Consider the following 72,089-nt stretch of genomic DNA (forward strand, 5'->3'; position numbering starts at 1 on the left):
TCACAACTTGTGAGTTAGATTTTTGCTTTTTTTTTTTAAAGGGAATTGTTTTTCTCTGTAGATAACTCTCAACCAAAAGTTGAAGACAGCAGTAAAAAAGAAAGCAATAACCAGAAGAAGAGTAAGGAAGAGAGCAAATGTGAGTGAAATGCTAAATAACCAGGAGAAGCAGGAAAGAATCCAGAATGACCTGAGAAGCTGGCATTCCAGTTAAAATGAGTAAAAGAAGTTGGACACAAAATCGTATTCCTTCCTCTTTATATGCATCAGAGTTAAAGTTTTTGAAGGTCTCCTTTATTCTACACAAAATTATAATGAATTCAGGGAGCTCATCATTTACTTAGGAATAGGCATTGTTTTCTACCAGGTGTCCCCAAGCTATGGCCCGTGGGCCACATGAGGCCCCCTAAGGCCATTTATTCGGCCCCCCACCGCACTTCCGGTAGGGGCACCTCTTTCACTGGTGGTCAGTAAGAAGAGCACTGTATGTGGCGGCCCTCAACGGTCTGAGGGACAGTGAACTGGCCCCCTGTGTAAAAAGTTTGGGGACCCCTGATAGGCCTTTTGAGTCAGGTCTACACAGCCAGTGAAACAGGAGGTTGAAATTATCTAGTGAATTAGGAATAGGTAATTACTAATCAAGGCTATTAAGGTAAATCTTTATGTTTGCATCTGCTCTTTATTAAGAATATTTGTCATCTGGAAGTATTTAGTGAGATTTTATTGAGTATACACTATGAATGTGGAAAACTGATGTTAGTGAGTTAACCCAGTTCCTGTTCTAGGCTGTCTATTCTCTAACTGCACCTTGTGCTCAGAAGGATATGGATGTCAAATGTCATTTAAGAAGGTGAAGAATCTGGCCCCAGTGTCTCAGAGGAGAGTGATGCCTACTGCTAAGCATCCAACAAACATATTCTACACCTGGAAAGGAAGGTTTATTATCAGGAATACCTATGGTATTTCCTGCCAAGCATCAGTGCCTATAATCTGGGAGCTGTCCTCCTCCCCTATGAGCCACACAATTAGCATTATTGTGCTGTGACTCTGATTTCCTGTCTGTGGTGGATTAATTATAAAAATGGGCCCCTAAGTCTAACTTGGCTAGTCAAAGCATTGTGTAGGAATTTGGGAATTTGGGATTTGCAGAGCTGAGTCAGTCTCCCACCAGTGAAAAACTGTAAGATGTAAAACTCTGGAGCTATTATTGAGTATGTTTTCTGTTGTGTGGATAGAACTTCAAAAGAAAAAAAATAAAAGCAGCAAAGAAAAGCAAAAACAAAAAGTAACAGACATCAGAATTTCTTTCAGTATTTCAACAGCAAGCCTGTTGAAGCAATGCCTTCAAAATTATTTTCAATTTAGAGTTCTATATCCAGCCCAACTACCAATCAAAAAAAGTGTAGAATAAATACTTCTTAAATATGCAAGATCCCAAAAATGTATTTCCCAGACATGCTTTCTAAGAAAACTGTTAACAATGCTGTGCTACTAAAAGAGGGAAGTAAACTAAGAAAGCAGAATACATGGGGAAAGGGAATAAGAAGACAAAGAGGTCTGTGGGGCTATGGGAGATCCCAGGATGATCGCTGTGCACCAGATGTAGAGAGCTACTAGTCCACATCAAAGCAGGTTCAGAAATTACTTATTCTGATTCTGTGTTTGTAAGTACTCTTCCCTCCAGAGTGAAAAGATGGGTATAGTGACAGCAGAACTATTAGTTCTCTATTGCTATAACAAGTTGCCCTAAACCTAGTGCCCAAAGACAACATACATTTATCATCTTACACTTTCTGTGGGTCAGGAGTCCAAGTGCAGTTTTGCAGTATCTAGTAAAATATATGCATAGTCAATGACCCAGAAATTTCAAATAATAAAAATAAACCCAACAAAATAATATATATACATATTAAAGTATTTTAAATAGAATTAAACTATTTGAGGGTCAATTTTTACTCATTAAATAGGTAATTCATAGATCTAATCAACAATTCTTGTCTATTAGAGCATTGATCATAATCTTTTACACAAATATTTCTGTCAGGAATAGATGGTCTTTTCAAATACAAAATACAAATACTACTTCATTCAGAGTTTTGCCTTATTGTATCAAAAGAGTGGGACTATGCACATGGCTTGTTTTTTTCCTAAAGTTTATTCTACTATGGGTCTAATATCCTGAACCTAACTCAGAATTGGCATTAAAAAAAAAAAAAGACATAGATTGATCATAAGAAATGAACTTGGATGTAGATTAAAGGAAATGCTTTCATTTGCTTTTCTTCCTATAATTTATTCATTGAAGGACAAAACTTGCTTCTGATAATGCTTATGTATGCATCAAGTAAATTTCATTCAACTGCTAACAAATAAGATAGAACTATGGTGGCTTCAGCATGTAAGGGTTTATTTTTCTTATATAATAAGAGATCAGGAAGCCAATGGTTGGTGGCTTTGCTACAGCATCTCAAGGTCTCTGTGATTAACTTGAGATTTTTCTTATGGTTCTAAGATAACTGCTCCTGTTACTACCATCATCTCTGTGTTCCTTGCAGGAAAAAGCAAGAAAGTTGGAAGGGGAAAAGGTCACCTAAATCAGTCCACTTTAAAGGGCTTTTCTGGAAGTCTTACCCAGTGATGTCTGCTACATGGGTCAGAACTCTGTCACACGACTGCCATGGCTATAAAGGAGGCTGCTTGTCTAGTCTTTAATCCAGGCAGATTGCTATTGAATAAAATCGGGTTGGTTAATATGAAAATAGGAAAGAATGGATATTGGGTAAGCAACTAGGAGCCACAGCCACACGTATTCTCCTGTTTTGCATTCTAACAGGGATCAAGCTGAAGATCAAATGGATGACTTTCTAGCCATAGAATTTCAGATATTTGTAAGGGAGTAAGATGTTGCCAAGGGAGCTCTTGATGGGATCACTAAATTCTTATCGTATAGGCCATAGCCTACTCTATTTCCTCTTACGACTGACCTCTGTAAAGGTATGAGTGAGCATGAATGTGTGATCTGAAATCTTTGACCATTGAGTGGTTACTGTCTCTGTTCCACTTCTGGGTTTGAGAGATGCCCCGAGGAGGTGGGGAAAGAGTGCTGGGGGAAGAGAGCTGGAGGCTCAGGTTTTCTGCGTTATAGATCATGTGAGTCAAACATGGGTGGTGGCTCAGATGGATCATTCTGTTTTTTAAATTGATTTGAGAGAGAGAGAGAGAGAGAAATATCGACTTGTTGTTCCACTTATTAATGTATTCACTGGTTGATTCTTGTATGCTCCCTGACTACGGTGAACCTACAACCTTGGCATATTGAGACCTTGCTTTAACCAACTGTGATAACAGGCCAGGGGAAGATGGATCACTCTTAGCAAAGGTAGAATCAAAGATATAAGGGAGAAAAATCTCAGTATTGAAATAATCATCAAACTGGTCTAAACAGATATCAATGAATTTCCTATAAACTATTACTTTCCACCAGACTAAGGTTGTGCCATTGAAATGGTTCCAAGGAATACAGGGACAAGTTCGGGAAGTACTGTCCTCTCCAAGTGCTTCTGGGACTCCGCAGGAGGCTCTCACATCCCCAGTGAAGAGCTCTGGCTGTTGCATGCCACGGTCTAGGTGGGCCCTACGTTAGGAACAACAGTTCCACAGAATGCTTCTCCAGGGTTGAATACACCTCTGCTCTGTCACTTTGGATGTTGCTGTTGCTGCCGCCTGGACACCACTGGAGCCAGACATCTTCCTGTCCATGGAAGTGGTTCTCAGCTGCTATGTCTCAAGGCTGATCATTCTTACTGCTTTATGTGCAGATGAGAAAAAAAATGCTCCCCATGTGCTATGCTCAGCTGTAGGAAGCCTCACCCAAAGTCTTCTTGAGCCCCCCCAATTATAAGAATTAACAGTCCTTTAGATTTACACACACACCCCCTTTCAGCCAGTGTGCATCCATGCATCCAGGTGGGTTATGTTTAGATGAGTTTCAGTATCAGCCAGTGTGCTTTCTTGGAAGGACCCCTCACTGTCAGTTGGGTCTAATTTCTCTTCTTCCCTCATGGTAAATCCTCTCAGAAGATCCCTTTTCCCCTGGTCATTATTGGACCAAACCAAACACAGCTATTGTCAGTCTGATCTGTACGGTGGGCTGGAGTCTTTCTCAGTAGAGTCTCCTATAGCATCTCCTAAAAATCAGAAGATGTAGAAATGCATAGGGATGCCTATAATTTTTAAAACTTTAAAACAATCACTCAAAGGCTAAAAATAGATGTTTTAGCTTCAGAACACACTATGTTTTCAACAGGATTTAACCTTTGCCTAACTGATTTATGGCCACAGAATAAATACCATTAGCAGGTCCTGGAATGAATAAAACCACCTTAGCTACTCCAAGTGGGCTTGTGTTGGTAGTGGTGGGTAAATCCACTTAGTCTAACACCTGTTGCCCACCTTGCCCACCAATGATTCTCAATGATTTGAGGAATAAAGAAGTAGGAGAGGCAGTTTGAGAACTGAAATATCATCACACTAACAAATAGAAATCAGACGGGTGTGACTTTATGTCTATTAGACAAAATGAATAGGTAGACTTACCCACTGTTGGATAAAAAAAACATGTGTTTAGGTTTGCTGGCTTGTATTTTGCTTTGGTATAGGGCAGTGTCACGTGTTTATAGTCTATGGAAGACTGTGGTGTTTGCCCTCAGTGTGGCCAATTGCAAATTGCAGACTGCCTGCTGCCATGGGGAGGGACGATTGTTTCCTATTGTTTGCCAGAGAAGGGGTATCTTCTACCAGTCCTGTTTTGTGGCAGAGTGCTGAGGGGGAGTACTAAGGCTGGTGGGGGCCGGTGAGTCCAGAGAATGAGTCCGAGTGAGTCTGGAGAGTGAGAGGGAAACGATCTTCCCTGCCTGTTTGCTGTCTGCCATTACAAGACTTTAATAAATGGAATGACCCACCAGTTTCTGGGTCCACAGTTCCTTTACCATCTGCCCGAATCCAACCTGAACCTGCATGGCCATGGCGGTGGCCACTGGTGACCCTCCCAGCCACTGTAGCACTGGGCTGGGGCAGGCCCCGGGAGAAATGGCATTGCTGAACTAAGCACACCTCTCTTTCCTTCCTCACAAGTCCACCCTATAAATCGTTCCCCTCTCAAGGGGTAGTGTGAGTAAAGGACCATGGACAGCAGGGTGTGTGTTCAGGGAAAACCCCTCATTGTGGAACCTAGAAGTGGACAATAGCCTTTCCTTCTAAGGGTCACCTCCTGGTTTACAGCTGGTGGATGGTTATTATTCCATGCTGCTTCCAACTGTATATTCCCATCTTTGCCTCTTCTTCCTTATTTGTAGTTTCCTAGATTCAGTGCCCTCTACAGGGCCTGAGCACTCCATGCTCACGCTCATTTACATTCGCTCTCATTCTCACTTCATCATCAGGAGGTGCTCAGTAGCTGTAAGTGTGGCTTTGATGCTGGGGGACACCATCCTCCTCTCAAAATATTTTCTTCCTCTGTGACACTGAGGAGAAAACTTCCCGTTCAGACCCGAGCTCCCTGCGCGGTGGAGGAGGCAGTAAAGTGGATTAGCCTGAACCTGCAGGGGCCTCAGTAACTGCACTCCACTTCAAAGACCATTGCCCACCGAGCTCTCCTTTCACTCATGGCCTTACATCTAAAGATTATGCTCCCCTAGAATATTCTGAAGTGGCTACTGAAGAATCTTGTGAAGTCAAGGCACAAAGAGCCATTCTGTTCTCAGAGATGCCTCCATTTATACCACTGAGAGTCTCGCACTTGTATGTGAAATCTCCTGCTCTCTCTCCTGCGGATCTCACTCTGGCGGGACTGCCACATGTCTTTGTGCTCTGCACCGCACACGTGCATATGGTGCGTGCTAAATATAAATGCTGCTTGGCAGGATCCTGCTTTCTCTTCCTTTGTTTCTGAAAATGTAGTGAGGGAAATGTGTAATGTGTGCCCTCTCCAAAATGAGAGAGACTTTCAGGAAGTGGAATTATCTTGACAACAAGCCACACATTTTATATATTTTGGCATGTGGCAGAAGTGACAGCAGTAACTGTCCACTGCTTTGTCTGGTCTAACTGGGGCTGCTAGGCTGGCTCTTGCCCTCTTTTCAACAGAGGTCAAGTGGTTTCCAGCATGGCCGAACCAGTTGACTGAGTTTCCAGGGGCTGGTTTTCAGATATTGCCAGTCCCTCCATTTGCTCCCAAACTAGTCAGGTTAGGTCAGTATATGGTACAATAACAAACAACTCAGAGCTCTCAGTGGCATAACACAATATACCTTTATTTTCTAATCATGCTATGTGTCTAATGTCAAAGACTGCTCATTACAGTCTCTTAGGCCCAGGCTGATGCGCCTGACTCGACATGTGTCTACACCATCTCTGCAGCCATGAACAGAAACATGGTGAGTCACACTATGGCTATAAGAGCTTTCCCTGAAGGTGACACATGTCACTTCTTTTCTCACTCTCCTTATTAATTCTCATGTTATGCTTAACTTTAGAGGAGAGCAGGGCAGTATAGCTGGTCAGGGACCTGAAGGGCAGGGAGCTATAAGTATTTTGCTGCTGGCACCAATGACTAGCATGTCTTCTGCCAGAATTATGAAAAGCATGGACAGTTGCTCATGCTACAATTGAGGTGCCCAGGTTCTCTCTAAGTGCACCAATGGTGCTGTTGAAGGAAGACAACAAGACACCACAGGATTAAAGCTATTCCATACGGGCATCTTATAGCAGAATACTTAAAACAGTGCTTAGACTTTAAAAGCAGTATCACAGTTTAAAGAAACCTAGATTAGGGATAGGAAGATGAAAGGCACAAAAGCACACAAGAGCCACACACACACACACACACACACACACACAAACACACACACACAGAGTATCACATCCAGAATGGAACAAATGTAAAAACGAATACAATGTTGCTTAAGCCTTTTAGGAGCTGACCTGCTTCCTGCTCTCTGCTAGGCTTCCCAGCATCCCCGTGGGTTCTGCTCCTGCCGATATAGCCTATTCCGACTTCTTTTGCTGGTGGCGGGGACCTCAGCAAAGCTTTGATTGCAGAGAGTGTGTTTTGTTAGATCTTAAGGACGGCGGAAAGTCCCAGAGCCAGTTAGCAGGTGAAGAATCATGATTGTGTCTGTGCCAACTTCGAGGGCCTAACATCTCTGGACTGATTGCAGTGAGCATAGGGAAAACCCAGAGGAGGTTTTCAGATTCAGGGGGCAGTTGAGAGGGCTTTGCCTGGTGACACTGATGACAGCTGTCAGGGGGCCCCTTGAGGGGAGGCAGCTAGCTTGTTGCTCCTCATGGCCTGCCCCAGCAGAGCCCTCCGTGTCGCAACGGAGGAGAGCTAAAGAGAAGAGCAGAGGACTCTGGAGGAACCGAGGCGAGGCATGCAAGACTGATGTGACTGTCCACGACTGCTTGGCACAACATGAATCTCAGCAATTTTTAGCAGGAGTCTGCTAATGAATGTGGAACCCAGGGACTGGCAGCTCCACTTCCTCTGGCATTAACATTTTTTACTTCATTTTAATGAGTAAAATAAGATACTTCGCAGCTTCCTATCACTGGACCCAATTTGGGAGGGTATGACATTTAACAATAGGGCTTTGAACAATATTAAGCATTATACAAATACAAGGAATTGTTGCTGTTATAATTCTGATGAAGCACACGCGCAGTTTTGAACCAGCCTTAATATTGAGGGGATATTTAAGGATTAGGAGGGACTCTATAACTATTGGGTATTGCGTCAGGATGGCCTTCATAAAAAAGGCCAACTAATCTGGCCATATTAAATCCATTTATAGAAGCTAAATATCCAAACTCTGAGTCAATAAACCACAAACGCAGACATAGATCATAAAACTTGATCATCTCACATCAGATGCAACACTTACATAAATTATAAAATATGTCAGACGATTAATTCTAATTTGAGGCCATAACTTGATTATCTTCTTGGCGAAGAGGAAATGGCTTTGGGCAGGAGAAATGTTCCAAATTCCTCAATATGTAGATGCAGCCAAAGTGAAGTGGGGCGTGGGGAGGAATGCCCCTCTATGGTGGACTTGGGGATGGGTCCAGATGATTCAGGAGAAAATGACATGAGAATCCTTAAATCAGCCCCAAAGGCTTTGGAAATCAATAGTAAAGCCTCATTAATTTTTATGAATTTGGGGTTAAGGTTAGTCTGAATAAGTAGAAATTTGAATTACAAACTCTTTTGAAAGACATCCACTTGTGTTCTTTTAAAAGCATAAAAAAATGCAGAACTAATGGCTGGGAGGAGAAGGGGCCAATATAGGCCCATCAAGACTGCTTAATTATCTTAATTATTATTTGCATGCAAGTGATATTACTCTAAAACAGTTTAGTTTTATCATAGGCCTATTGTTTCCATATATATATATATAAATTTATTGGTTTTAGAGAGAGAGAGAGAGAGAGAGAGAGAGAGAAGATCACTGATCTGTTCCTGTATGTGTTCTGATCTGGGATCGAACCAGCAAACTGCATATCAGGACAAAGCTCTAACCAACTGAGAGTCATTTCTTTATTATTCAGAAGATTGTACCCATATTGAGAATGATATCCCCAATTTTTGATGTGCTTATATATATATAGGAGGAGCCATCATCAGAAGGCCAAAACACCTGTCCCCACAGGCCTACTTGTCTCATTGTTCTATATGCATGCGGTGGGGCAAGGGTATACAGCTTTTTTTGAGGAATTCAAAACTATTCATTACAATGGATAATAAAACCAGATATTGATTTAGTATTTAAAAAACCTCATAGCCCTGACCTCAACCCATAAACTTGGTTGCTTAGAGCATCATTCAGATACACAATGGTTGCAGGTTCAATCCCTGGTCATGGCACATATAGGAACAGATTGATGTTTCTGTCTCTCTCTCCCTTCCTATCTGTCTAAAAAACCCAAGAATAAATATAAAAAAATGAAACTACAGACCAATCCTTAAAAAAAAACTAATCTCATAATTGTCCAATTTTTTTATATACATTGTTTCTTCACCTGCTAAGTGAACCAGGACAGTTCTCGGCAACAAGGCCAAGTAACTACAGCTCTCATTGATATTCTTTATTCTTTCAGCTTCTAATTGTCTTGCTAGGCCCTTCATTTCCCTCTGTGTTCTCTCGTTTCTCTTCAACAAGCATACAGTGAAGCTCAAGTCCGCGGAGGGCAAAGCTCGCGAGCACATTTTCTGCAGTGCGTCTGGGACACGGGAATGCCTTAGTACATGATTACTACAACAGTGAGTCAATGCATCAGTTAGCTATTAGAGCTGATAAAAAAAATTCACATTAAGCAATAAATACTAATAGTAAGTCAATGTGCTGGGCATTATAAAAGGAATAATCTTTAAACCCAGAGGAATGAATTCTAATTTGGATTTTAGACACCGCACCAGGCCAGTAATACGTCAATCTGGGTAGGTTATTGTTGCCTCTGCTCTTCTGGGTACAAGCTTTCTCTAAAGATAATAGCAATAGCAACTGCTACAATTGTTAAGAACCTACTGTGTATCAACTGTGTAATGTAACAATATTTTATGTGATCATCACAATATCTACCGGAAGTAGTTATTAATCTTTTTTTTTTAGAGAAGGCAAACTGATTCTGAGAAAAGACAAATACTTGCTCAAGGTCACATAGTCAGTAAATGGGGGCTTAAAGAACAAGTTCTGACTGATTACAAATCACCTATTCTTTCTATAATTGGAACTTAATAAATGTTTGTTCAAGTGAGTATAACTTTAGCCTGTTCCATTTGAGGCAGCAAATGGCATCCCAAATGTTGTAATTCCATGAGGATCATCGTCAACAGCCATCCATAGAGCACCTTTATAAGCAAGGCACTAAGTTCTAAAACAAGCAGATGTTCATATTGACTTCGTAACCCACTGTGGTCCTAGACATCAGGATTTCATGTAATTTCTTTCTTATCTGTGAATGCTACTCATTAAAGTTGTAATACTTTTCATATGAACAAATTCAGAAATCAGAAACAAATGATTTTTCAGACTATATTCAGATGTTGTGGTTGTAGCCATACACCATGGTCCTTGCTATCAAAGAACTAGCCATCCACTTAGAGATACAGCATTTATGTTTATAAATAAATAACAATGTAGGTATGACATAGCCAAATTAGGGATGCAAAAAGAATTTTTTCGTCAAAGTTCAGAGAAAAGAGAACTTAATAGAGCAACTGGAAAGGGGTTTCCCGGTGAAAATAATGCTAGCAATGCAGAGCAATACCAGGAAAGCCGGCGTGCGGAAGACAATGAGCAGTTCCTGCTCCAACACCCGCAGTTGCGGGACGGTTCCTACTTAATTTTGGCTGCAAATGCAGCCACAAAGGGCTCTCATATGGTGATTCCTTCTGCCTCAAATTCCCTTTGCTGTTAAACATTTAAACAATTGTATATTTGATTTATAAAAAGGAAATACTACTTTCTCAGCCAGTGGAATTCACAATTGCAAGATATCGGAGGGTTAGACGCTATAGCTAACTGGATCAGATGCCTGGATAGAATTTTCACTGCTAATAAATGAGCAATAACATATCAATATAAGAGAATCAAAGGTCATTCTTTAAGTTGAAACTGTTATTGTACTTTTGGACTAATTCTTTAGCTATTTAAATAACTGGACTATTGACCAAAATGTTGCTATTTCTTTTTAGAAGAATTGCCTCTATTCTCTACTCTGCTATGTCTGTGGGAGGTCTGGTCTGAAATGAAGGTACTATAGCAGATCTCCCAGGCTTTTACTCTGTTTTAAGTGAAGTGCCTTCTATCAGGGAGGATGTGCAGTATATCGTGTGTCTTGATATTGATAATAGGAAAGTTTTTCTGGGAGCTCCAGGACCTATTATTTGGGTCCAGCATTTCAGAATGTTTGCTCTGTGGAACATTAATCTCATGACATACTTCACACTAAGTGGGTTCCATGCTCAATGAAGTTTGAGAAATGTCTTTCACTTGGAAATTTGCAAACACAGTAGCATGTGCATGAGCTCTGGTAAGTCTGTTGCAGAGAAGTTTGTTAAACTTTGCTTTATTCAGCATTTCTTAAGGTTATTTGACCATAAACAATCCCTGTTCCTTCCTCCACATCCCCCCGCCTCCAGAAGACACCAATTACACTCAAGGATCCATCAGAACTCGGGAAGAGGGACAACATGCTGTTTTAAGGGAGAAAATGTAATGTAAGAAATTGGTAATAGGTGTGGCAGTACTGAAAAAGCATGCAGGAGAACACTCACAGATCTCAGAGATAATAACTGCAAGAAGGGAAGAGGTTGGAATGATTAGAATCTAGAAACTTAAAGGAGGAGGCCTCACCCAACTGCCGCTTTAGTTCAGGACCTTGAAGGCAGAGCTCCTGACAGCCAGGAGCTCACAGAAGGGGGCCTTAAGAAGTGAGGGTTCTGCTGCTGGTACCACTGAGCAGGGTGTGATTCAGCTGGTTCTGTAAGTGTGAAAAGAAGTTGAACATGGAAACCAACTGCTGCTAGAACTAACCTCCGCTGCCTGGGTGATGGGTCACAGGTGGAGTAATGTGGACAGGAACAGCCAGCAGACAGATAAGAATGAGCAAGTCCCTTCCCAATTTCTCTCTAGCACCCCCTATTGGTAAGATCTAACCTGGAGCCAGAGGAGAAATCTGGGTTTGAACTCAATAACATTAATGTGTGTAATAGTACATATTACATATAAGAATATAATGGCTTAATAATTGTTACAGCCCTTTCTGTTAGCTACTCAGCATCCACTGAACTCCTGTAGAGCAACAATAACTGAAGCTTTTGCCTAAAAAAATAAAAATATCTTTTCTAAGAATAAAGATGTTCTCAGTCTCCTAAAAGGGGCGCCACAAAGTCCTGACAGTCATTGTCTTAACCTCTGGAAATAGTTCATTCTTCCTCAAATTGAGTCATGGACCCTTCAAAGTATTTGTGTGTGTATGTGTGTGTGTGTGTGTATGACAGAGACACATACACACATACACACACACAGAGAGAGAGAGAGAGACAGAGAGAGAGAGACAGAGACAGAGAGAGGAACAGATAGGGACAGACAGATACAAAGGGAGAGAGATGAGAAACATCAAGTCTTTGTTGCAGCTCCTTAGTTGTTCATTGATTGACTTCTCATATGTGCCTTGACTGGGAGGTGGCTACAGCAGACTGAGTAACTCCTTGCTTAAGCCAGTGACCTTGGGCTTTAAGCCAGTGACCTTCGGGTTCAAGCCAGCGACCATGGGGTCATGTCTATGATCCCATGCTCAAACCAGCAACCCCACACTCAAGCTAGTGAGCCTATACTCATGCCAGCAACCTTGGGGTTTTGAACCGGGGTCCTCTGTGTCCCAGTCTGATGCTCTATCCACTGCACCACCTGGTTAAGCACAAAGTATTTTGTAATTAAAGTTGAAGTTATGAAATTATGCACTGCCAAAAATATTTATATGAAATCATAAAGGGAAAGAAGTAGAAAGGGAAAAATAAATATGCTTAGACTACAGCTGTTTGATTTTTTTCAAAGTTAACTTAGACATCAAGTGTCTAGGTCTTATTTGAGCCCACTTATTTATAGGATGGAGTAAAGTGGAGAACTTCCAATTCATCAGTGAAGTTAAGGTCTGTAGATAGCCAGCATACAAAATTTGTTTAAGGCCACCTTTTTTTTTTTTTTTTTTTTGCCTCAATCACAGTCATTTCAGATGTAATTAAAGTCTAGTATCTTCCTGAATACCTCAGAGTTGTAAGCTTTCTCATCAATGATTGGTCCTGAGTCCCAAGTCAGAGATTTCCATTACTGGCACTATTGATATGGTGAACCCTGAAGGACAAATTTTGCAAAATGGAGGCTGTTACACTATCTGTTTGTCATATGTAGTTTCCAACATTGGCAGAAGCAGTAGCAGCTTTGAAAAACGTGAAGCGTGACCTTTGCAAGCACAGCCTAGGTTCCCACGACATTTCTAACTTTCTTTGGGGGAATAACAGATGCCCCAAATTGTTTAGCTAGAGGGCTAGAGGTATAATGAGATCACAGAGTTTGGTTTCAGCTATAACTAGCAGCACTCCACCCCTGTGGAGAGTAATTTGCATCTTAATGCACCTCACCTGTGAGTATGGTGCTGCCTTTTAAAATTAATCTCAATAATTGTACCCTGTCCACTTTCTCAATACACACAGCATAAATAGCACACTGCTCTACATGCTGGCAGTTTCAAGTGTCACCAATCTATCTTTGGGACCCACAGAGTGTCTTTTGGAGACAGGTGAAAGTTTTAGTTACAGTCAGGTTTTCTCACAGGTCATATGAATTTTCTGTGGGGAGCTCTAAGTTCTAAAACAACAATGACTTTCAAGTCTTTTGGATAAAAGTGAGTGCCGTAAAAAGAAATGGTGGAGGGAAAGTGTGTCTACAGCAGGCACTTTATAAGATCGTCTGAGTGTTGTGGACCTGCATAACATATAAGATTTTAGGAAGGGAGGCAGAAGGACCCAAATCCTTGAATACAAAGATTAGGTAGAGGTTGGATCTGACATAATGTTTTGCCCACTGGTTGGTTTCAGAATTTTTGGAGCTGAATTTTTAATTCTCTTCATTTGGATTGAGTTTAGCGGCCTAATCTGAGTTTAGCGGCTTCATGTCCTAGGGGAGTTTTTAGATCTATCCCTCCAGTGTAACCTCAGGTCAGCTTGTCTTCCCAGGCTTAGATCAGCACAACTGAGGACCTAGCCTGACGGAACCACTGCTTGGTGCAGCTCATTGTCATTTGGTGTAGTGTGTCCACAGCCTGAAGTAGTCTGTCTCATAACTCCCTGCTTAAGGCTTACAGGGTTGGGGAATGCTTGATTAATAAACAGCCATTGTAGCATGTGTTTTAGCTCCAATCCCAAGACTGTATGTGTCAGCTCTAACAACCTCTGTGCAACATCTGTAATGAAATTAAAACTAAGTTAGGGATAGAGTGTTAAGCACCATTCCTGCCTCAAAGTGCTTAATAAGAATTGCTACTCCAGGGCACAGATTAGGCATGGGCAGAACTTCCTAGTGACAGAACAATTTGATGACCCTCCTGATCTCTTAGGCCATTGATTCTCATTCTCAAACTTTCTGAAGTTGAGGCACATTTAAAATCCTACAAATAATTGTAGGCACACTATATACAAATTTCTGAGAAATATGTTATAATAATTAAATCAAATATTAAAGAAAAAAATATAAAGTCCAAGCATGCTTTTATGGTAATAAAACAAAATAAATATGACAAAATTAAATTTATTTTGACATTAAAAAACATTATTATGTTACACTTTTTTGAGTTATGTTTTTTAGAATTCATAAAAAAGAAGGGTTAAAAACTAAAAGAACAACAAAAAAATTATCTTTTTATATATATTGATACATTCTTAGTAAGATTTAGTATCATAAATTTGGCAGGTCCTGGCATGAATGTGTTAAGTTTTTTCATTCTTGTGTTTATGAGAAACATGAGCCTGATGTGTTCTAGAGATTTCTTCAATGTTTGGGCATATATTTGAAAGGCAAACTCTCATTTCCTTGTCAATACATTGAAGAATTCCTCTTTTTTTACTCTTAATTGTGTTGAGTACAGAAAACCCCCACCATACATATTATCTTACCTTTATACCAAACAAAGGATAGAAGAAACTTGTCTCCAGTCTTTCCAGGGAACATGGGGGGGTAGTGTAAACAATCCAGCACCACAGCTTAACAGGCTTTTGCAACCTAATCAGGCAAGTGAGGTGGGGGGTTGGGCAGACTGTCAGCTTGCAGCCAATTCCCCACACTTCTGTCCCCCAAAAATCTAAACTCCAAAAACCCTGTTGGTTTTTTGGTCCCCAAAGGGACATATTTCTCTGGAATACCATAGGGTGCACCCGGAAATCTTCTAGGGTGCACCAGTGCACCCTGGCACACACTTTGAGAACCACTGTATTAGGCCCTATACTCATTGCATCTCATCTAACAACTTTGGTCTAAATTCTTGTAGGACTTCTAGGAAATTATCTGGAACTCTCATCAGGTCATCGTCAGTGGCCCTGGAGCCTTGGTTTGGTTTTTTAAGCATCTAGATTTGGATAGGAGTTCTATATACATTTCAACCTTCCTACCACAGAATGTCCATCGTGGGTTCTTGTCATCCCTGAACCACTTTCTCAGATACTGCAGTAAAGAGTTTTGGTCCTTTCATACCTTTTTGTGTTCCTGAAGATTTCAGGCTGGCTGAACAAATTGGATAGAGAAAAAGTAGGTTGCTTGTATTGAAACTGTAGCCTCTTATTTTGAGAAGTCTTTCAGACTTCATTCTCCAATCCTAAGTCCCTCAGGAGGTACTGAGTACTTTGGCCATGTTCATGAAAGCAGCATATTGAAAGAAGTGACACAACCACCTAATCCTTCAGCTCACAAGTCTCTGTTTCCCCTCCCCCCCTTTTCTCACACTGTTGAACTGGCCAGGTATTGAGCACCCACAGCATGCCAGGCCTTCTGCAAAGCATTGGAAGTACAGTGATGAACAGGACAAAGTTCCTACCTAGTTGGGGGAGACGGACAATAAATGGCCCTGCAGAGTGGTTAGGGGTACCAAATACATCAACAGGGTCAGATGACAGAGAGTGGCTGTTGGTCAACTTCTGAGTGGGTGACAGGAAAGACTCTTTTTAGGAAGTGAAAACTGAGGTGAGATCTAAAGCATAGAAACCAATCAGGTGAGCATCAGGGGATGAACGCTTCCACCAGAGGGAAACAAATGCGAAGCTCAAGGTAGACGTGTGCTGCTCTCTCCCAGCGGGCTCGCACTGCTAGATACATGTGTAGGGAGCTCGCCTACAAGCCCATCAGAAGGATGAATGCGCAAAGGCTGGGAATATCTTTTGGTCACCTGAAATGCCTGGGGATGTCATCGGCACTTCTTCTTGATTGGTGTGCTTTAAGTGCTCAGTAGCTAGGCTGGGGGGACTGGGTGATTTTCTTGAAATTTCCCCCTATAGTCAAATTTTTCAAGAACTAGAAATAACAAACTGGCAATCTACCCACACGTGTTCTCTTGTAGCATCCAAGGACACTACCACAGCATGATGGATAATATTCTGAGCTGTCTCACTTATTTGATGAGTTATGTTATAAAAGTGAAGCAGCTTCATCTTGGTGAAATGCTTAGTGGAGGGAGCAGTATTTCCAGTCTGATTACCTAGTTACATTGTTTTCTCGTTTTTCAGTTTTTCTTTCCCTTCATGCACAGGTAAGTGCAAACAACATACCTTCTTAGAAAGAACAAGGACTTCTGTTTCCTTGTTACTCTTCTATAGGAGGGAGAGTTGGAGGGGAAGGGGTTGTGACAGTCATTTTTTCAATCTCGGCACACAGGCTAGTATGAGTAATGGATATTTATGAGACCTTATGTGGCTGATGGAAAGAGATTCTGCAATAACTAACTTCCTCTTGTCCCTCACCCTCACCCCACAAGGTCTCAAAGACATAGACAAAAAGGCCAGGTAAATGCATGCATGATCTTTATTGCTCTTAAGGTGTTCAACCGAAAACTGATATGGTCCCCTGGAGATCCAGACCCGATTACATGGTAGCCTCTTACTTGCTTCTCATTGCACTCCGTTTCTGTTCAGCCGTTACAGGCTATACTTCTTGTCTATTGCTAAGGCTGGAGGCAGGCTTTTGCGGCTTCGAGCACACAAGAGGCTGAGCGATCTCCTCAGTGCTTGCTTCTGTAGGCCCAAACCCGAACTTGTGTAGATTTTTCTCTGTGAGTAAGGAAGATACAAGCAAAAGGGAACAAGAAAGAACATTTCTACATCAGGGCCCAGTCTAGAGCCTGTCTAATGCGCTCAGCCCTGTCTGTTCAGGGTGGACAGCACCAGAGGGCAGAGCTGCTCCGCCCCACCACCGCAGCAGAGACTGATGCACTCCCGTGCTCGTGCACATGGAGCGTCAGTGTCCTTTAGTGGCCTTTCTAAACAAATATGCAGTTTCATATCAAATTTCACATTTAAAATATTTTATTCTTTTTCTTAAGGAGTGCTCCCCAAATCACCTAAGAGTTAAGTCCCATGAAACTGGGGCATGTTCCTGCATACCAGTTGGGCTGCCACAGGCAACCCCTGGAGGCCAGTGTTAGAACATGGGTAGAAACTGGGGGGAAACATGGGTATAAAATTAAAATAGCTGCAATGCCAGGGCCAGAGATCCAGGCACTTCTACTGTAGGGTCCTTTGAAAAGTACAACACTGGGAAGGGTGAAGAGTTGCAAAAATAGTATGGAGAGCTACTCATCTTTCTTCTAGAGTTTCCAATTGTTAAAATTCTACATTTGCCTTACTAGTCTCTCTCCCTCTGCCTTTTACACACACACACACACACACACACTCTCTCTCTCTCTCTCTCTCTCTTCTTTTTAATCTTCACCTACTTGAGAGTAGGTAGGAGACAAATGACCCATTAGTCCTAAACTCATCAGTGTATATTTATTTAACAAAAGACATTCTCTAATATAAAGCCACAATGTATCCATCAAAATCAGGAAATTAACACTGACTTTATACTCATGCATAATTCAAAGATCTCATTACAGTGTCACCCATCTTCACAATAATGTTTTTTTACAGGTTGAGAATCCAAACCAGAATCACGTGTTGCATGTAGATGTTATTTCTTTTCAGTTTATTTCCAGCTGAGACAGTCTTTTAGTCTTTTCTTGCCCTTCAAGGCCTTCATAATTTTGAAGTGTCCAAACCATTACTTTGTAGAATGTCCCTAGATTTGGATTTGTCTGATTCTCCCACATGATTAGATGAACATAATGATACTTCTTTCCAGGCAGTGAAAGTAGGCACATGATGTTGATTTGTTCTGTTACTGGTGATCTTAACTTTTTTCACATGGTTAAGAGTCTGTCTGCCAGATCTTTTTGCTGTAAAATTTATCAGTGCTATATATATATATTTTAAATTTTTATTAATTTTTAATTTATTGTGTTTATATGGATTCAAGTGTCCCACTGAATATAACTACCTCACCTCCCACCCCTGTGTCTCTTTTTGTACCCCTTTTGTCCCCTTCCCCTGAACACCTTCCCCCTTCCCTCTAGGATTTGCTGTCCTGTTATCTGTATCTCTGTGTTATATATATATATAGTTTCACTAATCCCTTTACCTTCTCTGGTCCCATCCCCTCATCCCCCTTCCCTCTGACTGCTCTTCCTCTGGTCCCTGTGACCCCGCCTCTGCCTCCATTCCATTCCTCAGTTCACTTTGTTCATTAGATTCCACATATAAGTGAGATCATATGATATTTTTCTTTCTCTGCCTGGCTTATTTCCCTTAGCATAATAATCTCCAGCTCTATCCATGTTGTTACAAAAGGTAAGGTTTTCTTCTTTTTCACAAACGTGTAGTATTCCATTGTGTATATGTACCACAGCTTTTTAATCCACTCGTCCACTGATGTACACTTGGGCTGTTTCTAGATCTTGGCTATTGTAAACAATGCTGCCATAAACACTGGGGTGCATTTCTCCTTTTGAATCAGTGATTTGGTATTCTTAGGATATACTCCTAAAAGTGGGATAGCTGGGTCAAAAGGCATTTCCATTTTAATTTTTTGAGGAAACCCCATACAGTTCTCCACAGTGGCTGCACCAGTCTGCATTCCCACCAGCAGTGCAGGAGGGTTCCCTTTTCTCCACATCCTTGCCAGCACTTATTGTGTGTTGTTTTGTAAATGAACGCCATTCTGACAGGTGTTAGGTGGTATCTCATTGTGGTTTTAATTTGCATTTCTCTAATGATTAGTGATGTTGAGCATTTTTTCATATGCGTATTGGCCTTTTGTATGTCCTCTTTGGAGAAGTGTCTATTCAGTTCTTTTGCCCATTTTTAATTGGATTGTTTACCTTCCTGGTGTTGAGTTTTAGAAGTTCTTTATAAATTTTGGTTATTAACCTCTTATCAGATGTATTGGCGAATATGTTCTCCCATTGTGTGGTTTGTCTTTTTATTTTGTTCATGGTGTCTTTTGCTGTGCAAAAGCTTTTCAGTTTGATATAGTCCTATTTGTTTATCCTGTCCTTTATTTTACTTGCCCATGGAGAAAAATCAGCAAAAATATTGCTACGAGAGATATCAGAGAGTTTACTGCCTATATTTTCTTTCAAGATGTTTATGGTTTCGTGACTTACATTTAAGTCTTTTATCCATTTTGAGTTTATTTTTGTGAATGGTGTAAGTTGGTGGTCTAGTTTCATTTTTTTGCATGTACCTGTCCAATTTTCCCAACAGCATTTATTAAGGAGGCTGTCTTTACTCCATTGTATGCTCTTACCTCCTCTGTCAAATATCAATTGTCCATAAAGATATGGGTTTATTTCTGGGTTCTCTGTTCTGTTCTATTGATCTGTATGCCTGTTCTTATGCCAGTTCCAAGCTGTTCTAAATACAATAGCCTTGTAGTATAACTTGATATCAGGAAGTGTGATACCTCCCACTTTATTCTTCCTTTTCAAGATTGCTGAGGCTATTCATGTTCTTTTTGGTTCTATGTAAATTTTTGGAATATGTGTTCTATATCTTTGAAGTATGCCCTTGGTATTTTAATAGAAATTGCTTTGGGTAATAATAGACATTTTAATGATGTTTATTCTTCCTATCCATGAACACGGTATATGCTTCCACTTGTTTGTATCTTCCTTGATTTCTTTTATCAATGTTTTATAATTTTCCGGGTACAAATCCTTTACCTTCTTGGTTTAATTTACTCCTAGGTACTTTATTTTTTTTTGTTACTATAGTGAAGGAGATTGTTTCCTTAATTCTCTTTCAGACAGCTTATTGTTGGTGTATAAAAATGCCTCTGATTTCTGAATACAGTGGTACCTTGAGATACGAATTTAATTCATTCTGCAACCGAGCTCATAAGTCAGTCAACTTGTATATCAAACTGCCGATAATGGACTCGTGCACCAATGTGCCAACTAGAGGCAGCTTCCCAAATCACAACTCATATATCGGAATTTTGCTCGGATCTCGAACAAAAATACTGAATCACAGCTCAGATCTTAAAAAATTTCTATGTTGGTCTGTTCTTATCTCAAGGTACCATTGTATTAATTTTATATTCTGCCACCTTGGCAAATTCATTTATCAGGTCTAGTAGTTTTTTGACTGAGACATTAGAGTTTTCTACGTACAGTATTATGTTATTAGCAAATAATGAAAGTTTTAATTCTTCTTTTCCAATTTGGATGCCTTTTATTTCTTCTTTTTGTCTGATTGCTGTGGCTAGGACTTCCAGAACTATGTTGAATAAGAGTGGCTAAAGGGGGCACGCCTGCCTTGTTTCTGATCTTAAGGGAATGGCTTTTAATTTTTGCTCATTGATTATAATATTGGCTGTGGATTTGTCATAGATGGCCTTTATCATGTTGAAGTGTGTTCCCTGTATTCTCACGTTGCTGAGAGTTTTGATCATGAATGGGTGCTGGATTTTATCAAATGCTTTTTCTGCATCTATTGATATTATCATGTGGTTTTTCTCCTTCCTTTTGTTTATGTGATGAATTACATTGATTGATTTGTGAATATTGTAACAGCCTTGCCTCCTCAGAATAAACCCCACTTGATCATAATGTATAATTTTTTTCATGTATTGCTGGATCCGGTTTACTAATATTTTGTTGAGGATTTTAGCATCTAAATTCATCAGGGATATTGGCATATGTTTTTTTTTTTTTTGTAGTGTCTTTGCCTGGTTTTGGAATCAGAATTATGCTCGCCTCATAAAAGGAGCTTAGAAGTCTTTTCTCCTCTTGAATTTTTTGAAATAGCTTGAGAAGGATAGGTGTTAGTTCTTCTTTGAATATTTGGTAAAATTCGCCTATGAAGCCATCTGGTCCAGGACTTTTGTTTGCTGGGAGTTTTTTGATAACTGTTTCAATTTCATTTGTTGTAATTGGTCTGTTTAGGTTTTCTGATTCTTCCAGATTGAGTTTTGGAAGATTATATGTTTCTAGGAATTTATCCATTTTGCCTAGGTCCCTGGTCGGCAAACTGAGACTTGCGAGCCATGTGTGGCTCTTTGACCCCTTGAGTGTGGCTCTTCTACAAAATACCAAGTGCAGGCACTACCTCGATAAGGAATGTACCTACCTATATAGTTTAAGTTTAAAAAATTTGGCTCTCAAAAGAAATTTCAATCATTGTACTGTTGATGTTTGGCTCTGTTGACTAATGAGTTGCCGACCACTGGCCTAGGTTGTCCAATTTTTTGGCATACAGATCTTTATAGTATTTTTTTTACAATCCTTTGTATTTCTGTGGTGTCAGTTGTTACTTCTCCACTTTCATTTCTAATTTTATTTACTTGAGTCCTCTCTCTTTTTTTCTTGATAAGTCTTGTTAAAGGTTCATCAATCTTGATTACTCTTTCAAACAACCAGCTCTTGGTTTCATTGATCTTCTGTATTGTTTTTTAGCCTTTATGTCATTATTTCTTCTCCAATCTTATTATTTCCTTTCTACTTCTGATAGCCCAAGTGGTGTGCACATTGCTATTCAGCACAAAGGTCCATCTTAGTAATTCTAGGCCTGTCCCTTCTCTGTCCCCTCTCCTTGGACTGGGTGCCCCCATGGACTCTTGCCCCATCCTCTGTACCCCCATAAACTCCCAGGGCTGAAGGATTTTTCACTTCCCTGAAGTCTGTGTGTCTGAGTGCTGGCTTGTCCATTTGGCATCTTTCTGGATGGGCTGGCCAGTAGGTGTTGTGGTGGGTAGGTTGTTCATGGTGGCTGGCCTGCTGGAAGACTGGGAGGGGCACTGTTTCCTGCCCTCACTTCTGCCACCTCCTGCTGCTACTGCATGCAGCTTGTGGTTGCCCTCTTCACTCATGGGGGGATCCACTTGGAAGTCTTTGAGGTGTTGGAATTTGCAGAGGTATTCTTGAAGTTTGGGGTCAATGTCCAAATTTTTGGCTTTGGAATATTTCAAGAAGGCCCAGAATTTCTCCAGCCTATAGAACTGGCCAGCTTCATAGTCCTTCATCGTTTCTTCCTGAAAATCCTTGAATATGTCCAACCAGAACTTCTTTTCCAGGTCGTAACTGTAGTATCGAAAAAGGTACTCCAAACCATATCTGTATTCTTCTTTGGCATACTCCAGAGCCAGCTGCTTGAACTCCTTATACATCTTTTTGTTGAAGTGATCCTGGAGGAAGAAGGACCAAAATCGAAAAACAAGGTTCATCACCTGACCAGGCGGTGGCACAGTAGATAGAGCATTGAACTGGGATGTGGAGGACCCAGGTTCGAACCCTGAGGTTGCCAGCTTGAGCATGGGCTCATCTGGTTTGAGCAAAGCTCACCAGCTTGAGCCCAAGGTTGCTAGCTTGAGCAAAGGGTTACTTGGTCTGCTGTAGCCTCCCAGTCAAGGCACATATGAGAAATCAATCAATGAACAACTAAGGAACGGCAACGAAGAATTGATGTTTCTCATCTCTCTCCCTTCCTGTCTGTCCCTCTCTCTGACTCTCTCTGTCTCTGCCACAAAAAAAAAAAAAAAAAAAGAGAGAGAGAAACATGGTTCATCTCCTGAGACTGGCCAATGCCCAAGGGTTTCTGCTCATTAAGGCAGCACCTATGATACTTGTGGTAGACGTGTTGTGTGAAGCCACTTTCCTTGAGCAGCTCATGGGAAGGATGTGCAGTGCTATATGGAGACTACATAAATATCATTTTCCTCATCAATTTTTCACTCACTTGTTTTATTTCTTGATAATTCCTGCCTAAATCAATTACTATCACAATGATGGCCAACTAACAATTGTATTTTATTTCATCATTCCTTCTACATTTATTAGTTGACGATCTACTGTAAGGTAGACTTTTTTAAAAACCCTATTTACTTATGTATTTATTTATATTTGTGTGGATGCATGGATTCCTATTTTATTCAGTGTATTATGACCTAATATTGTCATTATTTATTTAAATGCTCAATTTGTCCCAGATTTGGCTAGTGAAAGGCCCTTCAGTTTGGCTCCCGTACCTTTTTAACATATCTATATCATTCTTTGAGAAGTTCCTATGTTGTGGCACAAGATGTTCTAGGTTTATCTGTACTTTCCCTGTTCCAGCGCTGGAGTCACTTGGTTCCTTTTAGTAAAAAATGGTATTTAAAAACCAAGATCTGGGGGCTAGTCGTGCTTATTGCTATGGGAGTGTTACTTCTAATTCCTCTCAATAGAGAGCTAGATTATAGGTGTACACACACATGTACACCTATAATTATTTCTATATTTTTTATCGATATGTATTAAATTCACGAGTTTACACAGATACCTCTAAATTACAATACGACATCGCATGGTTTATTATGGCATTTCATTTTTCTATATTTGAAGACAGTGAGAATCCTGCCTCCCATTATCCTCAGTCTCTATTTTCTCTGTCCCTTGTATGTAATCAATATTCAGGTCACATATGCCATCTCCTTAGCCCTATGCTACTGACTCACACCAGCAGAGAATTACTGTCCCAGCACATACCTTTTGAGAGTTTGCCTGCTCTAGCCCTGGTAGTACATAGACCAAAAGCCACCCCTCTCCTGGCCCTGTCTGATCACTAGTTTGGAGTTCTCCACTGGCCTAGCATGCAACTGACAACAGCCCTCATGGCGAAATGTTCTCCCTCAGCCCTTGTTGCATGTAGGCCAGGAGTTCCTCCATCCATCAAAAATGGAGATTTCTCCCGCATATTTACCCCACTGCATGTTGGTTGAGAATTTCCCACGGTCTTGGTGGCTTTCTGGTCCAGAGCGACCTCTAGGCCCAGAAGTGTGCCAACTTGCTGCTTAGGCACTGATCAGAGGTATAATGACTGAGACTGATCAGTAAATTAGGGGAATAGGCTCAGGCTATTGTTAAGGTAGTCTTTATTGATAAGAGAAAGAGGAGTCAACAGATTATGGTTGAAGGTAATTATGACAGAGAAAAAAAATAATTTTATGCTTAAATTCAGTGCTGGTCATTTGCCAGCTTGCTTTCAGATCTAGTCCTTCACTTTATCTCTGCTTTGTATTATAGGTAACTATATACTCCAGGCTGCCTTGCCAACTGGTTCCAACTAGGTTTGTCCACTAGGAGGCATGCATGAGAGATTGGAGAGCAGGCGGAAGAACCAGGGTAATTTCCACATTCCCGTCTATGTTGGGCAATAGCTCCATAAGTGGCAGTTTCTCCTCTGTGATTCTAGTTTTTGTTTAGTAGCTTTGTCACAGATCTGATTTTTCCAGTTGATCTATGTTTTTGGGTTTCGATAACACCCCCTTCTCCCTTTGTCCTACCGGCTCCAAAGGTGATAGGGTCTCCTGCTATTTCCATTTTCTTGATTGCCTCCTTTCTGGTTTTCAGTTCTTCCATCACCCAAGTAACCAGTTCCTTGAATTAAATTTCTTCTGCTTTAAAAACCTGCTATATTTTTTGCTCCATAAGACACACTTTTTTCCCCCCAGAAGAGGAGGAGAAAATGTCCGTGCATCTTATGGAGCAAAAAACTACACACCATTTGGTTCAGAATATTTTTTTTTCTTATTTTTCTCCTTAAAACCCTAGCTGTGTCTTATGATCAGGTGTGTCTTATGGAGCAAAAAATACATTAATACCTATGTTTCATGTTTTCCTTACTTGATCCATTTTTGGGTCCAACAAGTTGACTTTCGATAAACTTGTTACATAAGCCTACTTGTTTCTCCCATTTGAAGAAAGTCTGCCTGAGAATGAAAAAAATAAATAAATAAAGCCAAAAGACATCAAGAAGTAGATCCTAGTGATTTTAAATAATTCCTTGATCAACCATTACCTGAAACCAGATGATCCCTTGACTTTCCAGTTACTTGAAGCAATCAAGCCACTCTTTGTTTCAGTCACAATTATTACATATCTGTATAGGTATCCTGATCATCAAATCAATTACAATTCATAAGCCATTTACTCTTTGATCCATGCAGGTGACTCTGGTTCCATTTAAAAGTTGCATATTCTGATGAAATATTTCATTGAATGATTTACTTATTTGCATTCTTAAAAGAAGAAGTTTTCTTATAACCTCTCCCTTTTACTGATCTCTCTGTTTTTTAGTGTGTGATTTCCCTGCATTCTGACAGGGTCTCATATATCCAGTATATCAGTGGAAGGGACAAAGTAAAAAATTTATGTCATCTGCATGACAGACCTGAAAAACTAGCCTCTCATTTAAATATTGTAAAAAATTGAGTTATATGCTACTTAAGTGACAGGAGAATGGGGCTCTTAATCTATGTGAAAGGAAATTGGATTCAAGTTGTTTTATCTCTTGCAGATGTTCAACATTATTTTTGTCAGCTAGTAGTTAAATTGAAGAGAGACATCTTTCTCAGAATAGAAACATGAAATAATAATGTCCTCCAGCATCATCTCATCATGTTAAGCCATGAGATGGATGATATCCTGATGTGAAAAGATGCAAATGATACTGAGTTCTGAAGTATTTGTTGGGAGTGGAAGAGAAGCTGAAATTTTCTTCTATAGTACACTGCTTCCGCACACACAAAAAAGATAAGGACTCCTAGAGACTCTGTTAAAAGGGGGAGGTAGGCCATAGTTTCTTAATTGACTTATTTTGGACAAGAATTCAGCAATTATTTGGGTTTAAAATGTCTTTACAGAAAGTTGGCACTAACATGCATGAGGTCCAGTGTCCTAGGAGGCTGAGCTCAGAGTGTGCCGCCTAGATTTACTCTGATCATACTCCTGACACAAAGGATATGGGCTTCATAGGGTAAGTTGGTCATGGGTGTGCTGTGGCCTCTGGCCTCCTTCCTCTTCTTCAGTAAATGCTCGGGCTCTTCTCTCCAGACATAGGTCTGTTTATCCTCCTCTGTGACTCTCAGTTCTCATTTGTGAATAATTTCATGCCTTCTGTCTGCAAGCACAGCTCTACCTTGAGTTAATCTCACAAGTTGGGAAGATGTCTTAGCCATCCCAGACCACTGAGATCTGTGATTTGATGCGCTGCTTGAGACATGCTGCCTGGTGTGCTGGAGGAACATTATAGAGCACCCCTGAGCTCTGCAATGGTGGATTCCCCTAAAGAGTGGATTGCTGTCTCAGTTTCCCTATCAGATATTGTACTACTTAAATGAGGACTGGAATCCCAATCAATTCGTCTGGGTCCACGAAGCCTCAGAGGAGAGTGGTAAATTCTGTTCTTTCACAACTGTTCTCAGAGGACAGGCTCTCAGAGGCATAGTTTGGGGTTTATTTCCTCAGGCCCCAGGCTGCTTGTCCAGGCTTCCCTTGCTGGCCTGCTTGTCTCCATCTTCCTGTATTGCTCAGCTGTCAGCGAGCCAACCATCTGATAATGACAATGCTGACACACGTCTCAGGACTTTGGATCCTCCTTAGACTATACACAAGTATTAGAACACAATTAACCCATGAATAAATTACTTTCTGCTTTCATACTAACTCTGACTCTTCCTTAACACATTTTTAACGTTACTGTGGCTTGATTATCAATTTTATAGTAATAATTATTGCTATTTATAATAATAATAATTAAAATTTATGTACAGATTCTCTGCTAAAAACTTTACACTCATTATTTAATTCAAAAACCTGCAAGAAGACATTTATCTCATCAGTTTTCAGATGAGAAAAAAGTCCCTAATAAGTTAATTTCTTCTCTCAGATGTTATAGAATTAGAATTTCAACCCATGTCTGTTCAGTGTTAAAGTTTGTGCTTATAACCATGATATCCTGACTCACTTTCATATACTGCATGTGACTTATAACTTCTTTTTACAGTAATTCATAGAATGAAGGCAATCTCAGTGTTAGTTAAAATAAATATATTGGGTTTCTACTTTGTTTATAGGGAGGAATGGGCAAGAAGTGGGAATGGTAACAAAATAGGTTATTTTATTTAAATTTTATTTTTCAGTGCCATTTATAAAGATGTGAAAAATATTATCTCATGTATTATCTAGTGTAATTGTGCTCATGCACACACACACACTCTTACCCCTAATAGGTTTACAGATACTATTTTTGAGAACTTCTTCTATGCTGGGTGCATTATATTATCTGCTATTAGATTCAAATTTCACAGAAAGTAGCACAGAGCCTGAGGCAAAGAATAAAGCACTAATAATTTATTTTGAGGTATAAACCCAGGGCAGCAAAAGTGAAGAAAAGGTAAAGAGAGGTGAGAAGCAATGCAAAGTGACTTAATTGATTAGTGCTTTGTAGCAAGCATAGAGAGACAAGACTGTCCACTTAGCGGGTGTGTTTGCAAAACTATGTAGGGCTTTTCTGCAGACTCTATAGAGAAATCCTGCCTCTGAGTCATTAATTGGAAAGCAGAAGATGGGGCAATTTATTTTCTTTCATTCCTCCTTTACCTGTTTTTCCACTGGTTAGATTTTGTCCAATTGAAAGTTAATTTCCTCACATTTCAGCAGATGCTGGAATGTGAGATCCTAGGTCTTGGGATTCATTCACATCTGAACGGGGTAAGAAGACTGAGCAACTCTGAGCATGTGGTTGGTTGACCCATCTGTGTAGAGGTAGCCAAGGAGGCTTTCCCTGGGCAAGAAATTTGTTGGCCCCAATGGACAGCAAGCTGGCAGAGCCTAAGGAGGTGAAGAACCTTTGTGGTTGATGTTTCTACTTATAATTCACGTCAACCCTGAAAGGTGACTACATATTATGCTTCTCACTTTATAGCTGAGGAAATGGGCTAGTTTGCTCAAGATCTCATAACAGTGAGCAGTCAAGCCAGAGTTTGAAACCAAATCAGTTTGCTTTCAAATATTATGCTTTGTCCAGTATACTACTTAGATGTTCTTACATGTTTTAATTTTAATTAAAAAAAAAAGGGATGAAAGTCATACAAAGTTCTTGTGGAAAATAAAATAAATAATCATCTATAATCTGTAAACCCAAAATTAATCATTTAAAAATGTCCATAATTTTTCTATAATATTATCTTTCAGTTTTTCTGTAATCTTTTTACATATATAAACAAATAAAAAAGGGGGGTTCTGTGGAAAGTAACCTCCCAGGGTGATCTGAATATAAATTTCTAACTGGGCAGGTCAGGGTGAGTAGTCATGCCCCAGGCCAAAACTTTATTAAAAGGCTTATCTTTGCCTTAAGCAAGCCCTGTGTCTGTGCATCTAGTTTAACGTACCTTTAAAATCCCCCCTTTCAGAAGCCTCCTTCTAGTATCATCTTAACCAGCTGGGAATCTGATCCTCACCTTGGTTCTCTCCCCTCTTTATATGAACTTCCTCACATTTCCTCCTTAATTTCAAATGTATAAAAATGTAACTGACAAAACTGTTTATTTTCTGGTGTATTCTACCCAGTGTATGTCATCGGTTTAACTCAAACTTTTATAAAAATTCTCTACATGTTTGTATGTTCTTACATCAACACATAGTTGAAATAATGTAAATACTGTAGCTTAGACCCTGGCTGGTTGGCTCAACAGTAGAGCTTCAGCCTGGCGTATAGAAGTCCCAGGTATGATTCCCAGTCAGGAAACACAAGAGAAAGGGCCATCTGCTTCTCCTGACCTCCCCACTTCTGCAGCCTTCTCCCCTCCTGCAGCCATGGCTCGAATGGTTCCAGCAAAGTTGGCCCAGGGCTCTGAAGATGTCTCCATGGCCTTACCTCAGGCGCTAAAATAGCTTGGTTGCTGAGCAACACAGCAGCGGCCCAGACAGGCAGAGCATCACCTGGTAGGGGGCTTGCCGGGTGGATCTCTGTTGGGGCGCATGCCAGCGTCTGTCTCTGCCTCCCTACCTCTCACTTAATAATAATAAAAAAACTCTGTAGCTATGTACCTGTCATTGATCAATATAAGGAAAGTAGTATCCTCTGTTGATATAAACTTTTATGATTCCATGAAAGCCCCTGGATGTAGCATAATATGCTTTGAAAGCAGCCAGTCTAGGATCCATTCTCTTCTTTCACTGGGGAGATGGAGTGTGTTCCTAGGTAAGAAGGATGGATGGCAAGTAAAATGGTCTAATCTTATAAACACACTAATGATGGACCTCTCGACAAACTAAATGATTTTTGCTGGCAGAAGAGTCCTTGTCCATGGAATGCTTTTAGCAGAATGTACTTTAGTGTCTAGGATTTCTTAGGTAAACAAACCTGGAATACACGAATTTACAGGGCATGGCTTTCTGGAAAATGTCATATAAATTATGTAAATATCTGAGTATAAATGGAGATGTTTCAGATGTTTCTTGAACTGAGTAACTCCTGGGTAAGTAAGGTGATTACAAACCTTTCTTAGAGACCTCATTTATTATTTAGGTCCTGAGTACCTCGGACTCAGGGAGAAAAAATCCAAAAGAATGCAGCTAGGGCTCTGCCCCGCCATACCTGTGCCACTTTATTACTTGTATCTTTGAAATTATTAGTAGCTTATTAGAGAAATGCAAATCAAAACGGCAATGAGATACCATCTCACACCTGTTCGATTAGCTGTTATTAGCAAGACAGGTAATAGCAAATGTTGGAGAGGCTGTGGAGAAAAAGGAACCCTCATACACTGTTGGTGGGAATGTAAAGTAGTACAACCATTATGGAAGAAAGTATGGTGGTTCCTCAAAAAACTGCAAATAGAACTACCTTATGACCCAGCAATCCCTCTACTGGGTATATATCCCCAAAACTCAGAAACATTGATACGTAAAGACACATGCAGCCCCATGTTTATTGCAGCATTGTTCACAGTGGCCAGGACATGGAAACAACCAAAAAGCCCATCAATAGATGACTGGATAAAGAAGATGTGGCACATATACACTATGGAATACTACTCAGCCATAAGAAATGATGACATCGGAACATTTACAGCAAAATGGTGGGATCTTGATAACATGATACGAAGTGAAATAAATAAATCAGAAAAAACCAGGAACTGTATTATTCCATACGTAGGTGGGACATAAAAGTGAGACTAAGAGACATTGATAAGAGTGTGGTGGTTACAGGGGGGAGGGGGGAATGGGAGAGGGATAGGGTGTGGGGAGGGGCACAAAGAAAACAAGATAGAAGGTGACAGAGGACAATCTGACTTTGGGTGGTGGGTATGCAACATAATTGAACGACAAGATAACCTGGACTTGTTATCTTTGAATATATGTATCCTGATTTATTGATGTCACCCCATTAAAAAAATAAAATTATTAAAAAAAATAATAATAATAAAATGTACTATACGGTGAAAAAAAAAAAGAAATTATTAGTAGCTTGGTATTGGGTAAGCTCTCTGATGTATGTGAGTCTCCTTGGACAATTGGATCTTTGTTGTGTCCTGTGTTATCTCAGTTCATAACCATTTCCTCATTGATGACATTTTAATTAAATAATAATATTTTATAATGTTACTGAAATATACAACTTTGGTCAAGTCATTGTCTGTGTTTTATGTCATTTGTTTTTGAACGATTCCGAGAGGACTTTGCTGTTCTATACTTCTTCATAGCTACAAGAGGGAGACCTCTGCCATCCCTCCTGTTCTTGCTACTACATGGAGAAAGAGGGGAATCAAGGGGAAAAAAGAGAAAGAAGTAGAAGCAGAAGGAATGCCTCCCGCAATCTTTCTTCCCTCTCAGGCATCGTTCCTGCTGCAATCCTTCCCTTCCTAGGTCTTGCCTTAGAAACCCCATTCCTGCTCCAGACCCTGGCCTCCTGAGCTCTCCCAGCTTCTCCCTATAATAATTAATGCTTTCCCCGGCTACTGGAGAAACCTCAAGCAACTTGGTGGTTCAGCAGGGGAGAGATACATTGCTGACATTCCAAATTGGAACTGGTGGTTCATAGCACATCTGGATTCTTTATCCAGGATTCATAGAAAAAATTTGAGGGAGATAGAATCAGTAAATTTGGAGGGGGAAAATATATACCTTCATATTCACTAACCAACCTCTAACCAAAATTTATCATTTCTTTCCATTTTGAATGTTAGCAAAACAACAGCACACAAACTCTGCTCCTACAAATAAACATCTGACTGAAGCAAGTTGTAGTGGTGTGAGAACTGGGTGGGGTGGTGCCTCTATGTTACTGTGTTTTTTCTTATCATTTTATAAGACTGGTCCCTTGATCCTTTTATCCATTCCCATTTTTCTGTGGGAGGAACAGCATGTGAGGTAGTGGAAGAACACTAGCCTGGGATCAGCCAGTCTGGGTTTTCACCTTTTCTGTGGTTGTTGGTAAACTGAAGGGCTGCACTCAATGGTCGTCATCCCTTTCCACTTTGCCTTCTAGGAATTTTTGAGTGTCAAATAGGAAATATTCAGGTAAGCAGACTGCTTTATTGCTAGTGAAAAGGTTATAATATCATGACCCCCTATAGTTTTAATGCACTGATGAAGTGAAAAACTGACCATGGGAAGCATAGCATATAATCATTCCTCCTCTGTGTCCCCACCCAACTTTTCTGGAGTACACTTCTAGGTGGTACAAGCTGGCCATGGAAAAATTCCACCTAGCCAGTTTCTTACAAGTGAGGGAAAGTCAGAGGGACAGATGAAGAGGGCGACGCGGGGAATGCTTTGAGCTGTGATAGCCAATAGTAGCAGTAAGATACCCCTAGTCTGCACAGGGATCCAGAGTGGCTGTCCTCTGAGGCTGGTGCAGGGATACCGCTCTCATTCCTCCAGTCTCAGAGCAATTCTGTGCATGTAATGATTGATCTCATATTTTTTTATTTCTAAAAGAGAGAAGCTAAAACTTTGGGTGAAGATAGCTTTATGTGTTGCTGAGGTATGTTAGGCATGAGGAGGCAATAGTAAAACCCATGGGCTAAAGTAATTGTTTTCACTGCCTTCATTCTTCTCCTATGCTGTATACCTATGTTGACTTTTAGGTTACTCATCTGTAAATACAATTCTCAGTATTTTCTTTAAAATCTTTCCATGAATGCTCTACTCTCTAGGTTGAGGGAGGATCCCTAAGGTGAGGTGAAGAGGGAACAGTTCCCAACAGAAGTTCTTGTTGGCCTGAAGCTGAGTGAAATGCCCCAAACATAGGAAATAAAGATCAAGTGTGAGTATGTGACTCATACTACATTTTCCAGCAAAATCACACAGGATTTTTTTTTTTTTAACACAGAACCAGCAAGCTATTCAATGAATGATTTAATGATTCGGTCTGATTCAAATCAGACTGAAGCCCTGTGGATAGATTCTGAAATAATAATAATAATAATAATAATAATAATAATAATAGAGTAGAGTGAGGAAGAGAGAAACAAAGTTGATGTAAAACATACTAGAGAAAAATTTCCTATAGAACTGGAGAAAGGTACAGGGAAATTGTTCTTCAAATCTCAAAGAGGTTATCCATAACAAACATTATTATCAGAAAAAAATATTTCAAAAAATGATAGAAAGCTCAGAGAAAAATTTAAAGGCAATAGGAAAAGCAAAATGGAAGATAAAACAACACAGAAAGAATAAATGGAACTGAAAACAGTTATATATATATGGCAGGTTTGACAACTTCACCCAAAATGAAAGAAACAAAGACATAAAAAAGATTATAGACAAGGTACTGGATATGGAAGAAAAACAAAGGTTCAATATATGCTAATTGACATTTCTGAGAAAGAGAACAGAACAGATGGAACAGAAATAATTTCAATAATATAAAACAGTTTTGTTCAATAAAAGCCTGAATTAACACATTGAAGGGTAACAGCATGATATGGTACAGATTGGCACAGCACAACCAATACCAGTCATATCCTTAAAAAGTCACTGAATATGAAATAAAGGAAGATTTATATGGGCGTGAAGAAAAGAAGTTAAGTCTCAAAGAAGGGGAAAGTTTAGCTGACTTCAGATTTCTTCGTAGCAATAGTCAATGCCAAAAGATGGTGAAGCAATGTCAACCAAGTGTAAATCATTTATTAACCATGCAAGTTCAAGTCTAAAGGCAATAGATAATCTCAATAATGCTGGAATCTAGGCAATACAGTAGATTAGAGTTCTTGGAAGAAATAAACCCAATGAATTAGAAGTTTATTCAAAATAAGTGTAACCAGATTATGGAATGGGTTGAACTTGAAATAGCCAAATATAAAATCTTTCTTCACATTCTCTGTACCATCCTAGTCAAATCTTCCTTTCTTGTTTTTTCAATAATATATTGGTCTGATTCCATCTGTGGGGAAAATAGCTGTGTTAGGCTTGCTCGCTTGTATTTTGCCTGATTGGTGCATGAGCATGGGGCAGCACCATGTGTGTATAGTCTATGTAAGGCTGCAGGTGCTTGCCCTCACAGATTGCAAATTGTGGGTTGTCTGCCGCCATTGGGAAGGGCTATTGTTCACCAGTGAAGGTGCCCCCCCAGTCTGTTTGGCTTGAGAGTCCTGAGAGAGAAAGAGAGAGAGAGAGAGAGAGAGAGAGAGAGAGAGAGAGACAGTTTACCCTTCCTGCCTACTCATTGCGAGAGTCTAATAACCAAAATGGCCCACCATTTTCTGACTCCACAGTTCCTTTATCGTCTGCCTGAATCCAATGTGAACCTGTGGCCTCAGCCACTGGCCTTATACTGTCACTTCAAAATTCCATAAAGCTTCTTTTATCTCATATTCAATTTTACTCTCATTTTCTTTCAATTCCACGGTTGGGTACCTATGGCACATGATGAGTACCAGAATGATGAATACCAAAGTGTGCCCCTTTGGCATATGAATTATTTTGAACTAAACAAATTGAGAACCAACAGAGTTAGGAAAAGCTCTTACCTCCTCTTAACTATCTAAAAATAAAGCACAAATTTTTCCTTTTGTGAGGGAAATTTACATTAACAAAGAAAATTTCTGTCCATAAGATGTCTCTGTACCAGGAAGAGAGCTACTCCCAGAGATAACTCTTATCACTTGAGAGTCTTATCTGCATAACAAGACAACTTCTATCATATTTATTTTCTCCTATAACTTCTCTCCAACCAAGAGGCTCAGAATCCCTTTTCCTTTGTTTAGCCCAAGATGGACATGTAAGCCTTCTGTGAGCCACATTTTACTTTGTGAGCTCCCAATGTCTTATCTCCATCTGTTTCATCATTGAAAAAGTCCAGTCTTGTCTTCATTAGACCCAACACAAAGACCAGTGTCCAAAATTTCTGTGCCATGATTCAATCCATATCAAAACTTAGTCCAGTCCAGCTTTTGTCCTTGTCTGGCACCAGTCTGTGACTGGTGGCACTCTGGCTGGTGCTGTACACAGGCCCATGCTTTGGAGTCCATGTGGTTTGCCATGGGCACCAGACTGCTACTGTGCCCTCATGGGTATGGAGAAAACTCATGAATGGGGCAAACAGATAATCCTGAGAAAGAAAGAGAGAGAGAGAGAGAGGGAGAGAAGGGCAAGAGCTAGCTTTTTGTTAAGCTGATTCTGTTACATCAGGCTTTGGTAAGGACTGGGCATTCTTCAAAGTAACCTATCAACTTCTCAATCTTTTCTGGGTTGTGCTGAATCCTCCCCCTAACCAATCCATTTTCTAGACCTTCTAGGGTGTGGCCCTTATCGAATCTGATCCTTTCCCCAGGCCAGACAAACAGGCCTCTATGGCCATCATCTTGGCTTGTACTGCACACACCTCATGGTAGAAGCACCTCCCTCTGTGCCATCTTGACTTCTGCACATGGGCCCCAGCAGAGGAATTTCTCCTGCTGTTGTTTATTACCCCTCTGCCTCCATATAGTCTGGGGATGGATGTATTGTACCCTGGGGAGATTGAGAAGTAGGCCCTTCCTCCCTACCAGGGGGATGGAGGGGTGTTAATCCCCTTGATGGGGCAATGCTGCAGTTTCCTGGGGTGTCTGAAGCTGTAATTTCCTAGAAAAGCAAGCAGGTTTTTAATGTCTGATTCCCTTGCTTCCTTTCTTTATTAGCATCTAGCTATCTACACTAACAAAAGCATAAAAATAATTGCTAACTAATGTTGGGAGTTGGAAGGAGCAAATGTAGAAGGAATTAAAAATGTAAAAAAAATTTTCATCTTTCACGGCAAGGGCTAGCAAATAGATATTGTTAAAATTGAATTGTGTGGCTAAAAATTGTGATTTCAAGCTATCAGTATTTTTTCCTCATAATTATATCTTTTTTTTTTTTAACTTAGAGTGGTGGTTATCACCTAGAAGTGATTTTGACCCACCTTCCCAGGGGCATTTGGCCATGTCTGGAGGTATTTTGGTTGTCCCGCTGGAAGGAGGGTGTTTCTACTGGTGTTTAGCAGGTAAAGGCCAGGGACATGGATATGAAAGGATTAGCAGCCCACCAAAGTGATACGAAAATTACTTAAAACTGAAAATAATTGAATAATCAATACCCACAAAAAAGAAACATTAACCTAAACTTAAACAAAGCCCTCTGAAAATATAGCTGGCCAGTGATCCTCTTTGAGGGAAGTTCCTATTTGAGAGAAGAAATAGGAAGTTTGTACTCAGCCTTTCGTTAGCATCAGAAAGTTCAGCAGACTCTTCCAAACTTACCCATTGATGCCCAACTCCCTCCTCCTTTCTGTTCCATTAATAGAGGAACTTTTACCCTTGGTATTTCAGTGATTTACTCCTTACTAAGTGCTTCCAAGTGCATGTGTAAACAAACCCATACTTTTTTCCTGATAATTTATTGTCATTTAATTTGCAGACCCTCACACTTCACACTTTTGAACCTAAGTAGGTTGAGAAAAAGTTTTCCTCCCAATACCTAGAATGCACAGGTCAGACCCCATAACAGAGATATACTTTGTTTTATTTTTTTAGAGAGATAGAGAGAGACAGAGAGAGATGGACAGGAAGGGAGAGAGATGAGAAGCATCAACTCATAGTTGCAGCACTTTAGTTGTTCATTGCTTGCCTTCTCCTATGTGCCTTGACAGGGTGGGGGTAGGGGACTCCAACTGAGCCAGTGAACCCTTGTTCAAGCCAGCAACATTGGGCTCAAGCCAACAATCATGGGGTCATGTCTGTGATCCCATGCCCAAGCCAGCGACTCTGAGTTCAAGCTGGTGAGCCCACTCTCAAGCTGGTGAGCCTACACTCAGCATCCCAAACCTGGGTCCTCAGCATCCCAGGTCAATGCCTCCTCTATCCACTGTACCACCACCTGCTCAGGCCATAGAAAAATATTTTAAATATTAAAGTAATTTGTTGTGGAGAAATGTTTTTCTGATGTTTAGTAATTCATTCAATATTACTATAGGTTTTTGTTGTTAAAGTGAAGTAAAATAAAACTGGACACTTCAAAATATGTAGCTCTTACACTATGATCTTGCTTTTATAGAACTATTCCTAGTTCTTCTATCTATATATTCACATACAGAGATATTTGAGGTGTTCACAGATTGATGAATGATTGATATTTCTGAGTAGTGAGATGTAGAGTCACTATTTTCCCTTTCCTGTTTTGTTTTTCCCCCTTGATCACTTAAAGTTTATTTTTCAATAATGATGAATATAATATTTACAAAAGTTGTGGATTTTTCCTTCATTCCTGCAAGAAAAATCAACAGCAACAATAACAAAACATTTTAATAGATCTCTATGTGGCTAAGAAAAAAAAGTTCAGCTTATCTCCTCTGGCCCCTGTCCATATGAAAAGAAAACAACACATATATCAGTAACCTAGGCCAATAATGCACGTGTCTGCATGGCTGAAGAATGTGTCAAACAAATTTAAAAAGAATCTAGAGACTTTGGCTAGAAATAAATGATAAAGATTTATTCAAGGATCTTAGGTTTTACAAATCGGAAACACAACTAGGCATAAATCCAGAAGTGTTCCAGAGAAGAAAGAAAAGTTAAGAGTTTTTGTGATATAGCTGGTAGTTGGACACAAGCAGAGTAGGAACTATAGGACAGGTACTGTAGGTCACCAGGGGAGAAGCCCTGTGTGCCTAGCAAAGGACAACTGTAAGGTGGAACTTGCCCACAGGGTAACCTTCTTCCCCTAGCATATTGATAAACATGCAGTTTAGATCCCTTGACCTTTTATATCACTGGTTATGCAGTTTGGACCCTCCCCTGACTTTTCCTAGCCTAGCATATTACTAGTCATGTGGTAGAGCCATTGGAAGAGGAACAAAGCAGCCAGAGAATAGCCTCCTATGGCTCCCATCCGAGTCTTCTGCAACCACTCCCTTAAGCAATAAGGCCTAGAGATAACATCTAGGGCTCAGTTGTGTTTTAGCTCCAGGCCTAGAAAAGGAGCAAAGCCAGGTGGGTCAATGCTATGGCTGACATCAGGATCAACTGTGAAGACCAATGACTCACTGCCCTGATGCCAACCAATCAGTGAACACCATGACCCTGAGGTGAAACACCTAGAAAGCTGATAAATATTCTATTGAGATCCTACATGGAGACTTCTGGATAAAATCCCTTAAGACAAAGGACCCAGCACATGCTCTCTCTCTTGAGCACTCCCCAGAGGTGGATTCAATAGTGGGTGCACCGGGCACGTGCCCTGGGCCCTGACTTCTGAAGGGCCCCGCAAAACCCCAACTTTACACTTTTTTCTAATGATATCACGTTTGGTTTCATATGTGCAATTTTAACATTAATAGTACATAGTATTTTTTATTTATTTAAAAATATGGTTAACATGTATTTTTATTTTCCCTGTGTCTCTTTTTTTTACGAGGCCCATTATTTTCTTCTGCGCCCGGGGCCTCAACTGACCTTAATCCGCCTGTAGCATTCCTGTACATTTCCCCATCCCCATCTTTCCCCAGGTGCACTATCTATGGAGCACACTCATGCCTTTCCCCCTTCCCTTCCTCCAGGCATTCTCTTTGACTTTCTTCTAAGCTTCATGGGCCTTTCTTTCACCTCTGTAATTTGTTTCCTGAGCCCTTGCAGCCCAGCTGGCCTCCTTCTTCTACAGCTCCCTTCTACCTCTGCCAATATAAGGCCAAGGGCCGCCACCATTGTGGCCATTCACATGCAGGTTCTCACTGAATTTGGGCAGATGGTAAAGAAACAGAAGAGCCGGAGGATGGTGGGCCATTCTGTTATTTAAGTCTCACACCTACGGATGAACAAACACACAGGGAAAATACTTCCCTCTTCATTCATTCAGAGTTCTCAAAGCCCTGACACATTATCCTTCCACAACCAGGAGAATCTTCTCCGGATCCTCCTAGAATCAAAGGCCCCACCAGTTTCAGTGGAACTTGCAAAAACCCCTCACCTCTGGTTCCCCATCTGCAAACCTTCTCTTTCCCTGCCAACATGGCTTCTCTCCAGCACTCTGCATTCTCTCTGTGCTCACTCTGCAAACATGGCTTCTTTTTTCTTCTCTTTTCTCTTTTCAAAACTTTCTGGTGCGAAAACCTCTCTTCCAGCAAACATTAGCAAAAACAATGGCCCTTTCCAAGCAGTAAGGTAATTTGCAATTTCACAGACCATAATTACCTGGTGTTTCCCAGCCCCCAATGCAAACTATAAGTGAGAAAACATAAAAATCACATTTTACAAATTTATTTGACCAACAGTAACTTACCAAATAATCTTTAATTTGTATTTGAGTCTTGACTCTGAATTCTTTCTTAGCCAGAATGCAAGGACCAAGGGATAACATCTAGAGTTCTTTGGTATTCACACTAATAGTAAAGAGTATATTTTTAAGAATAATTAGCCCTAGGATTGGTCCAGGACAGTTATCAGTCAGATATCAGGTGGTAGATGATGGATGCCAGGTGGCCTACAGATGGGTTCCAGGAGGTCTGATCATTCTCCATGGTTGTCTGGATAATGGATGTCAGGTGAATGTCAGGTGGTCTGGATACTTGAGCCTTCTGGGGATAATCAGAGGTTTTTTATCTGGAGGTCTGATGTATATCCAGGAATTTTGATGCAAGACTGGAAAATTCAAAAGTTTACATTTTCAGACAAGGTAAAACAAGAATAGAAGTGTTTCCTCATGCCCAACATACTTGATTTTAGTAACTTGGCAGCTTGACTATATGACTCTGTTGGTCAAATAAGTTTGTAAATATGATATTATATATGTTTGCTCACTTTGGGTGTGAGAGACAGGCTGTAAGCTGGCAAAGTCATTATAGCCTAAGGCTTGGTTTTAAGACTAAGCCTTTCCCTCCCTTCTAATACTAAGGTCTTCTCAAAACTAAGCTTTTCCCCAGACTGTTGCATGATGTAGGGTGGTACACTCTTATGAGGAATCCCATTTATGCCTCAGATATGTGGCTTTGTATCAGAGACTTCCTTATTTGTATATTGGCTTAAAGGTTTTAATTTTCTACACTATAAAATGAGACAGACCAGGGGCTTTCTCTCTCAGTTCCTGCTATCAGCATTGCAGAGGCCTCCCTGATCCCTTGCCCTCCATGGGAAAAGCAGGTTTTCTGATTTTCCCTTGTCTTTTCTTGTGGCCTTCCTGTCTTGGTAAGACATCAATAAACAGAATGGCCCACCATTCTCCGACTCCGCCATTTCTTTACCGTCTGCCCGAATTCAATGAGAACCTGCATGTACATGGCCATGATGGTGGCCCCTGGCCATACAGACTCCATTTTATTTCTTTACTCTGTTCTTTAAACATCTTGTGGGCTGCTTGAGATGACCTTTCTGTGCTGACAGGGGCAAGTTAGTCCTATCTTAACTTCTTTATTCTTGTTTGTACTCCATTCTCAAGAGCAAAAACACACACTGAAAAAGAATGCTTCTGAATATTCTTTATTAAAACTTCTCTTGTCCTATTACATGCCATTTAGGTGAGGGTCTGTGTTCAGGGAATTTTCTCATTGCTTCATTTTGCCGATTCTGAACTGTCTTTTGCACACTCATGGAGATGCACAGTGGAATGGAGTGGGGGAGGGCTCTCTCACACATTCTCTGCCTTCTTTCATGGAGGAACAAAGCTCTTTCATTTCCAAATCCCTTATTTTTGCACAAAAGTTGCAAAAATTATTTCATGTTTAAAGAATTTCCTTAAATAATTTCCACCTAGTGCATGAAACAATGGCCCTTTTTCACTTGTAAAAGCATGCTGAAGTAAGTAAATGTCCTCTCTTTATGAGCACAAAGCAAAGCATATGTGCTCTATTTGGAGAATGCAAATGCCTCAAGCTGCAGCATTTCTTTCACCAGCACTCAGCAAGTGGCCATTTAGGCTTAATTGCTCCTCACAGCATAGTCCAATTAAGAGCGGGCATCAGCAGGGTAAGGGCTATTTGTTAATCCATAAAAGGTATGAGAGACAGTACTTGTTTTGCCTGCGGTTTTTATTCACATGTTTGGGTGAAAATCTTAACAGCTGGAACTCTCACAAGTGATATGTGTGTATATTTAATCTGTTGGTTATGGGCAAGACAAGTGTATGAATGTATTTCATAAAAACCAAACTTTTTCTTCAATACAAAGAACTTGGTCAAGAAATCTCTGAAACCTACCAAAGCGTGATATTTGAAGTCATGGTGGAGAGGCAGAGCTGGCTTAGAGGAGAAAACCTCTGTACCAAAGGGGTTTCTCTGCAACATGAAGATGGTTTTAGTCTCTGGGAGAGCAATTAATGCACAAATTTCTATCAGAACATATTGTAGGGTGTTTTTTTTTCAGCATTCTTTTTAAATAGAGATTTTGTTTTTTGAGAATTTGCTTTCTGTACATCATTTTGATATGGTACAGGGAAAATTGCAATTCTATGTTAGAGACAGGATAAATTGACTGTGCTTCTTGTGATACAATGAAAATGTTGCTGGTGGAAATAGGATTCTTTGTGGAGTAATAGTGTAAGGCCAGTGGCCGTCGCCATTGTAGCCATTCCTATGTAGGTTTTCATTGAATTTGGGCAGATGGTAAATAAACAGCGGAGTCGGAGGATGCTGGGCCATTCTGTTTATTGGTGTCTCACCAAGACAGGCAAGCCACAAGAAAAGTGAAGGGAAAAGCTGCTTTTCCTCTGGAGGGCAACAGATCAGGGAGGAAAGAAGAAATCCTCCTGCACCTCTCAGTGGTGAGGCAGAATCTCTCTTCCAGTAAACATTAGCAAGACAATGGCCCCTCCCAATCAGGAAGGCAACCTGCAACCTCACAGACCACTATATCTGGCATTGCCCAGCCCCCGATGCAAACTATAAGCGAGCAAACATATACATCATATTTACAAACTTATTTAACCAACACATAGGAAATGCATTTCAGGGACCCACCCACAGGAAGACTTGAGGAATAGCGGTAAGATTTATTGGAACAAAAAAAGGACTACCCCCAGCCTCATTTATGGCTCAGCTCCATCTCACTGCAGAGGTCCTGAGCACGGTGAGCCCAAGTGCCCACCAGGAGGGTTAGGATCCAGAACTGTAATGCCATCACCCTGGGTTCCAGTAGTGCAGCATAATTGTTGGTTAAATAAGTTTGTAAATATGATATATAGGTTTGCTCGCTTATAGTTGGCATTGGGTGTGGGGGACAGATTGTAAGCAGGCAGGGTCCTTATAGCCTAAGGCTTAGTTTTAAGACTAAGCCTTTCCCACCCTAAGTGACTTTGTATTAGAGACTTCTTTATTTGTATATTGGATTAAAGGTTTTGATTTCTACACTATAAAATGGGGCAGTCTGAGAGCTTGCTCTCTCTTGGTTTCTGAGATTAGCATTAGAAAGAAGAGCAGAGAAAGGCCACACGGAGGAGAGGAGAAGCAGCCAAGATAACAGAGTGCTGAAGGAGAAGCCAGTTTGTACAGAGAGAAGATGGGGCCCTGGCCGGTTGGCTCAGCGGTAGAGCGTCGGCCTGGCATGCGGGGGACCCAGGTTCGATTCCCGGCCAGGGCACAAAGGAGAAGCGTCCATTTGCTTCTCCACCCCCCCCTTCCTCTCTGTCTCTCTCTTCCCCTCCCACAGCCGAGGCTCCATTGGAGCAAAGATGGCCCGGGTGCTGGGGATGGCTCCTTGGCCTCTGCCCCAGGCGCTGGAGTGGCTCTGGTCGCGGTAGAGCGACGCCCTGGAGGGGCAGAGCATCGCCCTTGGTGGGCGTGCTGGGTGGATCCCGGTCAGGCGCATGCAGAAATCTGTCTGACTGTCTCTCCCCGTTTCCAGCTTCAGAAAAATACAAAAAAAAAAAAAAAGAGAGAGAGAGAGAGAAGAAGATGGGGAACAGAAGTGAATAAGGCTGGTGAGGTTAGAAACCTTTGATTCTAGGAAACTCAGATAAGTCAGTGGCTTTGGGATCCCTGAATGAAAAGGGAAGTGTTTTCCCACTGTGTGTATTTCTTGCCCCCCCCCCCCCCCCCCACAAGCTAGGATTAAAAGCTAATGGCCCACCAGTTCTCGGCTTCCTTGTTTCATTACCATCTGTTTGAATCAAATGCGAACCTGTATGGGCCAGGTGGCTGTGATGGTGGCCGTGGATACTGGCTTTACAATAGTCTCTGCTCTTGACCACACTCCTGCCTAGTCCACCCTATGCTTCAGCCCACGCAGCTGCTATGGAGAGAGTGCATGAACAAACCAGCCTCAAGCCTTTGTTAAGCTTTGATTATATTTCTTTGGGTTTGGGGAGGGGTAAGCTTTCTTTCAAACTAAACAATCTTCTTAATTTTTTGTCAGCTTGTGCTGGGCCATCCCCCTAACCATTCCCTTTCCTGGGATTTCTGTCCTACCCTTATCCAATTGTTGGGCAAATAAGTTTATAAAATGTGATTTTTATGCTCACTTTGTTAAAAATGGCCGCTGTTCATGTGATGCTGCTGCTATGTGATAGTGCTAATTGCCTTTCTGCTTGGGAAGGAGCTTGGTTATGCTAATGTATGTTGGAGGAGGGCTTTCACCTGGAAAAGTTTTAAGGAAAAGGAGAAGGGAGGAGCTAGGAGGCCATTTTGGCAGAGGCCACTTGGTTGCAGAGGAGGCAGGCAGCCAAGAGGGAGGCATGCAGATGGGGAAAAGTTAGTGGCTGAGCCTTTGATTCTAGGAAAAACGGGAAAGATTCTCCTGGTTGTGGAACCGGAGAACATGTGAATGGGTTTTGGTGCCCGTGTGTTTGCTTTTACTCACTTGCATGTGTGAGCTAGAATAAAGGATGGCCCACCAGTTCTTGGCTTCGTTGTTTCATTATGATCTATCCAAATTCAATGGGAACCTGCATGTACCAGGCGGCTGCGACCTCCATGACACTGGCCATATACCAATCCTTTCCATAGATTTTCCCAGGCTAGACTCTTCCCCTTTTTGCCACCATTTTGGCTCCTACTGCACATGCCCCAAAGCTTTGCCTCATCATCTGGCTTCTACTTTGCATGTGTTTACCTTCCCCTGCACCATCTTGGCTTCCACCATGTATGTGTTCAGCAAAGGAATCTCCCCTACTATTTTATCACTCATCCTGGTAATCCCAGCTAAAAGGCCAATTTTCCTTTTAGCTTGGAGAGATTGAAAAGCTGGTTTTTCCTGCCTGCTTAGGGATTAGTTTGGTGGAAGGTGAGGCTGTCCCCTGGGGAGTCTATGAATGCTACAACTTCCTAGTTAATCAGACTTACTGTCTGATTCCATTTGTTCCTTCCTTTGTTAATAACTAACTAACTAGCTACCTATGCTAACAAATATAGACAGACATAGGAAGAAGTATATATATTGTGTAGCTGCTAAGTATTCTTGGTTAGCTCAAATGTTTCTATACTTTATTCTTTATGAGAAAGAATTTGATGTCCACCAGCCAGGCTGAGGGGCTGTCTACTGGTTTCTTACAAGTCTAGAGTTTCTTCTTACAAGTCAGAGAAGGAGAAGGTGGAAAACACACCTGGTGACCTGCTCCTTCAGGCTGTTCATGAAATCCTGGAGTCATGCAACAAGATATGATGTCTAGAAAAGCCAGACTTGAGTGGCGTTGGGGATTTGGGAAAGTAGGAAGAAAGGACATTTGAAATCTTTGCCTTCCCAGAGCACAGAATGGCAAATATCTTTTGTGATTTACACATTGGTCAGGCTCTGAAAATAGGCAAAGCCATCCATTCATTTCCTTTTTCTTCTTCCCAAACTTCCCCCTTGCCTGACCTGCATCCCCTCAGGAGATTTTGCTCCATTCATAACCTGTCTGTCCTTCCTGACCTTCTCTCTACAAGCACAGAGAGGGAAGCAAGGCCTAAGCAATTATGTATGCATCTGGGCTGTTCAGCGGTCAACCAACCTGACATAGCTAGAGCTAAAGAGCTCCTTGTTCTTTAGCTAAGTGAAAGCCTGTTTTTTCCCCTTTGGTTTTGCTTCTGTCTTATTGTCAGTTGTTAACCAACACAATGCTGATGAGTGAAACCTTTGCTGATTCCAGGGCTGTTCTTATTATCAGATTAATGATTCTCCTCGGGAAAATGCCCACCCCCCCCTGCCTCTCGGTCTGCATCCTGGAGGGCCATGGGCTTCAGGTAATGATATTTACCCAGCTCATTGAAATGTCACACTTAGGACTGAGCCCTATAAATTATTATTGTGCTCGTGTTATATTGTAAAGATAAAGGTCAGATCAGAGCTCAGATTTATTCACACCCTTGATGCATTTCTGAGTGTTAGTGGAAAAATAAACTATTGGGTTCTTTCAGTTAAAAGTACATGGAAGTGAAAATAAGCTTTTTCTTTTTCCAATGAAGGAAAGGAAATAATTAAAGAACTAGTTAGTTTTTGGAATAAATTAAAGAAGAGATTGGCTCATCTAAACTCTATAAATACAACCTTTCCTTTTCTGCAGAGTCTTTGATAGTCCTTTAAAATAACTGGACAAGGTAAAATGTCAGGGCTAAGTTCAGGAAGACTAAGGGAACTACTGAGAATTGACATTGCATAGTGACTGAGCAGGTCATCCTCTCTGTAAAGCCAGTATCCACGGCCACCATCACAGCTGCCTGGCCCACGCAGGTTCAGGTTTGATTCGGACAGATGGTAATGGAACAATGGAGCCAAGAACTGGTGGGTCATTACCTTTCAATCCTAGCTTGCACTCGGCGGGCAAGAAATACACACAGTGGGAAAACACTTCCCTTTCCACTCAGGGCTCCCAAAGTCACTGACTTATCTGAGTTTTTTAGAATCAAAGGTTTCTAGCTCACCAGCCTTATTCACCTCTGTCCCCCATCTTCTTCTCTCTGCACAAACTGGCTTCTCCTTCAGTACTCCACCATCTTGGCTGCTTCTCCTCACCTCCACATGGCCTTTCTCTGCTCTGTTCTTCTTCTCGTGCCCTTTCTCTGCTCTCCTTTATAGTGTAGAAATCAAAACCTTTAATCCAGTATACAAATAAGGAAGTCTCTGATACAAAGCCACTTATTTGAGGCATAAATGAGATTCCTCAAAAGAGTACACCACCCCACATCATACAACAGTCAAGGGTGTGGGGAAAAGCTTAGTCTTAAAACTAAGCCTTAGGCTATAACAACCCTGCCTGCTTACAACCTGTTCCCCACACCCAATGCAAACTATAAGCAAGCAAACATATATACCATATTTACAAACTTATTTGACCAATACTCTCTTGCAGGACCAAGGTGGCCCATCAGTTCTCCATGCAGAGCTGTCTGGTGGCTGGAAAGCCTGTCATTGTAGTTGAGCACCTTTGTGCACAGTCACAAAGTGTGTGGCTTTTTACCTTGAGCTGCGGATTTCAAAGAGCAGGAATGCTAACCAAAACTAGACCCTGCTGGCTCTGAACGCAAGGAGGCAGCCCAGTGAAGAGGGAGTGATGAATGGTGATATTAAGCGCTGGGGGTGGCCCTCCAGTGTGGACTGAAAGTCAGTGCTGGGTAGAATGAAGTGCACGTTGCCAGTGTCTTCGCTCTGCCAGATCTTTGTATAAATCACGGGCTGAGTGTTGTTAGCTGTCACGGCCACAGCTCTCACCAGCACTCAATAAAAAGTCCCAGACCATCTACATCAAATGATTTTTCTTCCATAAAATTTGGCTTTGGAGCTTTGAAAGAATCTACCGGGTTCACCCTCATTTTTCTCACTCACTTATCCTTTCAAGGATTATCTCCACATGGAGAGTTATGTTTGAAGGGTTTAGTCTCCCAAATTATTTGAACAAGAGCTGGTGGTAATCTTTTACTTGCCTCTCTCACTTCTGTGATTCCTTCTTGTTCTCCTCTCTCTCCTCTCCTCCTCCTTCTCACATTTCTTAATGGATCTCAGTGACTTTATTTTAATATTTCCTTTTTTCTATATTCTCTTCCAGTTTTTAATTCTTTATAAATTCCTTTATAATGAGTACCACTTCAAACTCTAAGTGCTAACTGTGGTAGGTGGTTAGATAGACGTGAGCAGAGCAAGGACAATGGGCCAGGTACAGAAGGCCACCAGGGCGGAAAGCCCTGGGTGTCTAGCAATGGGCAAAAGTGGGAAAACAGGGACCTTATCTCAAGGGTGACTTTTCCTCTCCTAGCATATTGCTGGGCATCTGGTTTAGCTTTCCTGACATTTCATATCGCTGGACATGCTGTTCGAATCCTTCCCTGACCTTTCTTCCCCTGGCATGTTGCTAGTCATGTGGGTAAGACCCCCTTCAGAGGGGGAACAAACAAGGGGACCAGAGACTAGGTCTTAAGCATTATGCTACAAGACAATGAGGTTCTGACCCACACCAAATACATCGAGGCCTTCGTTGTATTTCAGCTTCAGGCCCAGAAAAGCACAAAACCAGACAAGTGATGCCATGGTTGACCTCAGGACCAACTGCATTAACTAATGAACCCTGCCCTGGCACTGACCAATCAGTGGAAACCACGACCTTAGAAAGACACACCTGGAAAGCTAATGAATATTCTGTTGAGATCCTCCTCTGGGCCCTCCCTTTAAATCTCCACCCCTAAAAGGCCCCATGATAGAGAACCCAGTGCACTCTCCCTCTTGGGAGCAAGCCCTCACCTTTCCTACCCCTCTCCTTCCCTGCAGTGGTGTTACCTTTACCCTTCTCTCTTTCTCCTGAGATCCGAGAGTGCTTCTTTCGCCTCTGTAACTTGTTTCCTAAGCCACATCTTCTTGGCTCACTTTTTTGACCTCTTGTGACTTTTAAAATAAACTTTCTCTTACAGTTTGAGTCTTAACTGAATTCTTTCTTTATCAGAACTGCAGTACTGAGACTGCTGAACCGAGGTCCAGTCTGACTCCGCTGGTTTCACACCTGGTGCTGTTCTGGCCGCCAACACTAAGTATGTAGCTGATACTGTACTGGATATGGCTAGGAAGGAGTGTTTGTTATTATTTGAAGCATTTGCTTATCTCTGTCATTTTAGTGGGAAGAAGAAAAAAAATGATAATGTTTTTTAAACCTGATAAATAATATACAAGTGATGGAATAATACATACACATTTATATCTATCTTATATTATTACATCCATAAGAGAATGTTATCTTATTCATTTTCATATTTATTTTTAGTATGTCTTATTTATCCTCCCCACCATTAAAAAAAAATCAGAGAAGCCCTGGCTGGTTGGCTCAGCAGTAGAGCGTCGGCCTGGCGTGTGGAAGTCCTGGGTTCGATTCCCAGCCAGGGCACACAGGAGAGGTGCCCATCTACTTCTCCACCCTCCTACCTCTTCTTTCTCTCTGTCTCTCTCTTCCCCTCCTGCAGCCAAAGCTCCATTGGAGCAAAGTGGCCTGGGCACTGAAGATGGCTCCATGGCCTCTGCCTTAAGCACTAAAATGACTCCAGTTGCAATGGAGTAACGCCCCAGATGGGCAAAGCATCGCCCCCTGGTGGGCATGCCGGTGAATCCTGGTCGGGTGCATGTGGGAGTCAGTCTCTCTGCCTCCCTGTTTCTCACTTCAGAAAAATACCAAAAACAAAACAACAGAGAAAAATATCTGTCTCTAAGCCTCCACCATCAATTTTTCTTTGGTCCTATCTAAAAACAAAACAAAACATTATTTTTGAAAACAGTAATTGCTTTTGCTAAAGGTTTCTCTGAATGGTACATGGTTTGTCTTTAAGGGAAACAAGGTCAGTTAACAGCAAGTGGAGACAGCTTGCTGAGAGAGACAGAGAGAGAGAGAGGGAGAGAGGGGAGGGGGGCTCTCTCTGTCTCTCAACTGGGCCATTTCCTTCCTCACTGTTTTCTGTGTCCTTTCTATTTTCTCTTAGATGGAGTGTTTTTGACCCATGGAAGAGACACAAGCAGTGAGGTGGAGCCATAGCATGATTTCTTTCTCCTGGATATTTGGTTTCAAACCCAAAGCTGGAAGATAAGAACCACTAAATGTAAGTCATTTGCAAATCAACTTTCATTCATACCTTCAACAAACATTAACTGAGTGCCTCCTTTTCTAGGCACTGTTCTAGGCAGTGGGGATATAGGATTGAACAAAACAAACCAGGATTCTTGCCCTTGTGGGTATTAGATTCTAGAGGAGAAAAAGACAATAAATAATAAAGCTAATAAATGAGTTAATTGTCTGGCTATAGTGGTGGGAAAAAGTTCTTTTTCCTCTCTTCATCTTAACTTTTTTTGGCTGGGGCCCTATAAATTAGATTGAGAAAAGACAAATTAACAAGAGAAAAAAATGTATTAACATGTGCATTGTACTAATAATACTGTACATGGGAGTGCTCCGAGGTGATTAGAATTTGGGCTTATAATAGCATCTTAACATTATGGAGAAGTGACAAGACAAAGGAAAAGGACTTTGAGTTTCTAGGGCTGTGATTTGTGGGAAAGAATATATATATGGGGAAAGTAATGGAAAATAAGGGCTAATTAGTAAAATTATTATGTAGTTTCTTCTGGTGCCATCTCTGGGCTGACAAAGGTCTAGAGTTGTGTCTGGTGATTAACTTCTTTCCTTCCTTGTAGAGGGGGAAGGGAGACACCTTTACAGAGGGTGGCAAAAAGTAGGTCTACAGTTGTGAGTACACAAGACAGTTTATTCTTGTACTGTAATTTATTTATTGTATTATTTAATTGTATTATTTGTCTATTATTATTGTTGTTATTATTTTGTATTCTTACTTATGGTTTATATTTTGGGTATGATGGCTGATAATTTAATTGACTTTTGCCCACCCCTATATGTCTTGCTTTTAGGCAAATAAGAGGAGGGCAGAGAGCTTTTCCTACATTTGCCTCTTCTTAATTGCCTTTAGCTCAAAATAATCCTTAAGCCCAAATGGCATATTTTGGGGTGGTATGTATTGTCACTCTTCATAGCTAATTTGAAGGTGATAAGTTCTATGGAAAGAAAGAAAACAAAACAAAATAAGGTTATGAAAAGTATGGGGGTGTTGAACTTTAGAAATAAGTGTTGCAGAGTTGGCCTCACTGAGAAGATGATACTGGATAAAGGCTCCCTTCTTACTGAGATCCCACAAATGCTCTCAGAGGTATCCAGGAGCGCTGGGCCACAATCAACTTTGCTGCGGAATATCTTCACATAATGTGGGAGGAACTGCTGTTTTATAAAATGAGCTACTGAGAAGAGTGGAAACAGGGCTACAGTTTTTATTGGGTTCTTCCTGGTGTAGGGGAAGTACCAGTGTAAAGAAGAGTCATGCAGGTAAAGACAGAGTAGAGACTTTAGCACAGACTGTGAACGGTATGTTCTCTTTTTTTGGTTGATGCCTCATTTCTGGGCCACTAGGTGGTATCCATATAAAACCACAGTTTTAATTTAGATGCCTGTGCAAAAGTACATCACAGATTTTCTACGAAGAGATTTTGTTCCACCCACGTGTAATTTGTGAATGTTTGGGTCTTTGTGTGTGTGCATTTGTGCGTCTATAAATAGAATTAGTCTTATTAGTAAAAGATGCTATCTCTGTGCAAGTATTACTACACAGCTCTTATTTTATATAAATAATTTGTAATCATTGCCTGATTTATATATTCAGTTATGTTGATAATTAGACTTTGTAGCATTTCTAAACTCTGAAACAATGATTCTACAACATATATCTTTTTGTGACATCTAGAGTAAGGCTCTTAAAATTGTTTCATTGTTCATGGCATTTCTAATGGAGACTGACTATTTAATTCCCTTCTTAGCAGGAACTTGGAGTCTGATAAGTAATATGTCAGAAATGATTATGGAAAAGAAAACCCGGAATGTGTCCCAAAAGAATAAGTATATCTTTGGGAAATGAAAAGAATCTCCTGAATTTCCATCCTGTCACATGTTAAATTGAGAACCATTTAGATGAGATCACATCCTATGCAGCACCCAAATTGGATGTTTTAAAACTCATTGTCCCCCTTTTCTTCTGAATGTGCAGGCAAGAGTGCCTACTGTTTTCCAACAAGCTTTCTGTGTGATTTGTCTCAAAGTGGGGTGGGGTTTCCATAGAATTTGGAATAGGCTGGTGGTAAGTTTTTCTTAGAATAATAATATGTCTTCTCCAGGCGCAGCTGTGGGGCAAACAGCCTTCTGCTGAGAGAGTGCTAAGTGTGGGAAAGGTGTGTGTGGAAGTGTGGAAGGATGAGCTGATACTCTTCCGGCTTGGGGAAGAAGGGAGGCCTGGTGCTGAAAGATTTGAGCTCATTTCAAGGTTTCCACACATTGACTGGGAAGGAGAGTTGGTCAGAGCTGCAAAAAGGAGAAGCAGGAAATACGTGGGTCCAATTTTTTTCCTCAACACGATTTTTGCTGTCAGAAACAGGTACTGCCTTCACTGAGTTTATCTGTGTGGGCCAGATTAGCCAGCCAGCCAGCCTCTCTGTCACGGCTGTAGGTGCAGAACTCTGAGCTGGAACTCCTGCTCCAAGGTGTGTCACCTTGGGTGATAAAGGCTTAGAGAAAGTGCAGAATTATGACATGTTATTTGTGGCTGGAATAAAGTTTGATGTAAAGTCTTCATTCTGCTTTTCTAAATTTTACAATCTATGTCCTTTGTAGCCAGGCATGTAATAAAGAATTTAGCGAACTTATTATTTACATATTTCCTTACAATATTATTTCTTTGGGCAGGGCTGGGGTACCTACATGGCTCTCATTTTTTGAAAACAAGTAATTACATGTTAGTCAATTATCCAAGGGCTGATGATAAAAGAATAAATTATTTGGCCCCCCTGCTCCCTTATTTGCTTTGATTCCTTGATTTTAGAGAGATTTTACTAGTTATTAGCTCCTATACCATAGAAAGGACAGAGATAATAGAAGACAGGAAAGCAAAGACTTTGCCAGAGTGTTCACTGTTAGTCAATGAGGGAAGAGTGGACATTGTATCAAATAAAGGGAAGCCTGTGTATTTTCTCTAAATCAGGTTTCCTCTAAGATACTTAGGAGTTGTTCACACCTGGGATCTCTGCACCGCTAGCTTCCTACTCGAGGAGGTGAGCACTGAGCCTGTGCTGTCCCTCTGCAGCAGGCGACTTCCAGATGGGCTCCCACTTCCTGATATGCATGTCGGTGCTATCCCTTCTTCTGGAATGACTGGCTTCTGATCAAATACTGCCAAAGTGACGGGTGTCACTTTCATGATGAGATTTTGAGGACGGTGACTCCCATACGGGCAGTACCTTCCCATCACCCTGTCCGTGCAAAGCGCTGCTGAAGTAAGACACTGAATGTGGTCTCTGGCCTACAGCCAGCGAGGGACTGAATCCAGCCAACAATCACACAAACTTGGTAATAGATCCTTCTCCACTGAAATCTTGAGGTAACTGCACCCTGGCCAAGACCTGGATTGTGACCTATGAGAAAACCTAAAGCAGGGGGCTCAGCTCTGCCACATTCCTAATCCACAGAAACCGTGAGGTCAATGTGTGCTGTTTTAAACTGCTAAATTAGAAGTGATTTATTATGCAGCTCTAGATAAATAATAGATAACTAATACAGTCTTTCACTATACTTTGTAACTATTCTGATTGCTCTTAGCAAAAGAAGAAAGGATCTGATAAACTCACTCATAATATGGTGTCTGGGATCTCAAAAAGTAAGTCCTGTTGGAATACAGTATCCTCAGAGAGGAGGTAGTGCCCACACAGTAGAGTGCATGAACGATGGCAGGATTTTAGGATTCAGGATAATAATGGGGAACATATTCTCTTGAGGATGAAGAAGCTTTTTGTTTCCCTCAAAATGATAACATATGTAATCACTTCTAGCATACACATATGTTAGGCTTTGCCATCTTAAGTCTATTTTAAAACCCAGTTATACAGTGTGTCCGTAAAGTCATGGTGCACTTTTGACCGGTCACAGGAAAGCAACAAAAGATGATAGAAATGTGAAATCTGCACCAAATAAAAGGAAAACCCTCCCAGTTTCTGTAGGATGATGTGGCAGCATGTGCACATGTGCAGATGATGACGTAACACCGTATATACAGCGGAGCAGCCCATGGCCATGCCAGTCGAGATGTGGACAGTACAGAGGAAAGTTCAGTGTGTTCTATGGCTCACTAAATTCGAATCCGTGACCAAAGTGTAACGTGAATATCGGCGCATTTATAATGAAGTGCCACCACATAAGAATAACATTACTCGGTGGGATAAGCAGTTGAAGGAAACCGGCAGTTTGGTGGAGAAACCCCGTTCTGGTAGGCCATCTGTCAGTGACGAGTCTGTAGAGGCTATACGGGATAGCTACCTAAGGTGCCCTAAAAAATCTGTGCATGAGCCCACATCAAACTGCACTGAATAGGTATGAAACTGGGAGAGTTTTCCTTTTATTTGGTGCCGATTTCATATTTCTATCATCTTTTTTTGCTTTCTTGGGACAGTCAAAAGTGCACCATGACTTTACGAACACACAGTATTTTGATTATTTTAATAGTAGGATTCTGAAAACAGGAAGAAGTGATCCTAAGGCGTCTTTCTGGAGGGAAGAAGGGAGCCCACGATGAACTCAGAAAGCAAGTATGAGACATCTTCCTTCTTGGGGATGAGAGGGACTGGTCATGGGGGCTGTGGGTTCTCTTTTCCAGGCAGACGCAGGAAACATGGGTTCTGGCAGCCAGAGCAAAGGCAACCTAAGCCATTGTCTGTGATTAGCAGGGAGCCCATAGGGATGGGGCATTTTGGGCTATGAAGGAAGCTGCAAGATCCAAGATAGAACCACTTGAGGTATGAATAAGCTGGAAGATTTTAATATCAATGCAAAGAAAGGAAGAGTCAGAGAACTGGAAGGAATGAGGGGCAAATGGAAGAATCCATACAGAGGTCTCCTCACCATATAGCAAAAAATCTGGTCGGGGTTTTCAAAATCAGCCCAGATGGGGCTAGGATGAAACACCAGAGTGTGCCTTCTCATGCTCAGAGACAAAACCAGACGAGGGGAAGCCCTGATTGAAATCTAGGATATTCATGGGAAAGATTCCCAATTCAACTCAATTTATGTTTCTAAATTGTACTCTGACTTGGGTATCTTATTTAACTATGACTTATTTTTTTTTTAAAGATCGATATTTAAAACAAAATTTTAAGAATAGGAAATACTTTTAAAATTCAAAGGTACAAATTCTCTCTTCTACTCTTGTTCCCAATTATCCAAGACACTTTCACAGAGAAAACCAAAATTAATAGTTTCTTGTGCATGCTTCTAGAAACATAATAAATACTGCATCCAAATGAATGCATGGCTATAATCTTTTAGATTGAAATGGTAGCTTGCCATATACACTATTGCATGCCTTGACTTCTTTCTTCTCTAAGCAATATGTCTTTGTATCTCATATCAGCTTGTAGGGGGATTCTTCATTCTTTTTTTTTTCATTTTTCTGAAGCTGGAAATGGGAAGGCAGTCAGACAGACTCCCGCATGTGCCCGACTGGGATCCACCCGGCATGCCCACCAGGGGGCGATGCTCTGCCCCTCTGGGGCATCACTCTGTTGCATCCAGAGCCATCCTAGCGCCTGAGGCAGAGGTCACAGAGCCATCCTCAGCGCCCAGGCCATCTTTGCTCCAATGGAGCCTCGGCTGTGGGAGGGGAAGAGAGAGACAGAGAGGAAGGAGAGGGGGAGGGGTGGAGAAGCAGATGGGCGCTTCTCCTGTGTGCCCTGGCCAGGAATCTAACCCGGGACTCCTGCACGCCAGGCCGACGCTCTACCACTGAGCCAACCAGCCAGGGCCGATTCTTCATTCTTATTCATGGTTGTGCAATATTCTAATGTATTAACATTCCATATTTTACCTAATTATTTACTTACTAATTGATACTTAGGAAATCCTCCTCCCCTCTTTTTGCTCTTGTAAGCAATTCTGCAATTAATACTTTTAAATATACAGTACATAATTTTGCACCTGTGTAAATGTATCTTAGGTTTGTATTGTTAATAGTAATATGCTGACCAAAGGGTATGTGTATGTATTATTTGGAAAGATTCTGCCAAATTAGTCTCTGCAGAGGTTGTATCAAGTTACCTCTAACCAGCAGTATATGGGACTGCCTATTTTACATAGTTTCACCACTATTGTGTGCCATTAAACTATTTCATCTTTACCTGACTGATAAATGAAAAATGATCTCAGTGTAGTTTAAATTTATATTCCTCCTATTATAAGGAGGTTTTTATATGTTTAAAGGCCATATGTGGGTTGTATTTTGTGACTCGACTATTCATATTCTTCCCCTTTTATCTATTCAATTGTTAACTTTTATCTATTATTTGTAGCTATTCTTTATATGCTACAAGTAGTTTTCCTAGTTTGCTGCTTGTCATTTCCTTTTGCTTGTTGTACTTTATGTTATGAAAAAAAATTTTAATTGGAGTTAAACTGAAATGTCTTTTTAAAGGCACCTAGATTTTGTCATGCCTCTAAAAAGCCTGTCCCATGAAGAGATGGCAAAAATTATAGCACTTTTGTGGTTTCATATTTTTAACATTTAAATATTCTATCTAGAATTTATCCTTAATGTAAGAAGTATAAGTTCAGTTTTATTTTATTTATTCAGATGTCTACTCAGTTGTACCAGCAGCATTTATTGAACAATCTGTCTTTCTTTCCTCCAGAACGGAAATACCACTTTTATCAAATTCTAAATTTGTGTTTGGGTATATTTCTGTACTTGCTATTCTGTTCTATTGATTTCTCTATTCAAGCCCTTTTATAATCTTTTTAATGAAGCTTATACTTTTAATTTTTTCCTGATATTGTTTACATTTCCATTTGAACTTTAAAATTACCTTATCTAATTTGCAAAACCCACTCTATTATTAATTTTACAAAGATTGCATTATATTTATAGGCTACTTTAGGGAGATTTGACATTATGATGTAGAATCTTTTTTTCAAGAACATGGTTTGTCTTTTCATTTTTCCAGTTATCTTCTGCACCTTTTAGGAGCACATACATGTTTTTATATAGCTCTTAATACATTTCTTCTTTGTTGCTATGCTAATAAAGTCCTTATTTCTTCTAACTGATATTGTTTGTACATGTAAACGGTATTTGTTTCTCTACCTTAGTTTCCTGACAGTTCTTATTTTTTCAAATAATTTTTTTTGTTGCTTCTCTTGGATTTTACAGGTAGAGAATTATATATTTATAATAATAATTTTTAATAATTTTGTATATATTTAAGATTTTGTCTACCTGTATTCACCAGTTTTCTCAAACAATATTAAGTAATAGCCATGATAGTGAAAAATACTGTCTTCCTGATGTTTGGGACTGGGAGTGTCCTTGAGTTTCCTATTAAAGAAGATGCTGACCTTTGGACTGACAGTGATAAACATGATATAACATGTCTATTCTACTTTGTTAATCAGTTTTAAAAATCAAGAATGGACATTGAAATTTATACTTTTTAAAACAATCTATGCAGATGATTATTTCTTCTCTTAGATGTATTAGTGTGGTGAATTATGTTAATAATTTGTGGTAAACAGAAGAATGATATCCACATCCTAGTCCCTGGAACCTGAGAATATTACTTTACATGGGACCTTGAAGATGTGATTAAGCATCTTGACATGGCAAGATTATCCTGAGTTATCTGGGTAGCCCTAGATGTAATTACAAGTATCTTTATAAGAGGGAAACAGTGGGTGATTTGACAAAGAAGAAGGCAAAGTGAAGCAAGATGCCATGAAGCCAACTTTGAAGTCAGAAATAGGGGCCATGAGGCAAGGAATGTAAGAAAGGCAACTCTAGAAACTTGTTGGGGACTGAAAAACCAACAGGGTTTTTGCAGTTTAGATTTTTGGGGGACAGAGTTGTGGGGAACTGGCTGTAAGCTGATAGTCGGCCCAACCCCCCACCTCACTTGCCTGATTAAGCTGCAAAAGGCTAAGCCCTTCCCCACACCTCCATGTTAGCTGATACTCATTCTACCCCCCATGTCCCCTGGAAAGACTGGAGGCAAGTTTCTTCTATCCTGTTTTGTGTCAAGTTAAGATGTTATATATAGTGGGGGTTTTCTGCACTTGATAAAATTCTTAGGTTGCCTTGGAAATGTAATCAGAGATCTCATTGATTTGCTAATGGCCCACTTTGTCCTATAAGTAAAGCAAGATGTGGTTCTTGAGTGCGCTCTTTTCTTGCCAGTAGCAATAGTAGAGACCTTCTGTACCCATTCAAACCATTCTTTAATTCTTTAAGCATATTTTCTTCATTCTGCCCCATTCCCACTTGGGACCTGGAATTACTAGTTGCTCTGGTTCCTGACAGAAACTGGAAAAAGCAAGGAAGTGATTCTCCTCAGAGCCTGCAGAGGGAGTGCAGCAGCTCTGCTGGCCAATGGATTTTGACCCAGTGAAACTGATTTCAGACTTCCGGTCTCCCAAACTCTTTGAGAGATAAAATGTATGTTGTTTTAGCCACCATTTTGTGGTACTTTATTAAGATGACCATAGGAAACTTATACAAATTATTGAACCTATTTTACAATAAATCCTATTTATTTATGTTTTAGTCTTTTAAGGTACAACCAGATTTTGCATTGGAAATGGAAAGATCCTATCATGTGCTGTTTAGATAAATCAGCCATGTCTATTAAACACTTAGGGTTTTTATGAGAGCTGGTATTATTTTGTGGTGTGAGTGTAACTTTTAGAGTTAGAATATCTACCACGTACTGTGTCTTTTAATCACTCTGTGCTTCAGTTTTCTAATCTATAAAATGGCACAATAATATAACCTTTCTTATTAGAATTGCTATGAGGCTTACGGGAACAGATACATGCAAAGCACTTAGGATGGTGCTGTGTAGGTGTGTGTCATCATGACTGTTACACTGTTATTTTAACATAATGCTCAGATATTGCTGCAGTCCCAGTGGCAGAATATGCACCTCTTAGGAAACTGACAGACTTATGAATATCAGCCACACAGTGTTTCCTACAGGGTCCTCCCCTTGCATAGTCCCCTAAAAGGAGAGATCTACCTGCTTTGGCTCTATTCTCTCCTCTAGCCTGCTGGTCTCCTCGATTATTTCCATTATCCATTGCTGTGAAACAAAGCACTCCAAAACTTAATGCTGTAAAGCAAAAAGTGGTGTGTTATTTCCTACAATTCTGTGGGTTGCCTGGGCTTGGGTGGGTGGTTTCCTGCTGGTACAGGCTGAATTCACTCATACAGCTACACTCTGCTGGGAGCTTGGCTGAGGCTAAGTGTCCCCCATGCCCTCTCACCCTCTGGGACCTCTCTCCATGTGGCCTCTCACCCATCAGCAGTCTAGCTTAAGCTTTGTGTAGCATGGTAGCTGGCTTCTAGGAGCAAAAACTGGAACTACCAGGCTTCTTAAAGACTAAGCCTGGGTCTGGTACAGTGCCGCTTATAATACATTCTCTTTTTTTCCTTGTTATAAATTTTATTAAAAAAATTTCTTTTTATTCAGTAAAAGGAGCGGAGGCAGGGACAGATTCCCACATGCATGCTGACTGGAATCCACCTGGCAAGCCCACTAGTGGGCGATGCTCTGCCCATTTGGGGCGTTGCTCCATTTCTTAGCAGTTGAGCTCTTCTTAGAGCCTTATGCAGAGGCCATGGAGCCATCCTCAGCACCCAGTGCCAACTCTCTCCAATTGAGCCATGGCTGCAAGAGGGGAAGAGAGGGAGAGAGAGAGAGAGAGAGAGAGAGAGAGAGAGAGAGAGAGAGAAAGAGAGCAAGAGAGAGAAAGAAAGAGAGAGAGATGTGAGAAGGGGAGGGGTGGAGAAGCTGATAGGCAGTCCTCCTGCGTGTCTTGACTGGGAATTGAACCTGGGACATCTGCACACTGGGCTGACACTCTTACCATAGAGCCAACCAGCCAGGGCTTTATTTTTATTATTGAATTTATTGGAGTAACCCGGGTTAATAAAAGTATATACATTTTAGGTGTACACTTCTGTAATACATCATTTGTATATTGTATTGGGTGTTCACCCCAATATACAGACTTGACACCAAGTCAGGTCTCCTCCTATCACCATTTACCCCCCTTTACCTTCTCCCAGTCCCCTGCAACCCCCTTTCCCTCTGGTAATTACCATACTATTGTTTATATCTTATGAGGTTTTTATTTATTTTTTATTAATCCCTTCACCTTCTTTACCCAGCCCTGCGACCCTTCTCCCCTCTGACATCTGTCTGTCTGTTATTTATCTATGAGGCTGTTTCTATTTTGTTTGTTAGTTGTTTTGTTCATTAGATTCCACATATAAGTGAGATCATATAGTACAGTACTTATCTTTCTCTGACTGGCTTATTTTACTTAGCATAATGCTCTCCAGGTCCATCCACACTGTCACAAAGATTAAGATTTCATTCTGTTTTATGACTGAGTAGTATTCCATTGTACAATATAAATGAACCACAGCTCTTTTATCCACTCATCTACTGTTGGGCACTTGATTTGCTTCCAAATCTTGGCTCTTGTAAGCAGTGCTGCAATAGACATAAGAGTGCATATATTCTTTTGAATTAGTATTTCGGGTATCTTCTGGGTATTTTCTCAGAAGTGAAGTCTCTGGGTCATATAGCATTTCCATTTTAAGTTTTTTCAAATAACACCACACTGCTTCCCACCAACAGTGCAGGAGGGTTTTCTTTTCTCCACATCCTCCCCAACACATTTTTTGATTTATTGATGATAGCCAGTCTTACAGGTGTAAGGTGGTATCTCATTGTGGTTCTACAATAATTTGCATTTCTCTGATGGTTAGTGACATTGAACATCTTTTCGTATGTCTATTGGCCGTCTGTAGTTCCTCTTTGGAGAAATGTCTATTCAAGATATTTGCCCATTTTAAATTGGATTGTTTGTTTTTTTGGTGCTGAATTTTATAAATTCTCTATAAATTTTGAATATTAACCCCTTATCAGATGTATCATTAGTGAATTTGTTTTCCCATTTAGTGGGTTGCTTTTTCATTTTATTGATGGTTTCCTTTGCTATGAAACACTTTTAAGTTTGATGTAGCCCATTTTTATTTATTCTTTTGTTTATTGCTATGAGAAATGTCTGAGATTTTACTGCCTATGTTTTCTTCTAGGATTTGTGTGGTTTCAAATCTAACATGTAAGTCTTTAATCCATTTTGAGTACATCTTGTGTGTGGCGTAAGAAGATGTTCAGCAGTCCCCAGCATGGTGGAAGGAGTTCCTGTGTGGGGAATCCAGACATGTGATGGGTTTAGTAATTTCTTTAGGGTGTCTCTCCTTCCCTTCCCTTTGAGAAGGGAGACCACCCTCTTTTCTCCCCTGCTGCAATAGGAAGGGATTAGCCCTGTGGTGATGTGCAACCACCTTCCAGAGACAAGCTGACTAACTAAAGGTTGAGGAGTGTGTGACACTACGTAACTCTCCATGTAATACTAGCCCCTCTCTTGTGTACCACAGTTTATGAACACAGTCAAGCAGAATTACAAAATGTCAGAGCTGAAACTCACCACAGAGGTCGTCTCATCCGGTAGTTTCTCACTGTGCTTCATAGAAGACCGTTTGAGATTTTACTGCCTTCCCCCGGCCACATGACAGCAGCAACAGTGTGAGATGAGGGAAGGGGACAGTGGGCTTCTGGTGGCTCCCTCCCCCCTTCTCCAGCTTGTGTGTGTGCGTGCATTGTATTGAGCTTGCATCTAGATTTTGTTTAAACAAGACTTTCACTGTTAAAATTAGCTTGAAATCTCTGAGAATAGGCCCAGAGATGGTAGGAGACAGGTTCAGGCCCCGCTGCACCGGGAGCGAAGCGGAGCAGCCTGGGAATTGCTGGGGCAGCCGTCTGCAGAGAGCGAAATCCGTCCCTGGAGGTGTCAGGAGATGCAGTGAATGACATTTGCCAAGCCTCCGCCTACAGGTGGAGCTGAAAGCGGTATGAAGAGGGGCGACAAAGGGTGGGGTGTGACAACCTCAAGAGGCACTCGGGAAGTCAGGGTCATGAAACTGCCTCTGAGGAGGATGGAAGCAAGAAGCTGCCTGTGCTCGTTTTGATAACTAGGGTATATGTGTTTATGGTCTCCCTCTTTTGTATACCTAGTGCTCAGCCTTACCCCTAAATTTTGGACAAGTATTTAAAGGGCCTGGGTTTGAAGCAGGATCACTTTTTTTGCCTGCCTGCAGCACTCACATGAGTCTGTCTGGCTTGGCGCCCTCAGGAATTTGGCCAGCTAGTGGCTGAGCCAGTGAAGAACCACATTTGCAGAATCCTATTTCAGCATCCTTTTCTCCCTGGAAACCAGCAAGATGATGCTTATCAATGTACAAAGAACATATACAAGAGACTTGTCCTCCCACTGCCTCATTTTCTATATTCAAATAAATCAAGAATATAGTTTCTCTCTCTTCTAGCTGTTATGAAACTTGCTGATATGTGTATCTGACCCTTTGGATAAAGGCATAATGAAAAATAAAATTGTATTAATAAGATATTGCTAATATTCATCAATATGAAATGCAATAGTGTTGTGGGGTGAGAAAGTCAAGAAAGAATGCTGTGAACTCCTCTGAGATCTGCAAGACCAGACACTTCCCGATGCTTCTTGGTAAATACTCAGCCTAGAAACGGTCCCCCAAAGTGCCGTAAAACATGCAGTTCTGATGTTTGTGTTAGGTGGAAATTATGGGTTGGAAATTTTTCTGGCAAATCATTTCAGTCATGAAAACAGTGAGAGATGTTAAATTTTGTATAATTATCCAGTCAGAATGGAAACGGTATCACATTCTGTGCTCTGTGTGATAACTGCTTAAGAAGGTCAGCATCCTTGCAGTCCTAGTCTAGAGGCCATATTCTAATTGAACTTCTAAATGTGTCTGACAGATGGGAAATAGCTCATTTTGATCCTCAGTATCCAGTCTTTTGTTCACATAACCTAATAACATGAGATTATTACTTTTATATTTTATACAAGTTGTAATAAAGACCCCAAGGATAGCAATCATAATTTTGTTTTTTATATTTTCCCATTTTGCTATAAGGACTTACAGTTATGGACGGTCTCTCATTAAATCATTACATGAGAGTGGGGCAGCTTCTTTGAGTCTTATAAACCATGGGTAGAACTGGGAATCAAGTCTGTTCTTCTGATTTGCTGGCTTTTCCAATCTTTCAAAAGGTATGGGGACCTTCCAAAGTGTGATTCTGACCCCACAGAGCCCAGAACCACATACTTTCTCTGTCTCATTTGTCTTGTCTACCCGGTGAATACTGTTTTCTGGACACAGTCAGTGCTAACTTGCACCATGGAGATAAAGAATGACTTTTCTGGGCATGAGAATACAGGAGGAGAAAGCCAATAAACTAACTGAAGCCAAAGTCAAATCAAGCCAAACAAACCACCAGATGGCTCTTGAGCCCATATGTCAACATTAGATTAATAAATATAGGTCTAAAAGCCTCAAGAAGTAGTACCACCTGTGAGAATATCTATTCCCCACCCCATAACCATTCACACTTAAGAAGTATAATATCCTCCTTTCCTGAAAATATGTTAAACATCTCAAAGGGGGATTCGGCCATGTTCTTTGTCAATGATCTTTCCACTCTTTGATTTCTCCCTCTCCTGTGGTTACTTCTCTTTTGTTTCTCTTATATGCATGTTTCTCCTCCACTAATTCATTATATCCTGCTACTCCTTGAGTTATGTCTTAATCCCTCTTCTCATCTCTACTTACACTCTTCCCCTGGGTGATTTTGTCCACATCCTTGCTTCAGTTACCATAAAGATATCAACAATACCAAAATCCATGTCACCAGCTCAGGTCTCTTATCTTAACATCTCCACATGGCTGTACCTTGGGCCCCTCAAATTCAGAATAATTCAAACTGAACATCATATTCTTCATCCAGCACCTCCTCTGCTTACCATTTACTCCCACTCTAGACTCTCTTGCCTATTACAGTAAAAGTCACCACTATCCACTTGGTTTAATCAGGCAAAACCTGGGGACTATAGAGATGGGGACCAATTCTTTCTTCTCTATCACTTGCCACATCTAGTCTATTGCAATGTCCTGCCAATTTTATCTCCTATACATATCTCCTATCTGCCCACCGTGAGTCATCTCCACTGTCACCATCCTAATCTAGTCTACTGGACTTGCACCTTGCCTGCTCTAGCCATCCTCATGCATGCAATGTACAGCCGCTATTTCTACCCAGGGGTGCCGAGCCACCTTATATAAGGAGACAGACATCCAGGAGATAAGGGTCCTGGCTCTGCCTCTTACTGGCTGTGTGAGCTTGGGCAGAGCACATGACCCACAGGACCCAACTACTTTCTTTGTTACAATAGGAATAAATAAAAATTTGTTTTCTAGAAGTTGAGGGCTCAGTCAGCTGATCTCAGAAAGGTCCTCCCAATTTTAAGATAGGTGATTTTGTGCAAGACCTCAAATGTCCTGACATATTGAAGTAACAACCAGGTGTATACTGATCCAATTCAAACAGTACCAGTAGAAATCTAGTGATAGTGGCATTTGGGGATTGACATTTTGCATGTATTTTTGGCCACTAAACACTTTTCAAACATTCTATGTTTTAGAGTTCCCCATCTTAAGACGCCTACAACACAAAAGAGATGGGACAACCAATTTCTCAGCTTCTTTCGGAGCTAGGATACACTCTATGCTAACTGAACCCTGGCAAGAATCACACTTTTTCTGAGATTTAAGTTTATAAAGGGGTAACATGGAGAAGGAATGGCCGCTTTGGCAAGGTGGCAGAGACATCCACCATTTAGAGGCAGCGTTGCCTGTAGTACAGTGTCGGCTTTGTCACAGCTCAGCTGGCGGTTCCAGGGGTGCCCCTGTGTGGCACCAGCGGCCGGGGGGGGGGGGTCCTCACTGGGTGGCCTGATGGTTTAATGTGGGCATTATTTAGGGCTTTGTAGCTTTCCAAGACCAGTTCTCTGACCTTGCTGGAGATCGTGTAGGCTACCTAATATCCTTTAATTAATTACATCTTTGTTGGGGCTTCCGTCGTTTGCAGCCACGAATCATACGCACTTCCTCATCCCTCAAGTCTTAGTCGGAACTTCCGGATTACATTAAACATCGTTGTTGTGTGCTCTTAGGGTAGATAGTGCGTTTTCCCTTCAACATGTACCATATTAATAGAGGTGTTGAAAGCCCTCGATTGTTTCCCCTGCACCACTGTGAACTCGGCGAGGGCTGGGCTGTGTCTGCCTCATATCCTCCTTCCTCTCTAGCACCGGCACCTGTGTAGCACATAGTAGTCACTCAATGGATGCTAATGTGAATCAAATTGCTGACATCTAAATGATTCACGCTGTAGTTAAAGACCAGTTTTCCTCATTTTTTCCTCATTAAAGGTGAAAAATAGCTGCTTATGCTCTTCATTTTTTTTTTTTTTTTGCTTAAAATCACTTTGAAAGGTAACCTGGACCAATGTGGGGGTTACTAGAACTTTTGGGAGGTAGGCTGACTTCACTATTAGCCTTTTTGAGTTCCTGCAGTTGCTGATTTTATTGAGATTTCCACTGTTAAAGACAGAAATAGGACTTTTGGTTCAGAGTGATTAGATTAGTTGCACATACTTCACTCAATCCCTGTCAAAGCCCCACTAAAATAACAATAAAAAGTGGATAAGCCCACAAGGTCAAAGAGATAGGGAGGCCGAGTCCTCTGCACACAGAGGAGGGTGCCAGAGGCAGCAGGGCATGGGTAATCGGAGCCCAAGTGGTTTTGGGCCGGAGAGAGTCATTCTTCCTCCCCTACTGCCTGCCATGCATGGTGTCAGGTATAAGAGAAAGGTGAGAGTAAAGTGTGGCAGTGGAAAATGGTTTACAATCAGCTCTCAGAAAAAGGGGGAGAGAGGGGAAGAGAGATAAAAGAAAGCCTTGATTTGAGCATTTACTGATTTCTTTGGTGGGAATACACCCGCCATGGCCAGTTTTGAGCTACCAACATGATATCACTGAGAGTAGGATTGAGAAGAAATGTTCATGATTGGTTCTTGCAGGCTATCAGCAGCTGGTTCTGGTACATAGTTGGGTGTAGGGACAAAATGGGGAGAGTGGCCCAAGTTTAGTTTACAGAGACATCAATCCTCTCCCAACTCACATAAAAGATGCCACAGTTAGGTATCCATCACTCCCCACCATCACCACACACACGAGACTTGGAAAACAGTATGTGTTAGAGCTGGATCTCCAACTATCTCTGAATGAATGAAGTGAAGCAGAAAGGTGGGGCATAAGTAGGTTTACAATTGTAAGTATGTGAAACATAGTTTATTTTTGTATTATCATTTATTAGTGATTGTATTATTTTTCTTATGAACAACTGTAAACCTACTTTTTCCCTACCCGGTATTCAGGAATATTTATAAAGACTTCTTTTTTTAGTACCTTTGCATCTGTGTATGTGTGTATTTGTGTACTATTTTAAATTGCTTTAAAAAGACTATAGACTATTTAAAGCAAAAATAATTAAAATGCCTTGTGGGAGTTTAAGGGAAAATATAGGAACAATATTAACACAAAGGGCACGGAGGGAGAGATAAACCCTCTCATATTAAGATTCCTACACTGTTCATGAAGCAAGGAGATACTGTTTGAAGGTAGACTCCACTGACTTAAAGATATGTTATTGTTATTTCTAGATCAGCCACTAAAGAGATAAAACCAGGAAGAGGTATATAAGAGAAGACAATGCTAAAACATAATCAATTCACCCAAAAGAAGTCAGGAAAGAAGAAATAGAAGAGCAAAGAGCAAATTTGATAAATATAAAACAAATACCAAGATGAAAGACTTTAACCTAATCATTTTAGTATAAAATATAAATGGTGTAAGTTAAACTATTTTGCATTATTATTTAAAAACGTTAAAAAGTGCCTCGTTGCCCTAGCTGCTTTCAAGTCTCAATAGTTATACACGGCCAGTGGCTTCCATACTGGACAGTATAGATCTAGAAATTTCCATCATCACAGAAAATTCTACCGGACAGCACTTGTGTAAAGAATGCATAGGATTTAGTAATGAAAATATGTAGGTTCTAGACAGTGTAAATGAACAAGTCAGGCAATTGGAGTTTTCAGGAAAAACCAAAACTGTAATGAGCAGTATTTACATGAGCAAAGTTGCGTCAACACTGATAACTGATCTATTTTAAATTTTTGGATAACTATATTGGGAGAATGGGAGAGAGGAGAGGTGGTGACCGGTGAGAGAGAACAAACCCTCATGCTCTGTAAGAAGAAAGCAATAGTTAACCACTAATGTATGTATTTGGGGTACGTGCAGGTGACTACACGGGGAGAGACTGCAGGAGTTTTCCTCTGGGGAGGAGGACAGGAAGGAGGATGGGATAGGGTAGAGAATTGCTGCTTGTCATAAACCTTTTAGAGGTACTTGATTTTAAAAACATATACATATATTATTGGATAAAATAAAATAATTGTACAAAATATCCAGACAGAATCTAATTGTTACCTATCCCTTTAGAATTTGGTCATGGCATTCAAGTAGCTAATGGGACCACTGATAATTTATGGAGCCTCTATGTTATAATGAAATTTGTTTCATGTACTACAAAATATACCATATATAAATGTAAATAAAATATAAAAAATGATAAATCATAGAATATAAAGAACAAAGAGACACATTCTGAAGGTTCAAAGAAGGATTTAATCTGTAGACAGGCAAGGTAGCTCCCAAGAATATGAGAATAAGAAAGTTGAAAGAGACTTTGTGTGGCCCAGAAGTCTAAGGTGGGAAACTGAGCCAATGGCAGAGCACATGCCTAACCCAGATCCCACTCTTCCTGCCGTGGTAAGGCTGGATCCTAAAGGTACAGCCCAGAAAAGACAGTTTTTGCCCTGGGTCCAGGGACTCTGAGCTCCAGGTGCCAAACAGTAGCTGAACAGTCTGTCCCTCTTCACTCACGGGATTGCTGAGGAAGCTGGCTCAGAGCAGGCAGACCTCAGTGGAATGGCATCTCTGCCACCTTGGGACTGGGAGATCGGAAGTGAGGACAGACTACCATGACTCTCAATCTTTTTGTTTAAAGTACAAGTACACTTACTTACAAATACTGGCATTTCTGGTGACACAGTTGAAGAGATTAAAGACAGTGAGATGGAATAAATTGGTAATCATTAAAATGTAGCCATTACTACTGTTTGTGTTTCTCAACATTTATAAGTTATCCAAAGTTTTGTACTTTTAATTTGAAAGTTTTCCCCTGAGCAGAGAATATCCTCTTTGAGTAGACATGCCTGGAGGATTACATATAACCCCCATCCATGGAGCCATGCTTTTATATATGTATTTCATGACATGATCTTCCCTTTGGTGCTGATTTGCCTTTTTGCTTTCCTTCCTACCTAGTCTAAGGTACAGCAAAACTGTTCCCAGTTCTTCAGTTTGCAGCACAACCCACTCAGCAAAATACTCCATCAGGCAGTTAACAGTCTCATTGTCTGCTCAGATGGGAAGTGGTAACAAAAAGCAATTTTATACCTGGATTAAGATTCGGCAGAGCAGCAGGAAGATTTAAGATTCATTGACACGACACAGTGCACTGGTTGGGAACCATCGGTTTAACCTCTCTGCAAACGTCATCTCTGCCCCCAGAACAAAACACATACCGGATGCTTCTCCACTGCACTCTTCTCCCTCATAACTCTCTGTGGGATAAGGATGAAGATTCCTGTTTTACTGAAGAGGAAAACTGCTGCTTAGAAAGGTAAGACATTGGTTCCATTTGATGGGAGCAGATTTTTTCTGCTCCCACATCCCTGTTCCTGCCGGCTTCCTGGTGTGTATATTCATGTGATATATTTCCATTTGTCATATAGAAGTGTCTGATGTAGGCTCCTTTCACAGGAGGGAGAGAGCTTTCTTATTATTTCAGATGTCTGAAACCAATTTCCCCAACAGCTAACTAATAGGGAATAATTATTATTGGGAAATGGTGTAACAAAAAATATATATTGAAGAGTGAATATTCAAACCAGTTGTCAGTCATTCCAAATAAGTAAGAAATACAGATTCAAGTGGCAAGTTGCTGTGGCATCCTAAGTTATTATTTTCTTGTTTTTCTTTAATGGGATGCTTGAAAACCTTTGGAAATGAGAAGTTCTTGCTTAATGACACCACCTTCCACCCTGTGATTTGAATCATGAGTGTAGGAACCATGGCAGACTCACCTCCTATTCTCCACAATTACCTCTCTTTCTTCATCCCCATTTGGTCCATCACACAGTCCTACTAACCTGAATTCCAAAGTATCTCTCAATTTTTTCCATCTCACTGTAGTCAGGAGCATGGCTGTACAGGAATTCCCGGGTTGAACTCTGCTCTGACTCTTGGTATCTCTGAGCCCTCCCCAGCAGTGTGCTGGAGTGCTCCTGTCACCCCAACTCACTGCGTATTGTTCATGTTTCAGGCGCTCCCATGTAGATGAATTCTCCTCATACCATAATAGCCCCTTGCTTTAATTTTCAGGTTTTCTTTTCTAGTAAGTTTAAACATTTTTTTTTGTTGTTTAGTTACTCTATTTATTGTCCCTTCTCTGTATGTTCCTTTGTCTAGTTTCAAAATGTGGACTATTTTTTATGTTTTATTTAATAATAATAATAGTTATATTTAAACTTTCACTTTAGAAGCAATTTATTTAATATTCCTCTTCATATTTCAAGTTACTCTTAGAAGCAATAAAATGAGAGTGAAAGCAGTAAAACAACACTGCCAAAGCACTAGATATCATCCAGAAGTAGAGTTTCTCTGGAAATCATCTGCAGAGTAAACTTTGTCTTTAGGATGTCAATGCTGAATCATATCACTATAAATGGGAATTATTATTATTTATAAATAACACTGAAAATGGCCGAAGGACAGGAGTTTAGAGAAGAAGGTAGAAAAAAATGTCAGTTGGTTTTATTCCTTCTACCCTTTATCCCCATACAGATTCTAGTATTTAACTTTCCCAGAGAATGACAGGATCTTTGTAATGTGGGGTTTTTTAATTGATTTTAATTTATTGTATTAACATAGATTCTAGTGTCGTCCCAAATGCATTCCCCCTCCCCCATATTCCCCTCAACATCTCCCTTGTCCCTTCCCCACAGCGCCCTCCCCCCTTCCCTTCAGGTTTATCCCATCCTATCATCCCCTTTCCCTCTGTCCTCTTTTCCTCTGCTCCCTTTGATCTTTCAACTGTCTCAATTCCATTCCTCAGTTCACATTGTTCATTGGATTCCTCAAATGAGTGAGGTTATATGATATTTTTCTTTCTCTACCTGGCTTATTTCACTTAACATAATAGTTTCCAGGTCTATCCATGTTGTTGCAAAAGGTAAGATTTCCTTCTTTTTCATGGCTCCATAGTATTCCATTGTGTATATGTACCACTTCTTTTTAATCCACTCGTCCACTGACGGACACTTGGGCTGTTTCCAGATCTTGGCTATTGTTAACAGTGCTGCCATTAACATGGGGTGCATTTCTTCTTTTGAATCAGTGATATGGTATTCTTGGGATATATTCCTAAAAGTGGGATGGCTGGGTCAAAATGCAGTTCTGTTTTTAATTTTTTGAGGAATCTCCATACTGTTTTCCACAGTGGCTGCTCCAGTCTGCATTCCCACCAGCAGTGCAGGAGGGTTCCCTTTTCTCCACATCCTCGTCAGTCAGCACTTATTATGTATTGTTTTGTTAATGAGCGCCACTCTGACTGGTGTGAGGTGATATCTCATTGTTGTTTTAATTTGCATTTCTCTAATGATTAGTGATGTTGAACATTTTTTCATCTATTGGCCATCTTTATGTCCTCTTTGGAGAAGTGTCTATTCATATCTTTCGCCCATTTTTTGATTGAATTGTCATCCTGGTATTGAGTTTTACAAGTACTTTACAAATTTTTGTTTATTAACCCCTTATCAGACGTATTGTCGAATATGTTCTCCCATTGTGTGGTTTGTCTTTTTATTCTGTTCATATTGTCTTTATCTGTGCAAAAGTTTTTTAGTGTGATATAGTACTATTTGTTTATCCTGTCTTTTATTTCACTTGCCCATGGAGATAAATCAGCAAATATATTGCTGCAAGAGATGTCGGAGAGCTTACTGCCTATGTTTTCTTCTAAGATGCTTATGGTTTCATGGCTTACATTTAAGTCTTTTATCCATTATGAGTTTATTTTTGTGAATGGTGTAAGTTGTTTGTCTAGTTTCATTTTTTTGCAAGTAACTGTCCAATTTTCCCAACACCATTTGTTAAGGAGGCTCCATTGTATGCTCTTACCTCCTTTGTCAAATATCAATTGTCCATAAAGGTATGGGTTTATTTCTGGGTTCTCTGTTCTGTTCCATTGATCTATATGCCTATTCTTATGCCAGTACCAAGCTCTTTTGAGTACAATAGCCTAGTACTATAAACTGATGTCAGGAAGTGTACCTCCCACTTTATTTTTCTTTTTCAAGATTGCTGAGGCTATTTGTGTTCTTTTTTGGTTCCATATAAATTTTTGGAATATGTATTCTATATCTTTGAAGTATGCCATTGGTATTTAATTGATATTGCATTGAATTTATAAATTGCTTTGGGTAATATAGACATTTTAATGATGCTATTCTTCCTATCCACGAACACGGTACATGCTTGCACTTGTTTGTATCTTCCTTGATTTCTTTTATCAATGTTTTATAATTTTCCAAGTATAAGTCTTTAATCTCCTTGGTTAAATTTACTCTTAGGTACTTTATTTTTTTGTTGTTGTTGCCATAGTGAAGGGGATTGTTTCCTTAATTTCTCTTTCTGAGAGTTCATTGTTAGTGTATAAAAATGCCTTTGATTTCTGAGTATTAATTTTATATCCTGCCACTTTGCTGAATTTATTTATCAGGTCCAGTAGTTTTTTGACTGAGACTTTAGGGTTTTCTATATACAGTATCATATCATCTGCAAATAGTGATAGTTTTACTTCTTTTTTTCTAATTTGGTTGCCTTTTATTTCTTCTTCTTGTCTAATTGCTGTGGCTAGGACTGCTAGAACTGTGTTGAATAAGAGTGGTGTAGCAATCCCTCTACTTGGTATATACCCCCAAAACTCAGAAACATTGATACGTAAAGACACATGTAGCCCCATATTCATTGCAGCACTGTTCACAGTGGCCAAGACATGGAAACAACCAAAAAGCCCTTCAGTAGAAGACTGGATAAAGAAGATGTGGCACATATACACTATGGAATACTACTCAGTCATAAGAAATAATGACATCAGATCATTTACAGCAAAATGGTGGGATCTTGATAACATTATACGGAGTGAAATAAATAAATCAGAAAAAAACAAGAACTACATGATTCCATACATTGGTGGAACATAAAAAACGAGACTAAGAGACATGGACAAGAGTGTGGTGGTTACCAGGGGTGGGGAGAGGGAGGACGCGGGAGGGAAGGAGGGAGAGGGTTAGGGGGAGGGGGAGGGGCACAAAGAAAACTAGATAGAGGGTGATGGAGGACAATCTGACTCTGGGCGTGGGGTATGCAACATAATTTAATGACAAGATAACCTAGACATGTTTTCTTTGAATATATGTACCCTGATTTATTAATGTCATCCCATTAACATTAATAAAAATTTATTTAAAAAAAAAGAATAAGAGTGGTGAAAGGGGGCACCCCTGCCTTGTTCTTGATCTTAAGGGGATTTCTTTTAATTTTTGCCCATTGTGTATGATATGGGCTGTGGGTTTGTCATAGATGGCCTTTATCATGTTGAGGTATGTTCCCTGTATTCCCACTTTGCTGAAAGTTTTGATCATAAATGGGTGCTGGATTTTATCAAATGTTTTTTCTGCATCTATTGAAATCATCATGTGGTTTTTCTCCTTCCTTTTGTTTATGTGATGAATCACATTGATTGATTTGCAAATATTGTAACAGCCTTGCCTCCCCAGAATAAATCCCACTTGATCATGATGTATGAATTTTTTCATGTATTGCTGGATCCGGTTTGCTAATATTTTGTTGAGGATTTAGCGTCTAAATTCATTAAGGATATTGGCCTATAATTTTCTTTCTTTGTGTTGTCTTTGCCTGGTTTTGGAATCAGAATTATGCTCACTTCATAAAAGGAGCTTGGAAGTCTTCCTTCCTCTTGAATTTTTTGAAATAGCTTGAGAAGAATAGTAGTTAGTTCTTCTTTGAATATTTGGTAGAATTCATCTATAAAGCCATCTGGCCCAGGGCTTTTGTTTGTTGGGAGTTTTTTGATAACTGCTTTGATCTCATTTGTTGTAATAGGTCTGTTTAGGTTTTCTGATTCTTCCAGATTGATTTTTGAAAGATTATATGTTTCAAGAAATTTGTCCATTTCACCTAGGTTGTCTAATTTTTTGGCATATAGTTCTTCATAGCATTTTCTTATAATCCCTTATATTTCTGTTGTGTCAGTTGTTATCTCTCCACTTTCATTTTTAATTTTATTTATTTGAGTCCTCTCTCTTTTTTTCTTGGTGAGTCTAGTTAAAAGTTCATCAATCTTGTTTACCTTTTCAAAGAACCAGCTCTTGGTTTCATTGATCCTCTGTATTGCTTTTTTAGCCACTATGTCCTTTATTTCCACTCTGATCTTT

General features: G+C 40.5%; 1 pseudogene; it reads right to left on the minus strand.

Moving 5' to 3' along the window:
* Positions 1-21,803: 21,803 nt before the first annotated feature.
* On the minus strand, positions 21,804-51,643 carry LOC136319508 (la-related protein 1 pseudogene; annotated as a pseudogene).
* Positions 51,644-72,089: the final 20,446 nt, after the last annotated feature.

Source organism: Saccopteryx bilineata, chromosome 1, assembly GCF_036850765.1.
Source record: "Saccopteryx bilineata isolate mSacBil1 chromosome 1, mSacBil1_pri_phased_curated, whole genome shotgun sequence".
In the NCBI taxonomy this organism is placed as follows: Eukaryota; Metazoa; Chordata; class Mammalia; order Chiroptera; family Emballonuridae; genus Saccopteryx; species Saccopteryx bilineata.